The sequence below is a fragment of the Diadema antillarum genome, unplaced genomic scaffold (assembly GCF_040938485.1).
Source record: "Diadema antillarum isolate AM-2024a unplaced genomic scaffold, OU_Dant_1.0 seq00000731_RagTag, whole genome shotgun sequence".
NCBI lineage: Eukaryota > Metazoa > Echinodermata > Echinoidea > Diadematoida > Diadematidae > Diadema > Diadema antillarum.
The window spans coordinates 132,847-204,935 of NW_027271632.1; the positions used below are offsets into that span (position 1 = coordinate 132,847).

Genomic DNA, 72,089 nt, shown 5'->3' on the forward strand with positions numbered 1-72,089 from the left:
TTACACGATCTCTGAGCAAACATTGAATGTCTTTGTGAATGCTGAATTCAACAAAACAAACAATTTCGAAATGTACATTCAGTCTCCATTTTAGTTGTGCTTTCTGGAAGACTTCGCAGGCACTAACCACATCTGTAGTTGTTACAAAGCCTGATGAAAGCTCTCGTCGCTAATTTATTGTTGATGGTCTTCCCCCGAATTATTTTTTGCCCGCAAATTACGGTATTCTTATTATCATCTACAAGCGGGGTCAAGGCCGTAGATGATCTTATTTTTTTTTCAAATGTGAGAGTTGTAGGATGTGTGTCACGGTGAGGGATACTTTGAGAGTGACACTGTATCACATTACAAAGTCAAAGACAGCCTAATAGCCACCCGTGGAATGACGTTAGCCGTGGGGATATAACAATAGGTATCGAAAGTCCCCGTTCACTCGTCATAGAATGTTTTGTGTCCTATATCGTCTGTGTTAAAGAGTCCCCTCGTTTGCATGTTGCAATACACATCCAAACGAACGCTTTTCTGTCGATGTTTAGAACTTAAATATGAAAAAAAAAGTTAAATGAGGCAGAGGTAGGGGGTTATATATAGAAGGATGACGAAATAATTATGTGAATGGAGGGATGAATAGGGAGAGATATGGGTACCAAAAATAATCATCATATCAGGAGTACCAGCACTGTGGGTTATGATAGAATTACAATTTAGGAGCGACAAAGAGAGAGAGAGAGAGAGAGAGAGAGAGAGGGGGGGGGGGGGGGGGGGTCGGCCGGGACACCGCAGTTATGGCGCTGCCCATGCCGATAATACACAAAGCGCGTCACAGAATCGGTCAATACACAGTTCAGCGCCCTATTAAAGAGGAAATCCAGTCCAAATATAAGTTAGTCTGTTAAAAAAAGAGTCAAATTTTACGAGTTCAAGGGTAAAACTATGACTGAAATCGGATGAAAAACAAGGAAGTTATGAAATTTTGAAGTTTTGATAATTTCTCCAAAACAGTTCTTGTACAGTGGGTATGAATATGCAAATTAGTGAGCTAACCACATCATACCCTCACAATTTTCCATTGATCGTGTTAAAAATAATTGACAAAAATTCAATGTTTCTGTCACTGAAGTATGAAACATGACGTTATTCTGGGTTGAATAACTTCAGAATATTGATCATTTAGATATATGAGGATTTGAGCCATGGGCATAATTGCGTTTGAATGAAAAACTGAAAATTTCAAAATTTGATGCACACACTAGGCCTTTATGGTAAGTTGTGAACGAATGACATGCTCACTTTGCTATTTGCATATTCATATTGACTGTTCAAGAACTGTTTCCCCCCAATTTTTTTTTCTTTATCCTCCTTCGAGGGACTTTATTTCATTTCAAATATCTAAAAAAGTTCACAAAGACATATAGAGAGCAGGATGTACGAACATAGAAAATAGGGGTGCGAACAATTAATTGTCAAAATCATATCATCACATAAATTGATACTTCAAATAGATTTTATCCAAAATATTCTCTGAATGTAACATTACCTCAGCATATTAATTTGTGCATCCACAGGTAATCAAATATAATTCTTATGATCCAACTTTTGCTCTAATTCACAAAGTTGCCTTTCTGTGAAATTAAGTAGCTTTTTTTAAACTAAAAATTTCAAATTCATAATGAGCTCCGTTCTAAAATCTGTCAATAGTCAATAGCGAAACTTCAAAATGTCATAACTTCCCTATTTTTCATCCGATTTCGATCAAATTTATACTGTTGAACTTTTGATATTTTACTCTTTCATCTCAGACTAACTTATATTTGGATTCGATTTCCCCTTTAAAGCCAGAGATGTTGGCGTGGTCGCTAATGAATACGTAGAGGGCGCAATGAACATTGGCTGTTTAGATCCGTAAATAGAGCTCTGAGGCTGTTAATATGGCTAATGACATGTTTACCACGTGACTGTAGATCATGCTGCACAGAAACCAGGAAGTACTGTTCCTTTTTTCAAGATTTAATAGTTAGAGTCTGTACAGGGGGTAGTGTGGTGTGGCATTGACCACGGAAAATCATATGAATAAAACGAAGAAATAAAAAGGAAATGGGCAAAATGGAATGATATTGAGTGTTTGAGAAGAAGCTGCGACTGATGTGATATAGACACAAAGACACGAAAAATATATAATTATATAGATACGTACATTTATTTTTTAGTCATTTTCTATCATAATTAATGATAGCAGTAGATATTTCACGACAGGAATGCAGAAAATTGTTTTCTTTTTTAACATCATGAGAGAAATCCTCTTTCTCCCAGGCAATGTATTATTTTGTATCCCAGTATGACAACACTGTCTCTTTCTTCTCCAATGAATTGTCATGACGTATTTAATCGTCAGTTCCGATCACGAAAGTGACTATTTTAGCATGTTGTCCACTCTTCTTTTTCTACTTCCGTAATTCCAAGTTTAGACACGCAACAACTGCCGGTTTGCTTGACATATCGAAACTTTACGAAGCCTCTTGAGATAATTACATACAATGTTTGTGTATGCCATATACTTCTCACGATACAGACTCGTCACACCGCACGGTTCATGACGCTGTCAACAATCTCGTGCCTTGTCAAAGTTCATCTGAAGATGGCGCTCTGTTTATAAGACGTACATTGTCATTGACTGCATGTTTATCTGCTGAGGGGCTGTCGTTCTCGTTCGAAGCCAATCACTTGATTCTGTCGTGGTCGAGTGTGACGAGTCGAGTGAGTTTGGAGGTACCTCCCATTTTATGTGTGAATTCAAGAACAAATTATCTTGTCTTCAAGAGCCTGAAAACACTGACCTATCTCACGCGATGTGACAAAATTGCCAGTGCGGACACCACATGTTTTTAAAGGTGCACAGTCATGATTATTTCATTTTGTGATTCTGGTGTTCCTACAAAAAGGCTCACTCTTCCTGCTCAGAGGAATAGTGATATTGTTTGGTTAAGATGTTGTCAACGTTGCAAGTTATCTGAATTCATTCATGTTGACGTGACTCCTGTGTTTTACTCGCAATATTTAGTGTCAATTCTCTTTTCTTGGAAAGCTGAATTTCTCTTGATATTTCTTAATATTGATTGCTAAAAGATTTAGACGGTATATCCCATGAGGCTTATGCAGCGCTCGACACTAACGGTGACCCGGTGGCCCGGGACCACCAAAATTGAAAGTCGGGCCACCAAATTTCAAAAAAGGGCAAATTTGGTGGCCCGCCTCGGGCCACCAAAATTTTTTGAAAAGTACGTCAATTAATTCGTAACTTTTTGCGCCGGAAATTAGCAGTTATATTTGTTTAAAGGATGGATGAAAAGGACTGAATGAGTGCCTGAGAGTGAGTGTTGCGAGTTTGTTGAGGTTTATTTATGAGTAGGCCTAGATGTATGTCCAACTTCCAATTCTTACTATGACTGGATAAAACTTAGATATTTGCCTCATTAAAATACAGGACTTTTAATGTTTTTTTAGTGTTTTTTTTTCGGGGCCACCAAATTTTTCTTTCGGGCCACCGAAAATTTGAAATTGAGGATTTTGGTGGCCCCATCGGGCCACCAAACAAAAAAGTTAGTGTCGAGCCCTGGCTTATGTCATGAAAAAGTACTATAGTGGTCTCCTTCTCCCTCATAAATCTAAGCCTACTTAGAGGGGAAATCCGTCACAAGGAGAAAGCTGGTCTACAAAAAATAAACTATTACTAGCACGACAGTGGGAGTTTGATCAAAATCAGATGAAAATTAAAGAAGTTATTAAATTGTGAAGAAAGATATGACATTTCAGAGATTCGCTAATTTTTTTTTTATAACAGTTCTTTCACAGTCAATATTGCCATGCAAATAGAGAAAGAGAGAATTGATGTTGTTATCCCTCCACACTTTGACATAAGTATGTACGTAAAATCATGATTTTTTTTTCAGTTTTTTCAGAGTTTTTTGTCAGTTTTTTTTTCAGTTTTTTTTAATGCCCCAATCTGAAACCTTGATATACCTGACTGGTCATTATTTTGATATCATTCAATCTAGAATTAAGACCTGAGAAATTAAATTATTTTTTTTTTGTGTGTGTGTGTGGTTTTTGTTGTAAATGATCAAGGGGAAATTGTGAGGTGATGAGATTATCAGCTCACTCATACATATTCATATCAACTGCTCATGAACTATCGTAGAGAAAAATAGCAAATTTACGAAATTTCATAACTTTCTTGGTTTTGATCTTATTTTACCCAATTTTTTATTGTCATTCATTCTTGTCAAATTGTACTCTTTTTTTCCAAACTCATTTTATAACTGGTCTGAAATACCCTTCTGACATAATAGCTCATTTTGACATGAAGCAAATGCAGTTGATTATATGTTCCGCAAAACAATTTTTATAGGAGCATTTACAAGAATTGGCTTACATAAGCTGCTAATTGTTGGCGGCAGTGAAATTCAAATCGAGATTTAAAAATGAATACTTAAGAGCAACGAAAAACGGCTATGATTCAAGTATGTGGAGTGCCTTTACGGATGTATTGCTCCTGTACATATAGATTCACATCAAGATGAAGAAACCCTCAACATACATTCAATTCAATTCAATTCAATTCAATTCACTTTATTGATAATCATAAAAATGGAAATATATACAGAATAAAATGTGTCGGGAGTTCACAAAGAAAGCCAAAGGCTTGAGACAAGTGATCCCCTTTACGAGAGTTGGATACATAAGAATATACATGCAAATGCAGATTCAGAGTTACATTCAGATTACTTCATGACAGTTACAGATAACATAGACAAATAAGATGAAATAAAAGACATATACTACTACATTACACAAATAAAACAAACAGACAGAACAAGACTAACAAAGATGGACTGATACAATTCAATAGGCATTTAGAAGATATTGTTTATATCTAAACTTAAAAGCACTTTGAGTGGATACATTCTTAAAAATTGAATCCAAATCATTCCAAAACTTAGCACCTTTATATAAAATAGAATTTTTTTGCTTTATGCTCAAGCGACAAAATGGCAACACAATGTTATCCTTATTTCGAATTTCAATGTTATGTAATGCACAATTCAGTGTAAAAGAACTGTCAAAAATGTCAGGTAAAATTGCATTCGAGTATTTATACATAAAAAGACCAAGTTTGACTAAGACACTGTCAGACAGAGTGAGAGTATTCATTTTTTTGAAAAGTGGAGCGGTGTGGTCAAGAGAGTTGGCGTTTGAACAAATTCGAATTGCTTTTTTCTGTAAAACAAATACAATTGTAAACGACACAAATTGGTTAAGCTGGTTCCAGACCATACGAGACTACAATAATCAAAATGAGGCAAGATAAAGGCATTCCCTTTTGACACCACTCTTTCGTGCCACACTATTTTTGTCTTCCTCCTATTTATACTCTTACAGTACAATCATGTCATGCTAACAAAGTTTCCACACAAGGCAGTGATGGTTGTTTGGTATTTTTCTTTATTTGACAGATTAGACTTTTAAATTCTTCAAACCAGTTTATAATAATCGAAATTGGAAAACTGTCAAACATGATGTATTCTTTGGAGAATATTAACCTGAAATCAAACCAATCTGCCCCCAAAGGCCCAGAAATGTAATTATCGAAGAAAATGTGAGGTTGATATCTACGTCTTTCATATTACCCAGTGACATTATACAGATATAGTTTGGGACTTTAATAAAAATTAGCAAACAGATAGGATTAAAAAACGAATTATTTCGGAGATTAATTCATATTCATATGTATCACATCACAAAATGCATTACATTCTTAAGTGGGATACTATTGTTTTCCGACGTACCTGACATTTACTTCAATTAGTCTATAAAACTCTGAACAAATTTGGCACCATTTTATCGGACAAAATGTTTCACTCATAAAGAATATAAATATTCATTGCGATCTGAATACATTTGTATAATCTAAGCACCCCAAGACTAAGGAGTACTCATTGCAAGAGAATGGTGTCATAGGGACAATAGGGCTTTTACTTCACTTCCTCTGATCATCAAAAAAGGCATGCACTTTCAGTGCTTAAAGGGGACTCATAAAAGAGTTTATTTTTTTCCTATCCTAAAATTATAGAGTAGGAAATGTGACAGGTAGTCCTCCCACACCCCCCCCCCCCAAAAAAAGGGAAAATTGGGTGTATTATCATTTTTATGATATATGATGTATAGGAGTACGGTGTATGATTTGACGTGTGTGTGTGTGTGTGTGTGTGTGTGTGTGTCTGTGTCTTTCTGTCTGTGTGTTTGTCGGTCTGTGTGTCTGTGTGTGTTTGTGTGAATCTACTATCATTTCGTTTGTTTGCTTCCTGTTGTTCTTCCGTTCGTTTGCATATGTCACATGTATCAAATTAACATGTAAACTGGACCCTCCTGTAAAACAGCGGTGTCACGATGGCTATTCGCTGAATGAGGCTATCCAACCGTACTTATCATGTGTGAAAAGCATTATATTGTTGTATTTTCACGATTGTGTTTATTTTAACGGAAATGAATACCAGCCAGCCAACCCTCTCTCTGTCTATATCTGTCTCCCTCTATCTATCTCCCAATCCCTCTCTATCTCTTCTTCTCTCTTTATTTACTGTCTCTTTTTGGCGATCTCCTCCTCTCTCCCTCTCTCTCACTTTTATTTCTTACAGATGTATGCCCAAAGGCGAATTATTTATTCACTATGGTTTTATTTTGTTGCCCAGGTCCTCCACATCAGACGATTTCTTTACATGTAATTAGTAGGCGATCGTAAAAGCTTCACGCGCACACACAACACACACACACACACACACACACACACACACACACACACACACACACAACACAACACAACACAACACACGCACACACACACACATTCACACAAATATATACATGCGCAAACAGTCACTTTTTTTTCTCTCTCTCTCTTCTTAGTATATTTTCTGCAGTTCGACCGAGGCCACCAGTTTTCACGTAACAAAAGATTTTATTGAATAAAATACACTTAGTCACTTCATGTCACCAGTAGAGCATCAATGTTATTTCTGTTTCGAATGGATATAAAATATGATATATCAAAATATAAAGAGAGCTTAAAGATTTATCAAAATGTACATATAAAATCATACTTACAAGGAGAAATTCATGAGTTGAAAATTATTTGAATTATATGCTTCTTAAATTAAGTGCTCTAGGTTATATTACACTTGTTCATATAAAAAGCTACTTTCTGCAGTTGCACCTGGATTTACACGTCCAAAGACTGCCATAGCAATGGAGGCATTGAAGTCATTCACGTGATCACATCTGTGGTGCTATCTGTCGAGAGTTGTGTCGCAAGAAGAAGAAGATACTATAGTAATCCCTTTTTATGTACATGACGGCACCAATTTCAGATGATTGGGGCAAATATAAAACGTGCAGCGCGCTGCCGGGTATTGAAGAAGATGCAAGATAGTGATCACACAGCGCCACCTTTCGACGCATATATTGACAGTCGACCAACATATTACAATGTACTAGTACTTAGTACCATGGCATTGCATGACGAACACGCATAATCAGTAATAGAGATAATACTAAGCATGTCATAATACTCTGTCGTCAATGACTTGGCTAAAATGACGCCACAGGTAAAGCTCATGAAAATTTAAACTATCCAACTAACTAGCTATCCAACTAACTATACATGAGTTAACAAACCAGAAATAAAAGCAGGTCTGCCCTTTAATGTTCTAGATACTGTTGAGACTCGAATACTTCAGGGTGAATCGGGTGACATGAAATTCAAAATGTACTTTGGACTACCGGTAATACATATCTCTTAGACATCGCTGAGTAAATTTGCAATGATGATGAATAAACTCTACAGTCTTGATCCACTTTGGTAAATAAAGCTAAAAGATTGCTTAGACTTACATGTACCTCCTGACCAAAGTGTACCTCGTAAATTTGTAAATATTAAAAATATGGAGTCGTACGGAACTGATGATAATATACATTCTGTCATTTAAATGGCAAGGTACTCTGAGTACAAATGATGACTAAAATTCATTTGTTCATTCAGCCAAGTTAATACATTATTTACATCGTATTTAAATCAATGACAGACAACAATACCCTCAGGTATGCAGTCACAAGAGGAGACAGATCATCTTTACCCCCCCCCCCCCTAAAAAATAAGAGACTGACATTAAGTACAAAGAAGTTGGCAAGCAAAAAGTTGCGCCGGCGCAAAGAAAACAGAGTAACAAACAGAAATACGAGTGTCATCGTATTTACGAAGAATAAATTGAAATACCAATGTGGTTTACTTATGGTCTATGTCACCACATGCATCGCATACGCGATGCTGGTGACTGGTCCTTTTTTTTACGTTTCCTTAAAATGCTTATTGACTAACTCTAATGGTTTTGCATAAAAGGCAAAAACAAAATGAAACACAAAATACTGAGTTCACTGCAACTTAAGGAAGCGATAATCTATTTTTTCTATACTATTAACTGATTAAAAATGGCGGTATACTGCAGCTCTTTATGCTGGCACGGCTGTGTATGTTTGCATAGTAATATTATTATGATAAGATGTCGATAGATGTGCATAATTCCACATCAATTTAACATAGGGAGGATTTTGTTTTTAATACAGACATTGTGCCTGTAAGGTTAATAACAGTCGAGTAGTTCGTGCAACTAATATAGTTTCTTAATATAAATCCACCACTCTTACAAAAATTACCAATCCACCACCAAATCTGATTATTTTTGTTACTTAATCTTACATTTTTTCAATTATTTTGTTTCTGTTATTAATGTGGCTTTGCTCAACTTGGAGAGCTTCACTGCCTCATGGCCTCCTCCTTTTCAATACACACGCATTTCCAGTCCACTTGATGTGATACTAATAACAGAAAGAACTGTAGTATATATAGTATGACTACATGTTTTTTTTTAAATATGATGTTAAGTATATTACTTTAACGGTATCTAGTCGCATATTTGCCTAGATGATCCGAACTGGATGTTGATTTTAATCATGATACACTCTGACAGGTCAGCTTCCAATTACAAATGCTCTCCAAGCTGCCTCTGCAATCTCCTTCGAAGCGGCAAAATGACGTCATTCCTCATCAGCCGAAGCACGGACCCATCGAGACGAGAGGTGGCGTTCTCTAGGAAAATGACCACTTCCTGACCGCGCCTCAGCCGCCTTTCAAAACACCTGCTGTTTGCTGGAGCTGTCACGAGCACGGAGCGGACCTCTTCTCTCGCGTTGCCCGGCTTGGCTGGCAGGTTTCCCTTCAGTGCGTTCGTGAGATTAACTTGGTACGATGCCGTCGACACCTCCGCGTTCGCTATAGTGCCGACGAAAATTCGGGACTTGGCCAATAGGCCATCGATGCACGACCGCGAGAATGTCCGATCCCGTGACCTTGATGCGCACTGACACTGCAGAGCTAAGGGGAGAAAAGTGATTACGTGAACTATTTGCTCGTGTGTGTTGATTTCCTACTCGTTTTCCTTTTTTGGATTTTATCAGCTTTATTTTACGAGAGTGTATTATATACATACGGCCAAACTGTTTCAGCAAACATTAGACAGAAATTAAATCGCCCCCCCCAAAAAAAAAAAAAAAAATAACATAATTATGCCTACACAAAATAATGCGGCTTTACAGCTTGTACTTTTTATTCCCCTCCCCCTTAAAAAAAAGAAAAGGAGCAAAGAAAGAACACATTGTGATCATAATGCTTAGATTCTGTTTGAATTCACAAAAACATTAAGAAAACACACACTACACACAAACAAAATGTGTACACGTACCGTTGTCGGACATTTCAGAGGAAGTTCCAGGGCATGTTTGTCCTGTTAGTCGAGATACAATCAGATCCTGCTCGCAGCAATGTTCTTTGACAGGCTGGTAGTAGGACCTACCACAGCACTCGGCCCCGTCAACCTTGTCGTGGAGAACGCCTTGGCAACAGTCTGAGTTTCTTGGGTTGTAGGCGACATCCGCGCAGCACTCGGTTTTCCCGCTTGAAGCTTGTGCAGCGCGACCGTTACAGCAGATTACATTTTCCATCAACCCCACAACGAAGTTTCCACAACACATCTGAATGTTGGAGTCATAGAATTGATCACCGCAAATCGATAGTTCGCTCTCCTCCGTAGCATCCGCGGAATCCTGCAGCGGTGCCACCGAACCAGAATCGATTGTCTCGTAGCTGACGGCAAGAACCGTACCGGTGTCTTCGTCACATGTCTGTGACGCCATGGAATAGAGTTCCCCTTGGCAGCAGGCGACAGATTCGCTGTATATGTCGTAGCTCACTCCCCCGCAACAGCCCTGGAAGAAGACGTTGATGACGGTATTGCCGCAGCACTCTGTGTGGCTATCCGGAAAAAGAATTTGATCATTGCAGCAGGTCATCTGGCGATTGTCGATGAGCCGACCGCTGCAGCACTCCGTGTGATCTCCGTAAATCCTTGGTACCACCTTTCCATCGCAGCAAATTTCTTCCCCGGGATGTCGAATCACATCCAGACCACAACACTCGCCGCCGCTAGCGAACATGTGCACGACTCCTCCGCAACACAGATGCTGCGAGCTGTGATACGTCTCGACATCGCAGCATGACAAGGACAACGCCGCCGGAGACGATGCCGGCTCCACCGAAAAGATAAATGCAGCGTCGTCCGTCTGGCAACAACTCTGGCTCTGAGGATTTATGGTCACGTCTCCACAGCATTCAAGAGCAGCGTCCCCGTAGCTCACGTGACCATTACAACAATACTTTGTGGCGTCTCCAGGCTCATAGACGTTGGTGCCACAGCAGGTCAGTGTGTCACTGGTCCTAGCATGTCTGCATAAAAAAAAAGAAATAATAAAAGTGTTCATGTTGGATACAACTTGTATAGCATGCATGAAAAAAATACAACACACATAATTGAATATATTTTGTAATGAAAAGACGATAAACTGAAAATACATACTGTTCACTTTGGACAATTCTTTAGAGGAAACTATAACAGATATAAGGAACAAACTTCACTGTGGACAAGGTGTCTAACCAAAAACTTCATGCTGCTGAAAGATATAAGCTGCTGCCGAGGAAAACTTACAGAAAACCGTTGCAGCAAATTTGAGAATCCACGTTGTAAGCTCGAGCCTCGCAACAATCGGCGTTGGGAAAGGGGAAGACCAGCCCTTGACACACCGTCTCATTCAGCGGGTTGAAGGCGGTGTGACCGCTGCAAGCATCGCGACCACCCTGCTGTGAGTGAAGAGTCCCGTCGCAGCAGATCTCTCTGTCTCTCTCCCTCATGATATTGGTTCCACAACACGTCATATCTATATTACATAGAACCCAAACACGGATTTCAATTAGTCAATAAAGTCAATCCATTTCTTATAAACAGAAAGTACTATATGAAGGTATGTTCAACGCTCAATTTCTATATTACATCTTTCATCAGAAATTAGGTCTTATCGAATCTATTGAGAAATATATAGGGAAAATGGGAAACTTTTCATATTTTACCCCTCTAGAGAGAAATAGCTATAGTCGATAATCATTCATATTCGATATCCCGAGATGCTGAATTTTACCTAATGAATTTTATATTGTGTTGTTGTTGTTGTTGTTGTTGCACATTCTGGTGGCACGACCTCTGGAATTTCATCGGAAAAGCTGAAGTCTTCGACTTGGGGCAAATACACCGCGGACATCTATCTCTAGATTTTATTCATTATCAGCCATTTTTATCCTTGTTGTCATCTTCAAAAGTGCATGCTTGATCGTCGGGAGGGACTCACCTTCCCCTTCTCGTACGTGGACCTCTCCGTTGCAGCAGATCTGTGTATGCGGATCGTAGGCGTAAAAGCCGCAGCATTCGCCGAACTCGACGCCCTCGGGCAGGTGAGCAGGATAACCCATACAACATGGTTGCCCAAAGTCAGTCAGAATACCTCCACAGCAGCTGTCCTCGCTAGGATCGTACGGAGTGAGTCCACAGAGCTCTGGATACACAGCTACCTCCTCCAACGAGCGAACCAGTCCCGTCTCGTGACACATGTGAGTGTTGGGATCGTACGCTTTGGTCTGGCAACATCTGAAGTTCAGATGAAACAACAACAACAATCTGTCACATTGGTGCAGTGTAAATCTTGTCAAAACAATTAGTGTGCATATCGTATCCAATTTCTGTCATATTCATAGATATTGGTTTCACCGATATCTTTGGTGAACCTAATTGGTTTTAAGGTTTGTCTGTTGTCCGTACAGTGTTATTGCATTTGGTTATATATTCGGCGGTCCGTTAATCTGCTAGACTGCCATCAAAGAGTGAGATATTTTGATTAAGACCATTTACATCGAAATGAACGCACGAAGACGACGCACAAATCACACGACTAATATTTTCGTCACCACTTTGGCAAAGCATAGCAGCACACTGGGAGCTTTCACGTACCTCAAAATAATGGCACTGACTAATGTTAGATAGACTTCCTGAGGTTATGTAACAACACTGCTTTGTCTGCGAGTCGATGAAATAAATTTAACATTGTACACAATCTCTATTAGCAAGGCTGAATGTGACCAGCGACTAAAGAAAATGTTGAGTTTTTGTTTTTAATGTCATCAACTCACCGTGAGCTGTTGGTCGGGATGTCGTGGATGTTCCCCACACAGCACGTTTGCTGTGACGGTGCAAATGTGGTCAAAGACCCTTGGCAGCAGACTCGCTCGTTGCCGCTCTGGTCGAAGCGTCCTCTAATGAAGCCCTCACAACACAGCTCAGCTGTCGGATCGTAGAGGTAGGGACCACACACGTCTAGGTTGGCGGATAAAACTTCCACGCTGCCGTCATCCAGACACACCTGCAGATTTCATAGTTGTTTAAAAAAAGTTTTATGGGTGTGGCCTTTGGAGTGTGCATCATGTTACATCAACGTAAGCTAATTTATTAGATTGAATCATTACGTATCTTGACGTGTTAGGGTAAGTTCGTTGGTAATCATATTGTTAACTGCGTTCTCAAAAATAACGAAATTCTTTATTGAGTAACCGTCCTAACCGACATTTACGAATCAATGACGTAAGCAGGCGACCTACCTCTGTCGCCGAGTTGAAAGTGATGCTGTTGAATGGGTCGTTGGGGACGCGGCAGATCGTGTCGTCGTCGGGGGACGTCTTGCCGACGGCGGTTTCGTCGATGTCGTTGCACAATTCTTCATCGGAGAGCAAGAGAGAGCCGCAACACTGGGACTGATTGCTGGGGATTCCTCTATAAAGGACATCTGAAAGGGACAAAATAATGGTCTGTCTTTAGAGAGTTTCATTCACAGATATGAGGAGAGTACCATATGCAATATTCACGTACTTAAAAGACTGCACCTGTGATGAATGTGATGTAGCATAAGAAATTGTACAGATGAATAATGGTATAATACGCATATGAGAGTCTTGATCACCTGTTGCAGCGAGTTACCATTATTCTATTTTAGTAATGGTCTAAAACATCTCTTCAGCTCTCATACAAATATGGAATTCATTCCATTCATTCATTGAATCACCTACTTTTACAGCTACTTATCATTATTCAATGTCAAAATGTGTTCTTTTTTAAGCCTTCACTCAGCTGAAAGCCTTTTCTCCCTGCAAGTTCTGGATTATTCGTGTAAAGTACTTACTCTCATAGAGAATCAGCTATTCTGTTACGTTCACAAATGGTGATGTCTTTCTACTTAGCTCTACTTAGAAACTCACTTGAAAACACACATTCGTACCTCCAAGCATGCCAGTGCAGCAGGTGTCCTGGTCGGGACGGTAAGCTTGTACCTCATCGTTAAGACCATTCCCGCAACACTCCCCGCCTTGTACGTCGAAAGACCTGCTGACATGTTCGCAACAGGTCTGGATGGCTGGCTGGTAGGTTGATGTGCCGCAGCATTCCTCGCTCGGAGACGACTTGGTGTGAATCACGGTTTCGTCCCCGAAACTGCAGCATAGCTGCGATGATGTGTTGTAAATACCTGTAATCATCAACGTAACGTGATTTTGCAAAGTTTTCTTTATTTGAAACGCTATAATAGACATAAATCGTAATAATTGTAACAAATCGAAGGCATCTGATGCTCATATCATAACATTTTATAGCCATTTCGATTGGTTAAACAATTACAAACTGAAACGCACACGTCCTTTGAATATTCCGTGACTCAGATATAATTCCAATTGATATTGATCAACCGTTATAATACAGTACCCAGCATGCTTAGCAGACCATGATACACGATAGACAAGCTGCTATTCAAATGATGAATGCGCACAAAGTTACGCAATGCAATGTCAATTGAGATAACTTCTGAAGAAATTTCGACAATCGATCGGTGACTATAGATGGTCTCACCTGCACCACAGCATTTCATATGGTCATCAATCTTATGAAGTGTGTCCTGGCAACAGACTTGGTTGGTCTTGAAGTAGGACACGCCTCCACAACACGACTGCACGTTCGGCACCTCTGGCACTCCCTCGAATATGTTGTCATGACAACAGGATGCCTCCGACGGAAGATACGAATTTTGACCACAGCATGAAGCACCGTGACCTGTCATGAAGCAAAGCAATCAGCCGATTAGCGACAATGTTAATGTTTTAACATATTATTGACAGTGGTGGATATCAAGTACTGACTACGGTTTCGTAACATTTCATGTCTGTTGTTGACGTTCATCATTGAAGGCTGGAAAAGCCTAATGTAGCGAATACTAGGTAGTAGTTTGCATTGCGAGTAACTTTCTGCCTTGATGCACGTAATTACCTGAATCATGGACATTTCCCTTGCAACACATTTGCGATCTGGGATCAAATGGTGATGTGTTCTCGCAGCAAGCCTGCGTCCTGATGTCAAAGGTCGTGTTCCCGCAGCACTGAGTGTATCTTGTGGATTTAAGGTTGACGACCTGATGGATAGATCAGATCAAGAAAATGACGGTACATTATCATGACTATAATGACTGTGTGTGTAGGAGACCTGTAGGAATGTTCAAGCGATTCAGAGTTTTTTTGTTTGCTTCTTCATGTAGAATTTTGAGGATGCGCTGACTAGTATGATTAATGAAGACAGCACATCTTGGAAATGACACTAAACCGTTAGATTTTTCAGCAACTTGAAGCTTCATTATATTCAGTAATCCTAAAGTTCAAGTAGGCAGTATGTAAAATACAATTCTGCAGAGAATGATTTCTGATGAATTGAGATTAAGATTCCGGATGACGGATATGAAAAATGTTTATAAAGAATCAATTTTGACAGGCAATTCCTGATATCATTCAAAAAGTGGCGGCATGGAATGATTGGCTGAAACATTAATACTATATGCGCTTACATGTCATATTGACTTCTTTGACTCAATCCGAAATCTTACTCAGTTTTCGTATAGAAACCTCAATAAGAACTGCATCGTGATGTTTACTAAGGAAGAAATCTGTCATTTATACCTGAATTGTATTGCAGAATTTTAGCAGGGCAAAATAAATATGACCGTCCAGAAGGTCATGTATATCCTATCATGGTGTGAACAAACTTACCCCGCTACAACAGATATCTCGATCGGAGTCGATGACTTGTCCAGCGCAGCACTGACCAAGTCCACGAAGTGGCGCCATTTGCCCCCACTGGTATCCCGGTAGGTCTGATGCCACCGGGCAGCACGTCTCTTCTCTCGTGTTGTATGCGGTGCTGCCACAACATTTCATGAGACCTAGGTGTGTCATAAGCAAAAGTATACAGATAGGATGAGAGATATGCAAATGGAGGGTTATACATTCATTGACGAGTCGGATCGTTCGAAACATAATTATTGTTCTAAAGCCCCCACCCCCCCCCCCCCCTATTAAGTCAGTGTATCCTGTGGGAGGAAAACGTGTGTCAAGTAAAATTTTGAAGTTTACGCGTTACCTGATTTAATGTGCGGTGAATCGCCCAATCATACACGGAAATACAATTTCTCTTCTGCATTCTTTCAAGTAATGCAACTATACTTCCTTCTTCGATCCCCCGAAAAAAAAATCGATGAAATCAATATTATTTTGCGAATTTCAATGTTTGCGTCAGTATTTTCTTAGAAACGAATCAATGTGAACTGACCACTAAACTCTAAACAAACTTCCTTCTCCCTTTCAGCAGATGATCGAATCGACATCTCATCGATGCACGTACCTCCTTCTCTAGACAGCACGGCATCGCCGCAACACATATCGGTGACTGGGTTGTACCACTCCCTGAACTGGCAACACTGGAGGCGGGAAGATTTGGGCCTCACCTCACCTCCACAGCACACCTCATCCCCCGGGTTGTATACGTTACTTCCACCTGTGACAAAGGAAACGGAAAGTTTAGCATGGCAGGTAGGGATTTTCAGGCGGGTGTTAGAAATAATGATTGTCAAAATGATGCAGTGAAATAACGCGTTGAATGTATATCGACACAGTGACATTATTGAACACGGCTAGGGCTCCCTTTCTGGTTTCATGATGTCCTTTCTCGAAGTTATAAAATCAAGTGCGCACTAGTGAGTTCCAATACTAATAATTGCATAAAGTAAGTTGCGCCGTATACCTACATAACGTTAATCAATCGGTCAATTCTGTTTAGCGTGCTTCAGTTTCAGACCTGACTCTACTGTTAGTCTCATTATTTCGCCTTTCCGACAATCGCGTGGTGTATGTAACACTCATTTTATGTTGTTAATGATCTTATACAAGCGGAGTACGCTGTGGATTCCATACTCACAGCATATAAATCTCGTGTTTTCCTCCAGTGGGAATACCTTCCCTCCGCAACAGATGTGAGACGACAAGTCATAGCGCTCTTGCTGTCCTGTGGTAGGATTGGGGCAGATTCCATGCCGTGCTTCTACTATCTTTACGACTGCAAGGGACCAAAAGAAGAGAAAAAAAAAACCAACGTGACCGTCTTGTCACTGTTCATTCAACGGACAGGACACATAACAAAATTTAGACATTACATTGCACTATTAAGATTTTCGAGGTTCATATTTACTTCAGGTAGCCACAGTTGAAACATGCAAATGTTTTCTGATAAACAACCACGGGACTGTCTGCTATAACCCCCCCCCCCCCCTTACGTGTCTTATCTAATTTATCGACTTTTGCAGAAGTTATTCGCATGTGACTTTCCCCAAACCGACTTCCAGTTTCGAGATGACGACAGTCATGAGTGACTTGAAGAGGTCGATTAAAATGCAGATGAAAGTAGAACCAATGTCAGTTTCAAGAGAAAATGATTCTCAACTAAAGTGGTTTCATTTTGACGCGCCTCTTGCACCGTCAATGTCTTATAGCTAAATTTAGTGACGCAAATGCTCTGCAAACGTTTCTGGATTTGTTCGTTCATCGAGTGTTCTCCCAACACTTCACATAGGATGTGAAAGGACACGAACCTCTGTAACATTCCACATGGATCACACCTAGAACTCTCAAGATGAATGTAAGAGTTGAAATTCTAACGCCGTATACTGAAGATGAAGACCAGTTTTGCGTAGCATGTTCATCGCATATCAATCCTCTGTATCATATTGTTCAAAATTTTGTTAATCACTGTTATTCATTCAGTTATTCATAATTTTTTAATAAGCGGCTAACAAGAACCAGATGAGCGAGGTATTTCCGAATGAAACCCCTTCAAAACAAAAACACACTAAAAAACAAAACAAAGCCGGATTGTATAAGCAGAAAACAATAGATGTAATGCATCATGAGAGAAAATTACTATGATGGTGTGAAATTTTCATGTTGGTGTAATATATTCTTATTCATCAAACTCCTCAAATAAAATGAATAATCCTCATTCAAGTGGCTCTTCTGGTTTTGCTCCCACCCACAGTAAGCGGAAAGTGGGAATTTTCGACAAAATGTGCCAACGCAAGCCGAGATTATACTCTCGTTCACAAGCGAAGCGGGGTTTTCCCGAAAACATATATATATATATAGATAAGCGCACCCACTCACCCGACAGTACGCCACCCTCTTGATGACAATCAATTTAAGGTAACTTTTTATCCCACAGATTAGTGACACGAGGGTCATTTCGTTGTGGGCATTCGATCGCAATCTTATGGTGTATTAACGATACAGCACCTGATAACGGCAACGCTAACACCTTTTATAGTGATAATATCTGAGGATACTGGAAAACGTTGTTACAGTTATCTCTGATTTTTATTTAATGCCACTGGTAACACTGTTGTTTCAATAGTCAATTTAATGTTATTACATGTGTTATCATCATTTCCATCATAGGAACCGTTCTGCTTTATCATTCTGATTGTTTCCACTGTCACGGCAAAAGACTAATGTCACGTATGCTCCCACATTCCGTTATTCGGAACGCTCATTAATTGTATTCAAATAGACCCGCCCACCATGCACCGGCACCCCCCCCCCCCCCCCCCCCCCACACACACACACGAAACCTGTAGGACCACCCCTGTAATCTCTCGCGAGCGATTGCGAAGGGTGGTGGTAATAGCACCCTCTTCTACTCATCCTATAAGAGCAATGCATTACCCACGCTCATTACAGTCGGAACTTTATCGAATGACGTATTTTGCATAAATTGCCATTCAAACTGTAGTTTACGTAAAGGGCACTCATGACTTACTGCGTAGGAATGAATTGTGCACAGTCATTTTTCTCGCGTTCCGACACATAATTGCTTTTATGTGCACCTTAACTTCACACGGTAGGCAAACATACTCTAAGAATATTAGTTATTTTTTCTCCATGAGAGGAACAGAGCCCACACGGTGTTTGAAGAAAATGTTTGGGTTTTTTCAGCCACTTCTAACTTGCTCGTACATGTATAATGTTTGCGCAATCTACATGTATCTTACAAGGAACATCATTTAAACTTCAGAAATCTTACCCCTTACTCTTCCGAAAAGCTTTGATTTGGGAACTCTCCTGTCATTATCGCAGGTCTAAATATATGCACAGTGTAATTTGGCCCGGGGTGTAAAGTTCAGTTATGACGTAAAACGAAGTGAGAGAATGTGTGGAGCTGTATTGTATTTTATAGCGTCGAAGTGAGGAAGACTCATTATATTTGTGTACTCGGCTTGAGCGAGGTACAGCGTTCCACCCCTCCACCATTGATATCCAAATATAGGCAAATATTGGGTGTTCTTTGTCATTTCAGCAAAAGGGGATTTTCCGTAGGGAGAGGGAAAGTTTCCCCTGCCCAGTTGTCTTGTCTTGTTTTGTCTTGTTTTGATTTGTTTTGTTGATTTTATTTTGTTCCACTAATGAAACACGGTTTTTGGTTAGAACTTCATGCTACCCAGCTTTCCGTTTGTTAATTGCTTTTATATCAAGACATAATGTCAAAACGTACCGACGAAAAAAAAAAGATACCTTGTTGCATTTTCTGTCTATACAGCGTGTGTGACACTCCGGTGAGTAAAGTTTTCGCCATTGTCAACCATTATTCATGTAGAACAAAGCCATTGTCCAAGATGAATTTTACTTTTCATTTCACTTCTCACTATCAAATATTTCACTCCTGACTAACTAAAATTAAATAACTTACTTTTATATAGCAAAGCGAAAGCACGCCGAAGTTTTTGTTGGTATTCACCACTTCAAATTATTGTATTCGATAGGAAAATAAAGATTATTTTTATGGCGGATGCAATCACATGCCTTCTTGAGACCGGTAGCGTGAATTCGCTTTCAACTTTCATTAGCTTGCCGTTGATGCTTATCATCAGATTCTGTGCAACCCACATTGATTATCACCATTACGCCATACAGGGAGTCTACGTGCATGTTTATGATAATGCACCTATCACTGGAAGTTTGAAAATATCCATCGCAGTGAATTATCTTCAAAGTAAATAGCCTAAGCTTCATATCATAAGCGTGCAAATGACATGAGATGATTCTGCATAGGCAGGAGTAGATTGTTCGTATTTTAATTCGAATTAAATTGATCTCAGTTTAAAAAAAAATGATGGATAAATTTTCGTTCCATATTGTATGAAACGTGTCACAGAATTTTTGGAGATTAATATTTTCATTATGATTTTGTAGACATGATTTTTATGTTTTATTCAATTCAATGAGTTCAACAACATTTCTTTTCTGTCGTGTACAACATTTTACAACGAAAATACAAAACGATATAATGCAATAAGAAACAAAGACAAGTATGCATATTTAGTTTGCTATTTGCGATACAATCATGTCCACATAACTCAGAGAGAAAAACATTGGTTTAATGAATCACAAAGATTGGAATTATCTAAGGTTAATCCAGTACTTTTTAGCTGTGTTGATTCTGTGTAGGCGTTTAGGCAGAATAATGATTGTGTAGCTTGTGGCATTCCCGTGATTTAATGTACAATTTCTTTTACGTTTTTGTCGAATGAAGTTTAAGGAATGCTATCTGTATAACATGATCAGGTAATGTGTTCCCTGATGTAAGGTCCACCCGCGCATCTTAGATGAAGTTACTAGGTATTGTTAATCCTTATAATTGGGATATTGATTCATCGAGTGCTGAATACCCGTGCATTATTGTATGAAGTGAAACTATTTCCACTAGATTTGTTTAAAAAATAAGAAAGTTGATTTAGTTGGGATGTGAATGATTGCCTGAAGTAACCTATACGATACCGTGGCATCGTGAAAGAGACCTTTGCTATACCGTTTAACTCCCGAGATGTATAGTAAGGAAGAAACACAGGTCTAAGCTTTCATTCACCCAGTATCATGAGAAGAAAGACATACTCCCACGTTTGTGCTCTGTTCATAATGCAGGTTGCTCTGTTCGAAAATACATGCAGGTATAGCGTTGATTTACAACCAGAAGCCTATGTGTGGGAAACGCCGGACCTATGAAGAAACTGGACGAAGAAGAGGTTTTTTTTCTTAATTTCTCGTCAACACAGACTGTTCTTACTTACGGAAGAGAAGCCTATACAGAAGACCATCTACCATGCAGCCTACATTTCTTTCTGTCCATTAGCTTATTAAGAAACATTGTACTGCCAGTATGACGCACACCACTCCAGATAATTACATCACTGTTAATGAAGGATATTTCAATGAACCTGGCTATTGCCGCAGGAAATGACGTCAGAGTGATTATCATTAGTAGGCCTCTTCATAATGATTCACACTGGGTCATAGTCGTGATCATAGCTGTAAATTCTACATGAATCTCGTTGACGTCACCAACGAATACCTATTGCGACTTTGACAATGACTATTGTTCAACCAAAAGGCATGTCACTGGGCCAGCACGATCTTGCTCGAACTAGTTGCCACACAATGGCTGGTTTCACAACATCAGAGCAACTCCTGCACCGTTTATTTACCTGACATCGCATTCGTCAGCTGGCATGTATGCCATTATAAAAAGTTAATCAGTTACATAACAAGTATATCTTTATGTATGTTGACTTTGACGGCCCCTGCAACATGGAACATTTTACAGAAAAGTAAATGTAATGGTTTACTATATTTTGTATCTAAATGCTTATTGTATTTTTTGTAAGAATTGATTTTTATTTTAGAAAATCCAATCTGTATGTTATAGTTGCATTTTTGTTTGCACATTGTATTCTTGAAAATAAAAAGTTGCAGAAATAAATCAAAGTGAAAACAAATCACAAAGCCCAATCATTTCTTCTGTATTTAACTGCATCGCTATGATCAATGAGTATTTACGGCGTGTCGAGCAAAATGGGGGGAAAATAGAAAGGGAAGAATAATGCAGATGAGGAAACAAGAGACCACATTTCCTTTGGAGTATCGGAAGGTTAGATCTTTTTAGCACGCCCTCAGAATTCCACATGAAATTCGACTACACTTTGCTTGCTAATTGTGTTGAAGGAAAACTAGAAAGAGGTGAATGGAATGTGGCACCATGTTACCTCCTGTATCATCGTATCAAGCAGTCGGTTCATTATCATTTTTTTTTCAAACTTTACCTAAACATCTCGCAAAATATCGATGACTGTTACTGTACTAAACTTGAAAGTTTTGAACTCATTCGTCACGTCACAAAGAAATTAATATATAAAGAAATAAACAAACAAACAGAAAACAAAACGAGTATGCACTCGGATGATAACTCTAGATGAACAACATCTCAGCGTCATCACAGAACATGATGCATAAAGCTCTCAGGTACCACATACAAGTATCAAGAGAGAGATGCTAGAAAACAGACATTATCTTACCACAAAAGACACACGCGAACGCGATGAACGTTCTTGAGGAGTCCGATTTCGACATGACCCTTTTTTCCCGGTGTGCGAAAGACTGAGTTTTGCGATTGATTGCCTTGCTTGTCTGTGAGCTGGATGACAATCAGTGGCGTCCTTTATAGCGTTGTTACAGCTTTGCATGGGTGCGGTAACGTCATGCGCTAAAAATAGCTTACACAGGAAATCCCCGAATCGGCAAGGGGGTCGAATCGGGAAAATTATGCAAGACCCCCTCTCCGCACAGCGCCTTATTTATATCTTCTATAAATAATCGCAAAAATGGTTGAAAATAAAGGCATAGAAGTATTTATCTTGGTGTGAGGATATCCAACAATCTCCAAGAAAAAAAGTAGAACGTTAGACAGTGGGAACTCTCCAAAATGCTCTTGGTTCAGGAATAGGTTTTCATACAATGTATAGCACAAAGTTGTTATAATGTTTTGCTCTTCATATAGCGCGTTTATTCTCTGTTTTGTTACGTTATGTTTTGTTTCTTTGTTAATATTTATATCACCTCTATGTGATTGATTTTGTTTCTTTTCTGCATCTTTGATTTGTTCTTTTACTATCAACTGCCATGTTCTCACGGCCTCCCTGGAAAAGAGCCTCCCGGCTTATAGAGGGCTGTTTAACTCCGTGGCTAAATAGAATATAGAAACAAATTAACAAAATAGGAACGTGCTATATCCAAAACATTGGCTCCCAGAATCAGTCAGAGACAAGGTGTGTCATATGATAGATAATATAACATTGCCAATGATAGAATTGTGAAGACTTCAGGATGCTGTTCTTCTGCAGATTTCAAAAGCAGGGATCTACGGCTTAATTTCATTTTGATATGACAACCCGAACAAAATTGGCTACCCTGGATCTAAAATTAGGTAAAAACAACCTTTTGTGGAAATACAAACTACAGAAGAGTTCATGCGTATAATTGTTACGTGACAGAAATCATAACTTTTGTCTATAGTAAGTTGGAGTTTCCCCCAAAAAATCCCACCTTCCTCTACCACAATGTCACCAAATTTCCTCGCAAAGCTACTTTGACTGGCAGCGAAAATTCGAACTCATTTCTTTATCTCTAGAAGTCTCTGTGGTGGTGAGCGATTAAGTCTCGAACTTAATCTGACTTTGAACAATTTTGCTTGCTGAGACGTGTATGTTTACTTATACATAAATGGAAATGACGATAAAGTTCTAAAGGCATATACCTATAGTCAGTTGCATTCTCAATAGAAAGACATGACGTGAACAACAACAAAATACATTTATCACGTACTGTTTATTTAACTCCCACAAAAAGCATGTTAAAACGACATTTTGGTAAACGGGCATCTTAGAAGTAAAATAAACAAAGTTATGCCCCTCCCTGGTTACATGCGAAAGAACTCTCTCCTTGGAATCCGCAGGCTTTGATGACTTATAGGAGACCTCCGGATGATTTTTCAGACTGCTGTATTTGGACATCTATAAATTGGTCATATCGGGTACAGTGTTTCAGAATTCATAATAGTGATGGGATGGGGGATGAGAGTGTTTTCGAAATAAGCCAGTTCAGAGCTCATGAGCACATTGTACGATTTTTTTCCTCTGATTTGATTAGGCAATTCACTCGTTTGCAAAGCGGGAAAATGCATAAGCTTCCCTGAGATAGCACTTTATAAAATTCATGTTCAAACCGTAGACGTATATTTCTATCATGCCCTAGAGTTTAAACAAAGAACTTGCGTATAAGACCATGCAGGTAACCAACGTAAATACACTCTGACAGGCATCCATTTCAGTGTTTTGTATTGAGTACATTTATAACCCTTTCTATTGTATCGCCAAATAACAGGCGTGCTGTAATGTGACGTGCTAGCAAGCAACATTTACAAGGATTACATGACTAATCATTAATCGCGGATGCATATCTCAGTAAATTAAAAAAAAAATGAATGTCTCACTTTACAAAAGATTTTTTTCTGCTCATGAGCCAGGTCGAGATGTGGAACTGTCTTCAAAACATTCACAATGAAGGAGGATGATGACATAGCAACTTTACATTATACATTATGAGTGGTTGCTCAAGGAAGTAGAACAGAAGAATAAAGCATGCATAAATTCTGCAAAGATGAACTTTTGTTAAACAAGTGGTAATGTAATAGGCTTAATCTGTTTTTTTGTTTTGTTTTGTTTTGGTTTGGTTTGGTTTGGTTTGTGTGTGTGTGTTTGTTGTTTGTTTGTTTGTTGTTGTTGTTGTTGTTTTTGTTTGTTTGTTTTTTTTTTTGGGGGGGGGGCAATATCTCGACGGGGGCACATTGTATGTGACGGTGTGAGATCCTCGGCGAGGGAGCGACCGAGCGGGGGTAGTATGGTAGGGACTTTTTGTAAAAACAGAGTACAAAAGTCGCGTTTATAGAGCATTCAAAAGCAAATTGCTTCTATAGGGAATTTAACATGACAAGAAAATCGTTTGAAGGACTATACGATTATAAAATACGGGGTACATTATGTTACGGTGTGAGATCCTCGTCGAGGGAGCGAAGCGACCGAGCAAATGAGGATGTGGGAGGGGGTATCACGGTAGGTAATGTCGCGTTTATAGGACATTTTAATTCAAATTTCTAGGGAGTTAAACATATAGTAAAAAATCACTGCGATGGAATAATGATCATAACTTAAGAAAACTGTTCATTTAGTAAGTATGGGCAGAGCGAGCGAGCCACTATCACTTTGCCATTCGTATGAAATAATTATATTCATTAAAAGCTTAATCGTGATCGCATTGTTCGAGGAATAAAAATTATTCTTATATTGCTAAAAAGCATAGAAGAAAGGGAAAATGTAAGGTTTACCAAAGGTTTGTTTCAGGGGGCACACTCGAGGACGTGAGGCTACCATCTATACACTAAATTTACTCATAAGTAAACATTAGTTAATGGATAATGTATATCAATATATACTACTAGCGTATTATGATTTTCGGGGGCAAAACGAGTTTTTGCCCCCGAAAATCATAATACGCTTTTAATTTTATGAGAGAGAGGGGGGGGGGGACAAGTCCCCCCCCCCCCCCCCCTCCCCCACCCGCTTCCGGCGCCCTTGCTCCTGTATGCATTTTAATGTCATCATCCCTGTTCAGTTTACGTTTACTGTTAGTATCATGTTTTATGGTTTTTAGAGGAAAGGACCATGATAGATTCCACAAATCTTTGGATACCGTACTATCAATAATGTTCTGCATGATTTGAAATTGCATAAACTGTCTGGAATGACCGTTTAAAACTATATTGGAACAATTTGATTTTCATATATTGTTATAAGGTCTTCGAGAAGTATCATGATTGTATTGTCTTATGATGCTGTGATATTGTTTACACCCGACCCGCTCGGAGACTTTGCATGACAATATGTTTTCTGTAAACAAACAACCTCGGAGTATAATGTTGTCATATCATTGCTTTCATTATCATTATCATTGTTGATATTTGGTGGTCTAAAGCATAATGTTGTCATATTTATCATTGTAATTATTGATGTCGTAATTCTCTTTAACCCCGATTAAAAAACAAAAACAAAAACTCAAAGTGCATTAATATATGTATTAAACCACTTGGGGGAGTCACTGCTACAAGGAATTTACGTGTAATTCTGTGCACCGGTCTGTTGGTTTTGGTTAGTAAGCAAGAAAACGAACGGTTCCTATAAAGTCATATCCGTAGTTTCATGTAAAGCTAAACTTAGATGGGAGGTTCGTTCTAATCTGTGTTAAATTGATTCACTGTAAGATATCTGTCAACATCATGACTGTACTTTAAGTACCTTGGCTTATGCACAGTCATTTGATTGTGTGTTGACCATGATTATTTAGTATAACTCAACTGAACTGGACCATGAATATTATACCAGCTAGACTCTGACGTAAATTTACTACGAAAACGCATCCGTCCTTGCAGGTTGTACCTTTTCTCTCAAGAAAAAAAGGGGGAAGGCTTGAACGTTTCCGCATCCCATGACATGCAGCAAGCGGTGATGCCATGTCACTATTCTCGTGAGTACGTTGAAACAGCAAATAATGACGGAGCATTGTGTGTTCATGTTTTCTGTTACTTCTTCTTCTGGGTCCGCATTTGAGTAACCCCGGACTTGGAGACCTAATATGACACAAATAAACAAGTAAATAAAAAGATAGACAGGAAATGCCTGTTATCAATGAAAACTATATGTATCTACATTTGTTTGAAAGTTCCTCATGCACAGCTGATGCGATGAGAATTTTTTGCTCTTATATGAAATACGATCGATCTAGAACAATGTCCAGTATAAAGTATTTTCCTGTTCTGAATATTCAATGTTGACTCAATACACGTTTGGGCGATTCGCAACGAATATGATTAATCTGGTATCTGAGTTAACACTATACACTCTAAAGTGCTATACCTCCCAACAGATAATTAACACTCCGATCACGACCTTAAACACGAAGAAATCCCACCTGTATAGGAATAATGATGCCGTGATGATGACTGATAACACATCCCCGTACAAAACAATGAAGTCTCTCATTTCACGATGTTGCATCGGCTCCTCGAAGAACAATCATTCTGAGCAGCAAAAGCATCAGAACAGATATTGACGTTACGATCCCCCTGGCGCAGTGCCGCGGACGATGTCACCCTCTGAAAGTGGATCTTCCGATAATAAGGAAAAAGTGACATGTAGCATCACGTGCCAAGAGGACATTCTCAAGTGCAGATCCGGGTCCTCACATTTCATGACGTGTTCGAAATTCCATATGCATTATTGATAAACGCACTCTCATGCTCACAGAGCAGATTGTCGAGCTGTGCAATTATTTCTTCTAAATTTCTTTGTCAAGATATCCGTAGTGATACTCTTTGTGGCAGCTCCGTTGCATGTCTTTATTGGGGGGGGGGGCTATATTTTCAATATTATTGAGGATTTTTTGTTGTCGTTATTAGTATGGTGCATCACTTTCTTATTCAAGATTGGAAAACTCAAATTGCATACGAGTAAAACTATACTTTTATATTTTAATTTCGTGTTTAAAGATTACTTTGCCTACTCCCACCCCACATAAAAAAAAACCATGAAGATTCGTGACGTAAGTGTAAATGATAAATAAATGCTAATCAATTCAATTCAATTCAAAGGTTTTATTTTCACTTCTTTCAACAGAATGTACAAAAAACATAGATTCGACATGCGTTTGAAGGAATGATACATAGATAGCAAAGAATAACATTTGTCAATAATCATTACAAAATTAGGCATTTTTCATACAGACATATTTATACATTCTGCGAAAAAAGGTGGAGGTACCCACTCAAAAGACTATGCTTGTACAACGTGGGCACCTCACAGGAAGAAAAAAAAGGTGAAAACTTAACTACAAGTGTGCGGGATGAAAAAAGAAGTGGAAAAGGGGAAAGGGAAGAGGCAGAAATACAAGTAAAGAGACGAGACAACTAAGAACAAAAAGCCTAGATCAATCGGTACATTCAATATCAAACCAACAGAGACTATTAGCCATATTAGAAGTGTTCCTTCAGGATATTTGCATCCTTGGTATGAGTATAGATTATCGTAGTTTGTAATAAGACAGAAACTCTGTCAGTTGATAAGCATTTTAATTATTTTTTAAATTCAAGCCTTTGCTCGCTGGACGTTTTGCTGGAGTTTTTGTATAAGTAACGTCTGTAGTAGACAATATGTCACTTTAATGTGGACAAATTCAGAGATATTTCTTTGCCTAAGGATCAATATACATGTACTACCAAGATAATCCCTCCAACTATACCTACATACACAATGCATTTCTGTGCTGAATTTGCATGCATAATGTTTTTGCTATGTCGTACAAAACAGACAAGTCGGAGTTACTATGTCCTCTTTTTGTCAGGAATAACCTTTGCTTCAAAGATATGCTAAACATTTGAATATACTCTATAAACCGGTATACATATATCTAGTAGGTGCTGTATGCATTTGACTCATGTATAGCCAACAGCTAGAATGACTGATTCGCAAAAATGATCACCATACACATCACATTATCTAAAAAGTATTCCTCCCGAATCAACTCTCCCGAGCTTCAACTGGCGCTGTGGCTTAGTCGGTTAAAGCGCCTGTCTAGTAAACAGGAGATCCCCGGTTCGAATCCGGGCAGTGCCTTTTTGCTCTTTTGAGAAGTATGGAGTTTTTGTCATTTTTTTTAAGGGAATGAAACCAAATTGCAATGCATAAATGTGGATTGAGTATAGAAATACAGAAATATAAGCCAGTTCGGAGTTTGCTCATGAGCACGTTGGTACAAAATAATGACTTTTCTCTCCCTCTCCCTCCCTCTCTCTCTATTTCTCTCCCTCCCTCTCAATTGGTTACGCACTTCGCTTGTTTTCATTAACATTAGTCATAAGCATTGTATACCCGACGTACAAACTTCATGGATTTCATCAATTATGTTCAAAGTCTGTTTGTTTGTGTCCATGTTTGTTTGTTTGTTTGTTTGTTTGTAAACATTAAAAAATACGCAAAACAAAAGATAAATCATAGATGAATCATAGATGAATCAAAGAAAGATTACAAAATGGATGGATTACCCATTTCAAATTCATTATCATATAATGACCCCGTTCTTTAAGGGGTCCGGTACACATACTCAAGTACATGTAAATGCTGAAAAAATCATGTGAATAGTACATAAAGTCACACATATAATACAAATGATACATATTTCATTCCCCTTGCAACTAAAAACTGAAAACAATAGAAAATATAAAATGAATTGATCTATCTAAACATTACCCTAACCAACACAATTCTCACATTATTATCTGTAACAATTATCATATCATATCCACACAAGCCTATCAAACATGATATTTAAACATACACATTATACCATGCTTATACGTTAATACAAACCTTTACACACCTTTCACCGTGGTCAGTTCGGGTAGCGGTTTTTTTGCCCGATTCATAGTTTTACCAGACCACGCCATCCCTCGTCCAGATCACTCAGTGTATAGGTCGGAATTTATGTCAGACCACCTCTTGTTTTGGTCTTCCATGTTTCCTGCTTCCTTCATAGTATTACTTTCATCTCGAATACTCCTTCATGTCTTCATCACTCTCTCGGCAGCATACCATTCCAGCCTACTCTTTCCCGTGAGATCCCTGCAGGGTATTACCTTTGCTTCATTCACAATGTCCACATTTCTCCTCATTCCCTGCATAATTATACGCATTAAAATCGTATCAAAATTCACCGACGTCACTGTTTATAAAAGTAATCATGAAGATTAATAATCCTGAAAACGTCATACGGCACGCTGAAAAACGAATATCCAAATACTCCCCATTGCATGCACCCCATGTGCATGTATATAGCCCTCACATTATCCCTTCCCATATTACTTGAACCAAGGGGTGACATGCTTGGACACACCCACAGAAAGACCCCTAAACAAAAGACTCAGGTCGTGACCACATCTGCCAATCATCGCCAAAGCGCCAACATGACCACGAATGGACTTGCCTACACCAGATGATCAGAATGGTCCATCAATGTCAACACTTATAAGGTAGCATTAATTTCTTTTTCAGTAAATTCAACAAGGTTTCATTTTCATGGAAAGACTCCTTCCATCTGCTGTAGACATTATGCATCTCCCTGCTTTCTGAAAAAAAGCAAGCCAAGTGACTTTTATTTCATGCAAGAAAATAGTTGAACAGCATATATACAGCAGGCAAAAATAACGGTTATGATTGCACAAAAAACATACACAAACTTAACATATTATTATTCTCCTTAAAAAAAAAAAACCAAGCAAACAAACGCACACACCGAATGAATAAACATACAGCTAGGTCAGTGGATTTGAAATACATGATACCAGCTATATACTGTAGTCCTGGGTTATAAACATAACATATAAACACGCAATAATTTATTCAAAGTGTATACAAACTTCTTCACTTCATTTTACAATCGGGGAAAGACCCTCTCCCCAGATGAGGGGATTTCCGCAACTCACTTCGTCCCCCGACTAAGGAAGGGAAAACCCCTTTTCCTGCACCTGTTCCCCCCTCAACACTGTAAGTACCTAGCACAATGTATTATAATGTTTACCTTGTGACGAGTGCGACCTTTGGTATAAGAATATCATGGGGCGGCTTTATTTTGCACCCTGGATGCACCAGATCATTTTTTTCCAGGGTGGGAGCATGCAGAAAAAAAAGTATTACAAGTATTTTGTTCTTATCCCTCCCTCCCCGACTTCTCTCTCCCTCCCCGTCTATCTATCTATCTAGATATCTATTTGTCTGTCTTTCTATCTATCTATTTGTCTATCTATCTATCTATGTATCTATGTATCTATGTATCTATCTATCTATTTGTCTATCTATCTATCTATCTATCTATCTTTCTATCTATCTATCTACCTACCTATCTATATCTGTCTATATAGGAACTTTCCACGTGTTGGACTTCGAATGTTGTAATGATAAGAAGAACGAGTCTCAAATACGCCATAGATCCAACAAGAAGGTTGTAATAAAAAAAACCCTTCTTGTTGGATCCATGGCGTATTATATATATATATATATATATATATATATATATATATATATTATACAGATATTGACTGGTACGGGGTGGAATATAACATTCTTTGGACCGCCAGGGAGTTATATTTTCCCCAAGGGATTATATTTTCCCGAAGCGCGCAGCGCTGAGGGAAAATATGATCACGAGGGAAAATATAACTCCCTGGCGGTCCAAAGATTGTTACATTCCACCCCCTACCAGTCGATATCTGTTATATTAGATGGCCTTGCCCTCGATTGTGCTTTGCAGAAGAGCCTACACTAACGACGTATAGCCTAACCGTTAATACGCTCATGTCAGCCCGACCAGACGCTGTATGCGCGCAGACTGTCGCGATTTTGTAGTTGTAAAGCGGCGACTGGACTGTGTAGTTGCTAGGCTCATACAATGTCCTCTATAAACGACAGGAGGCCCTAGGGTCTACTAACGTTAACGTTAGGCTCAAAGTATCGACGCTTTAATTAGGGCCCTATAGTTAAATAAGGCTCAGGTCCAAAAGATGTTTGGTCTACTCACAAAACAAATCTAACTTTAGGCCTTAAACGTTATGGCCTACTGCACTGGTACTGGGCAATCTTTATCATTTGACTTTTTGTTTCTAAACTGGTTACAGGTAGGCCCTAACGTTATCTATGTCTAGATTCTAACGTTAATCAGCTCTGAGTCTTAAAACACATAAAACCTTCTAGACAACTAGGCTCTAACGTTACATGTTTGTTAAATGTTATAAGGCCCACAGACTCTATTATAACTGTAATAGACGTAGGCCTAACGTTACCTTCTGTCATCAGGAATCTGCAGCAATTTCAAAATCAGTCTTTTTTCCCCTCTGTTGCAGAGATGAACATTGTAGAACACAGTGATTTGCAAACCAGTCTGCTCGGTGTCGTACAGTTAGAACAACTAACTGCTAGTCCTCCACATGCACAACCGTGGTTTGTTCGATGTAACGTTAGGCCTGGATCTAACGTACAATGTAAGTCTAACTCGTCGTTAAGTTACGTCAATACAAAGATGCATGAATTGCCCTCGTTCTAAAAACTGAACTGAACAAAATGTCTCTAGACTATTTCTAACTCGTTTGGTTTAGGCCATGTTTTCCTTATCCTCCAAAATCCTCGTCGTCGTTTATTATAGACAAAACGGGGCTCCATTTTGAAGTGTGCATCCAAACTTCGCGGGCCGAATGATACGTGCATACGTAAACGGCACATTGGGTAGCCTACTATGTAGCATGTATTTATACACTGTACGTAACGTTTAGCTTCCCGAATTCCATCCACACGTACACACATACACACACACACACGATGCGTGAGAGAGTAGACTAGACGGCGCCGCGCCGTCAAGTCTACTCTCTCTCACGCATCGTGTGTTTGTGTGTGTGTGTGTGTGTGTGCGTGGTGGGGGGGGGGGGGTGGGGGTGAGTGGGAAAAGATTACTCATCGTTTGCTCCTCCCAGTTAGCCCGACGTGGTCCCACATCCTTATATTGGTGTAATTGTTTGTTTTTCAACCGTAAGAGGTCGACACACATGGAAAAAATATATTCAGTTGACCAGTTGGTCAATATAACGAGCTGGGAAAATATAACAGTTGCGATCCTCGCAAACAGCATCACGTGATGAGCTCTCGACCAATCACGTACCAGAAACTGTCTAAGCCATCTAATATATATATATATATATATATATATATATATATATATATATATCTCGATATATATATATATTGATATATTGATATATTGATATATTATCTCTATCCCCCTTACCTCTGGCGCAAAGACATCCCACACAGGGAAGATCTTTTTTTTTAAATAGCTATAGCAGCATAAATTATTGATCACCCAACCCTCTCTGACGTTCGCCCTTCCCTGTCAAGTCTCTTAAAGGATACACATAGCAAATCATAGTAATAGCATCCATCGTGGGGATATGTAATGCCATTAGCTACTATGTTAATGACAGGAATTTTCATTCTGTTTTATATTTTACCACAATCATCATCAAATGTGTCTGTATGTCGGCTTACTTCATTCCATCACCAAATGGAACGAAGTATACAGGCCATGTACGTCAGGTGGAGGTACATAGAATAGCCAAGATTATGCTCCGATTTGTGATTCAAAACGGAAATCAGATTTGATGTTGTGATATTAGTGCTGCAACTTATCATAATGATATAAGCTTTTTGCGGATCTTTGATCCAGTCATATTTTAGGAGTCACGCATGCATATCAGTCATAAGAAGGTATACATGCGTATATTTATTTTTATCTTTATTGTGGTATTTATAGTCTCATGCCTCACGTAGGGTAGAGGTTAAATTGGAATCGGGTCAAACCTTGAACAAACCGCATGACAAACCAATGCAACAGTTTAATATAGGATAACCTTTTTGATTATTACGTTTGATTTTAACCGAAATGATACCACCTTTATAACAATACGCGCCGATCACTGGACGCTATCTTTTGTTTTTATCGATCTGTAGACTTTCAGATATCGTGTAAAGGACTTCTTTTCCATATCTTATTCATTCATAATCATATTATGTTACATTGTTATGTTTTCTTTAGATCCATCTGCTTATTCATTCAATGTTACATTGTTATGTTTGCTTTAGATCCATCTGCTTGACTTACCGTTATCAATCATCATGCACGATTAAAAAAGAGGAAATAATCCAAAAGGATCAAAGAGGTATTTTTATGAATTGCTGTTCACGAGGTCATCACTGTGACAGCAAATATCCTGTCAATAATCATAATGAAATAAATCACAAAAGTGAGACAAGACTAAGATTTTTTTACCGTAAGCCGAACCGATGAGTAAAGTCTGCATTTCTGAAGCTTGGAAAAGACATCTGTTCATTTCACATGCCTCCCGAATATAGTGCCTGTAGGGTTTAGGATGGGCCGGATTACACTTAAATTATGTAATCAGTTTTTATAGACAATGGTTTCTGTCATTATCTAGTGACGAGTTATTAAGTTTAATATTCCTACTGAATACTGTAATTTCAAGTACATGGGACGCAATTTGTATGACTGTGATAAGACAGCTGCTGCGTTGGGCAGTATTTCTGAAGAAAGCAATTTATTACAAAGCCATTTACAAGATTTTATTCATTCGTCTCGTAGATAAATTTACTTAAATTTAATTGAATTCAGTGCACAGTATCATGTAACAAGAGTTGTCAGTACAGGCATATAAATACTGACCGGATCCAGGGGCGGATCCAGGAATTCTGTAAAGGTGGGGGGGGGGGGGGGAGCGCAGCTAATATTTCCGGTGCCACTTCCGGGTTTCATTTCATTTTTTGTCTTTTTATTTCTTTTGTTCTTAACGACGAATAAAGGGGACGTGCGCCCCTTGCGCCCCCTCTGGATCCGCCGCTGGGACCCTAGGTATTTAAATCTATATACTAATAAATTTAGGGGAAAGAGCAAATTACATAGTTGTTTGTTAGACCCTTAAAGGTAAACATCAACGAAATGGTCCATTGTCTCTTGACTATATAGAATACACACATGGACATCTTATATACGTTTGTCAAAGAGGGGGGGGGGGGATTTATCAACGAATCAACGATTTGCGCCGTATAGTTTTATGCAGGGGGATGAGACCGTCCTCACTGGTTTCATGCCAGTATGGTGAGCATGGTAACATTGAGAAGATCGTTTGTTTTATGCGGCCACTTCAAGTACTTTTTTTATACTCATGCAGCTCTTTATTATTTCTTTTTACGTTGCAAATAACAACTGAATTCTGTCAACTATTTCTGCAGTAATAGTACAGGTGACAATCAAACTGTAGCTGCAATCATTGCAACTTTACAGTAGGCCTACATGTCATACTTGCAAATCCCCATGTGTCATTCTTCTGACATCGTGAAATCCTTGCATACATATTTCCTGTATGCACCATCCCTTCCCCTCCACTGCCCCTTCCCATCTTGCTTAAAAAAAAAGAAGACAAACAAATACATTAAAGTCTATGGTGCAAAATTCGCTTATAACGAACACGGTCATAGCGAAATTTCCGTTATAACGAAGTCTTTTCCGAGCGCCACAGACAAAGAAAAACAAAAGAAATGTGCTCCGTTATAACGAAATGCAAATTGCTTTCGAAAATACGTAGCGGAACAAGCATTTATAGCGTCTCTGCATGGGTGAACGCTCCACACCACTGTTTATTCGCTCCTTGTGTCACACACAGTTTCTGAATGGAACATGCGTTTATTATTGTAATACAGTTGTCCCATCACATTTCACATAGCTTTCCAGTGTATGATGAGTATTCAGCAAACAGAATATGATATATGTACGTGGTTTCCTTGTTTCCGTTATATATTGTATTTGTTCGGTTATAACGAAATTTCGTTATAACGAAGGAAAACTGCCGGTCCCGAGCATTTCGTTGTAAAGGGAGTGCACTGTAGCAATGTCCATCTGGAACACAAAACTATACTCTTACTGAACACATAGCGTGCTTCCATGGATATGGCGACTCCAGCCACATCCATGACAGAGGGTCGAGAAAAGCATTGATCAAGAGTTAGAACCCCCCCCCCCCAAAAAAAAAAAAAAAAAGGGGGGGGGGGAGGAAAAAATGACATAAGAAAACTCTCGTGCCTCGCCAGAGGTCTAGGGCAAGCAGCTGGGTGGGGGACTAGCACAAAACTATGGGGACTGTCAACTGCATGCAGCGCACCGAACTAAAACATAGTTCGGTGATGCAGCGTTGGAAAACGCCCTCTATAATTGCATGTATCACAACCATCCGTAACATCGCGTAACAACATGTCTTCTGACGGTAAGAAATCAGAAATAATTATTGCTATTTAACACAGTTTCGTGGACGGTTGTTCACATATCATCGACATTTTGATACCCCAGAGTAATTCGAGGAAGAATCAAATGCAACTGCTCTCTTTTCAACCAACTCGGTCTCTCGATATCAGTGATATCGCGATATGATTTATCTGTCTGCTGATCTGTTGTGCTAGTCCCATTCGTTCGTATTGAATGTGGTGATGACAAAATAATGTCCCCCCCCCCCCCCCCCCCCTTTGCTGCGCCCTGTGTTTGGATTAATGACAAAGAGAGCATTCCAGTAATCCATAAATGACAAACCATAATTCATTTTTTCTCTGTAATTCCCCGCATTGCAACATCATGTTGTCGTTCAAAGCATGAAGGGATAGGCAATTGTTACTACTATTAACGGTACTAGAAATCCACTATGTGTTTTTGTCTCTCCTCGCAGACAACCCACTCCATATTTCCTGGCACGACTCTGCTTGGATCCCTCACTTGAATGAAGCCAATGTTTTGGAGTACTTCTCCAACCGGAGCAATCCCTTTTATGACCGAACCTGCAACAATGAGATCATTAAAATGCAGAGGGTCAACCCAGAGCAACTCAAGTTAGTTTGTGAATTTATTTTGCTGCAGATTTTTTTTTTAAAATTAACTGGATCCATACATAGATCGCTTGAGAACGTATTTAGTCACGTATACAGGAAACCCCATTGAAATACAGTCAACCTTGCTTTAAGTTAAGTGAAATAATCACCTAAGTCATCTTCTCTTTATATTCTATTGTCTCATAATTTTAATTTTCGCCAAGTTGAAGCTATTTCTTCAGTCCAAATAGATTGGACATAGTTGTATAGGCAAGGTTGACTGTATTATGAATTAAATGTTTCACTGGGGCTTGCTTCCATAACCAGTCAAGACCCAGAAACCAAACTTCTGTTGTTCAGTAAGGTAGCTTTAAATTCTAATTGTCACACCCGATACTTTCTGTTTTTGAGGGTAGATAAAACCTCTTCCATTTGAGTCCTTTGTCAAATATGAATTATGCTTATGAATGTTTTGGAGTTAGAATTTCCACTGCCGCAAAGTACCCCTTTCCTGTCTGACTTTGAAGTTAGTGTAGGTGGTGTTTAAAACAAAAAAATAGATTCAGTTTTGTGTCTTTCCCAAGTTGTTTTTCCTCCATTTCTGTTTAAAATCAGATCTATGACAGGTCTGGAGTATGAACTGCTCCATGTACAGAAGCCTATCTTATATGTTGTGAGGAAACAGCATCGACATTCCCCAGAGGAGACAACACCTCTTGCAGACTATTACATCATTGCTGGCAGGATCTACCAGGCCCCTGACCTGTGCTCTGTAATCAATGCCAGAATGGTAGGCTGCTGTGTAGGCAATAAGATTTTTCCTATCGGAGCCTTGTACTGTTGCCTTCCCTAGTTTATGAGAAATGACTACATGTGCAATATTGAAAGTCTTCTTATCTTTTAGTGCTTCTTGCATGTTTCAAGAAACACAGTCACAAGGCATACATTCTAATGTTAGTGTTTTATTTTGAGCATTTTTTAAAAGTTGTTTGCTGTGTACAAGATACAATGTAAGTCATCATTTTGAGCAGCTTATACTGTTGTTATGTAGTAAGCTTTTTCCTTTTCCTGCTTTCTGAGCTTTCCAAATGGGAATTTCCACACCATAGCTCTGCTTTACAGCCATACTTTAGGATATGAAAATACTCTTTTATAGGAAAAGTGGCCGCATTTATAGCTGAACTGAATACTGAATAAAGTCTAGAACCTAACTTACTCGTGAAAACTCCGTGGAGATCACAATAATAAGCCCTTAAAGAATAATGATAAAGCATCATGCCGCATTCAGGTGTGTGGGACAATTCTAATTACATTTTGAAAGTGATAATGGTACACTGTACTAGAAATTAATGAATAGACATTTTGTCAATATGTGATTCTTTTCAAATGCATTAGTATTGATGGATAGCATTCTTTTTCTGGATTTGGGAAAGTAAAACCAAAGGTGTTTTTTTTTTCCCTCTATGTACTCTCTTTCAGGTTGTTAAAACTGTAAGTAAATGTTAACATGAACCAAACAATTCTAGATGTTAGAAGGTCATGATAATGACATAAAAATGTGATATAATATAAATTTTGCTGTGGTGCCAGTTTGTATTTCATCTTTGTTATTCTAAAGAAATTTTCTATGTCAATGAGAATATTTTCTTTAGTTACCAATGATGACATGATTACTTTAATACAGACCACAGCAGTCCACAACATTCAGACAGCTTTTGAGGAATGTATATCTTACTCAAGATATCACCCAAGTAAAGGATATTGGTGGGAATTCAAGGAAAAGGACAACGAAACAGGTGAGTTTGTACATTCATAGAAAATTGTGGAAGCTTCCCATTGTTGATAAATTGTCGTATAGGTTTATATAGCAAGGAAAGACATTGATTTGTAATTTCCATACATTTCATAGTTTTGGGCATAATTTCCACATCAGAAGTACACTGTATGTCTTGGAATGATCTACTCTGAGACAAGATTGATATTTTAAGGAAGGTAAAATAACCTGACATTACTGTAAAACACAATATTTTCGCGGCATGAAATTTTCACATATTGGAGCCGACGGGCTTTCTCCAGGCATGAAATTTTCGCGAGTTGCCTCTAACATTCACTGCATATAGTGTAGACAAGAGCTTTCACATGCATTTTAACTTCGCAAATCTTGGCTCTCACGAAATTCGCGAAATTAAAAAGCACACGAACTTTCCTCTTTTTACAGTATACTGCTCTTCCATGTTTTATGCTCAAGTGGATTTTTTTTTGGATGCTGTTTAATCTTTTAGAGACAAAGAAGCGGAAGAAACCCAAAGAAGAGCTGAGCTCGGTGTTTCAGCGAAAGAGAGTGGATGTGCTGCTTGGAGACCTCTCCCGCAAGTTTCCTTTCAAAGTCATTCAGGTAACTTTGTTTTCTCCTCTTCCTCCTCCTCTTCCTTCACATCATCTCCCTCCCTTCTATTCCTCCTCCTTTTCATCTTGTTCTTCCTCTTCCCTCTTTTCTTCTTTCTCCTCTTCTGATACTTAAAGATATACTACTTTATCATATTTATCTCGTCAGTTAATCAGCATAGGTATTAGGACAAATTCTTGTCCCCTCAGTTCGTGTATGAGACTGCAATTGTGTGATTGCGATCTAACACTGAATTCCTTTGTTGAAGGTAATGCCTTTAACAAAGAAAAGGAATTCTTGTATTTAAGAAGCAAAAAGAAACACTTCACACATGTTCAGTATTGCAATGCAATTGTTTTGTTTGTTTGTTTTTTTTTGGCAGTGTGGTATTTGTGGTATGTTACATTTGTGTCTGTATGTATTGTTGCGCAGATTTTCGTTTTATTTGAAGTGAAACTGGATACTTGTGTTATAACTAGGCCTACAAAGTACACTAGTAGATGAGACAAGAATTTTGGCTAAAGGCAGGAGGCCAGAGCATGCTGCAAGTAATCAAAACAATGAGGCGCACCGAATGCTCTGTCTTCTATGTAATTAACTTTATTGGCCATCTGTCATTGCACATTTTCTCATTGCTAAGCCTGTGTTCTGGGAACTTCGCAATCTGTGTTTTTCCGCTTCTGCTGACAAGTGCCATTACTGCTTGCTCTTTACAGAGGGAAGATGATGTGACCAAAAATGGTATGAGGAAATGATGTTGGGGAAATATTTTTGTGAAGTCACACCCTAAAGAGATGGAGAACTGTCGCATCATGTTTAGTGGTTTGTAAATATTGTTTTGAAAGCTTTGGAATGCAGAGATTGTTTTCCAAGTGTTTGGAATGGGGATTCCCCGGGGTCTGTGGCTGTGATGCAAAACTTTCTTTTATCTTCTTGAAGTGATGGAATTCCCATGCATCAACTTGTGGGGAAAACCAGGCATAATTTTTTGGCACTTACTGGAGTTATCTGGCAACTCTAAAACAGATGATTTGAATTAAAAGTATTTGTATGAATCACTTGGGAATGCGAATGATATGATTCATTTAGTGAAGTTTTTTGTACATAGTAGCCAATGGGAGCATAAGAGGTTTATTTCCAGAAATATTTTGCTTGTTTGGATTAATAAGGGCTAGGAGTAAGTGCTGGTTTTATGCTTAGCACCTAAAAATAATGGAGCAAAATCAAATGAAAGAACACTGGCATGTCAAGTATCATGGCAAAACCAACTTTTTCAGATTCTAATGTGTAAACCAATTTGTGTAAATTATGCATTACAATATTTTCTATTCGCTTCTTCTTTTTGTCCAGCTGCAACTGACAACAATGCTCTTGGATCAACAACAAAAAAAGATATTTCTATGCAAAACGTTTTCGTTCATGAATAATTATATGATCGTCATCTGGGGAATATGAACGATAACATGAATCTATTGTTTGGAGTGTCAATATTTCGGAAGCACTGTGGGGAAATGTCAACTATTAACTGTGGTAGCTGAGTCATAGGCTTTCATTTGTTTATTTGTGGTGGTGGTTATTATTGGTCACTATATCAACATAGTTGTCATGCATATTTGCTCTGATATTTTAGTGCAACAGATAGATGAGTGCTGGCCAATTTGTGTTTGTTTGTCTTTTTCTGCTGTGCACATGAGTGATGATTGTATTTAGTTTTGATTCATTGAAATTAAACAAGACAAACATGCAACTAAAAATTCCTTCTTCCATTCTCTCCCAACACCACAGCCCAAACCTGGGGACAGGCCGGTGCCCATCGATGGCTCAGCCATGGAAGCCCCCTCCTCTAGAGTGATCCCAAAAGAGGAAGTGAAGGAGGAGAACAATCAATCTCAGAACAATGCAAACAGTGCCGCAGTGGGTGCCAACATGCCAGGACCAACCGGTGGGATGAGTGGAGCAGCGGGGGCAAGCGTTAGCAGTGTTGGTGGGGGAATTCCAGGGGCTGGTGGCGGTGGTGGAGGTGGGGGCAGTAGTAGTGGACTGGGAGGAGCAGGGAGCATTGGCGGAGGAGCAGGCAGCTTCTTCACCAGTGGAGGACCCTCAGGCATGAAACCATCCATGGCTAAGAAGAGGAAGCTCATGAGCAAATGAGGAGAGCTGGAAATACAAGAGACTGCTGGCCAGAGAGTATCCAAGCTTTCCAATCAGTGACACTTTTGAAGAGTGTGAGGCAAAACAAAAAACAATATTTCAGCCAGATTACCCCATGCCGATGCCACCTGTTCATAAAGTTTCTTGAGGTTGGGCCAATGGCATTTAACCTCTGTCATATCCAAGTGCCACTGAACTGTATGTGATATTTATGGTATTCTGAAATGTTGGTCCTGAAAGGGTAAACTGATTGGTCATTGGTGCTGTGTTGATATCTCTTTCATAGACTCCACTGTGTAATGGTTGGTACCAAGAGGATGAGTGGCAGGTAGTCAGGTAGAATAAATTTGATTCACTTAGGTAGAATATGATAGGAAATAAACAGTCATAGGTGGGTTCATCTAAAAAGTTAATTTAGGGATGTATGATCACTTTGAGGTTACATTGACATAACAATTGTGGTTTTACCTATGCACTCAAGGTTATAGACAGTAGTCCATAAAAGGTGATCCACAAATTGTTTCTTTCTCCAGATGGCTTGTTTGCCATTCTGGTATGTGGTTTCTGTGTCTTTTTTTCATTCTTTCTTGGAAGGGGTAGTGCACATGGTCAATATATGCATGACTCTAAAGTGCAAATTTTGTATTTGGACTTCTGGTTTGCAGAAATCCCCAGCTCAGTCTAGACAACCCAGGCCAATTTCCTGCATGCACACTCTTCAAAATTTTCTGTGTCATGACCTATTAAGCACTGAATGTAAACTGCCCAACTCCATAAAAGTACATAACCAGTGTTAAAGAATTTACTATTGAATGAACCTCACTGAGCCATAAAGTCAATGTTGACCATTAAAGACATGTCATTAATTTTACATAAACTTGTTTGTATACTTGATGCAAAGAAAAAAATTATGAAGAGTGATAAAGTCCAAGCCAGGCATTCCATGGCTGCTTTATGGTTGAAATTAAAATGGCAGAAATATTCAAGGGCGGTTATTTTATTTGCCTCACAAGTTATTATTTGTTTATTCCTAATGTGTACAATTCCCGTCCCATATGCTTGCTTAGCAATAATCAAAACGGGTTGTTCAAGGATTTTCAATAGACTTGACCACAGACAGACTATGGGCATATACACCCGTTGAGTTCACAGTGCTGTAACAATTCCAGAAATGTATCATCAGTCAGATTCTAAAATAAGAGTCTTTACAGTCTTGTTTTTTAATGCACAATTCTGCATTAGAGCAGGTGAATTTATGTAATGGGTCTTTGCAGACACACTGCCTGACAGTAATCAGGTTAAGAGGGATGGGATTACAGTAAACTCTGATTAAATCAATATTCATGGACTGGAAAAATCTGTCGACAAGAATGTTGACTTATGCGGATGTCAACAAATAGCAAATATAGAGCAAAGAAATAGCAAAAATTTTTACATAGCGTCGATTAACTTGATTTATCGACTTCTGCGATGTCAACTCATGCAAGTTTCACGGTATGCAAAATATGGAAGAGCTACTTGTGACCCTCTTAAAGTAGATGTCATTCAAGAAACATGGATAATGTGTTTTTTAGGGAATGCCACTCACAGAACGTAGTGTGTGTGTATTGCAGAATGGTTGGGGAATTCCAACTATGCAATGCAAAATAAGAGCCACATAGCCTTCTAGAAATATCCACAGCATTTCAGAACATACCTGGCTGAAATAGATTGTCATTTCATACGCACAACATGTCTATGCATGAAAGAAGTGTTGTGTGTTTATTTGATGTGTTTGTCTTTGCTGATGGGAGTGGACAATCTCATCTTCATAGTTTGTGTTGTAGAGGTTGAATGCAATTTACCACTTGAATAAGGAAATACATGTACATTGTACAATGTAGTTATGATCATTATCCATTTGATTTCAATAAAGTGATTGGTTTATTCTCCAACCATTTTAATATACAAGAGAGTTTGATGTAGCAGAGGGATTGAATAGCAAGCGAGAAAAGGTGTTGCAAGTTTTCTTTTACATAACCTAACCTAAACGTTGAAACTACACACGTAAGTACAAGCAATTATTGTAATCTCTGAAGTTACCATTACTCTTTAGTAATTTACATTAGTGAAACAAAACAAAATAAAACTGAAAAACACAAGCAAACAATGTAAAGTCATACATGTACAATGGGGTCATTATACTAGTTATGTACAGACCTCAACATTAGTGGTAAAATGAATGTCTGGCCACCAAACTGTCAAAAAGGTTATCTTTGGTGGCCTGATTAGGCAGCTAATATTTAATTGTGTCATACAAGGTATTTCCTTTGATGTCAGGCCACCACATTTTTGTTCTTTTTTTTTTCACTTTATATATATGTGTGTGTGTGTGTGTGTGTGTACCTGTGTATGTCTGTGTGTATGTAGGCCTATACATATTACATGTTTATTGTTATTTTTGTCCTCTGTGATTTCATGACATATCTTCAACATATCGCAAAGATAAAGAGACAGCCAAGGAATAAAATGAAAAGATTTAAGAGTTTTCTTTGATCCCCATTCAAAAAAAAAAAAAAAAAAAAAAGATTCACCATAACTAGGTGAAGATATAGCAGGGATTTTCACTATTTCCAGATAAGCACACAAACATTACTGAAGTGTCTCATCAAGACACTCTTGTTCACACAATAAATGAAAATTTTTCATATGTACCCATGAGTAATGATTTAGGAAGAATGACAATTAATATTTTGACAACAAGCAATGTAGGGTTATAGGTTAAAGGTTATAAGGTTTGAATATTTTGTACAAGATAATCTATACAGGTATCACATTTCAGTCGTTTTTATGTGATACTTGATATCTTTTGTTCATTATTTCCTAATCTACGATTCCTCACGATCCATGCATGTCATAATTATAAAGAAGATCACAAGAAAGGGTTTTTCACTGCAGCATGTGAAACCATTTAGAAAGTTATTCCTATTCATTTTGATTTGTTTTTACTACAAACGAACTAGCACCTTTCTCCTAATCAGGATGGCAACCCTTTGGTGCTTCCACGTAACAATACAATTGTGCACAAATTGATTGAAACACATTTTTGAACATGATCTTGTTTTGTACTTTTCATGTGAAAAGTCCTAGATCTATATCGTCTGGCTGGTCGATTTCTGCAATGTCCCATTGATTTCCTCTATCAGAATAACGTTTGTTGATGCACGCTCAAAATCATATTTACAAAGCATTTTTGTTTTCTTGACCTAAAGTATATCAATCAACTTAACTTAAGCTGACTGATTAAAATAGCTAGTGCATTAAAATCGTTTCAGTTTGTTTGATTTTATGTTTGTTTGTTTGTTTGTTTTGTGTTTTTCAGTTGTTTGGCAAGAACTGTGATAAGAGAAATGTATCGTATGTCTACATCGAGTCAAAGATATCGGTCATGTTCCACAAAGGACTAAAATAATGTCGATGGTTAGGTACGTGGGCCAGGGAGTGGAAAGAGGATCTTTCTTTCATCTTCCTGGATGAACTTATAGATGAAGTATAGGCTGTTGTCCCCTCCCCCTCCCCGATAATGTTCTCGAGTAAAAGAGAAACCATTTCTCATTACACGTACATAATGTTCTTGGAATATATGTTGCATGCACGATTTACGTATATGTATTTTCCTCCTTTTTTTTTCAGTAATCCCCTTTATCCCATGTTCAGTTGAAATGCTTTGTTTCGTGAGTCGCAAGCCTATGATTTTAGTGTGTAATAAATGGAAAGAGAACATGGAAAGAAGATTACCGCCTACTTATGGCAGATAACTTTTTCAAACCTTCTTTTCATTTGAGCTTCACTGAACTGTGAGGCCACGAATGTCCTGGATTACATTTCGTATTCTGAGTAAGCCTACCTCTCTTGATTTGACGTTTTCCTCCTGTCTGTTTTTTTTTTTTCAACATGATTTAATTTCAAAGCATCGACAAAGAAGCGTTTTCTTGGATGTGTATTGCGACATGCACACGAGGGGACTCTTTATCACAGACAATATACAAATTGAACGTTCTATCGTATGACGCGTGAACGCGGACTTCCGACACTCATCGTAACGTCATTTCACGGGTGGGTGTAAGGCTATCTTTGACTTTGTAATGTGATTGTGTCATTGTCATCCTACCATCCGTCACCATGACACACATCTGGTAACTAATAAGATGTTGGGGGGGGGGGGTGGTAGCAGTTTGGTGAGTGAGAATGCCTCGGTATTTCGTTATAATCAATTTACTTTTTGACAGATTATGATTACTTTTTCTATCTTGTTGGTTTTATAGACAGTTCGAAAAGCATATACACTGTATTAAACAAGATTATTAATTCGAATGCAAGAATGATTTTTATTATCCTTTGAATATTGTTTCTTATCTCACAGTGAGGGAATAAGGCAATCTTTCTTGGTTAGCAATAATAGAGTCAATTATATTACAGGTGTATGAACAAGATTGTTAAGAATGATTTTCACTTTCTGTAAGACAATTTCCATTGCATTTAAATGAAATTGCAATTTTGGCTAAAAGAAATCAATATATGCTGCTAATGTATCGTCTTTCTTTACTTTTATCCTATTTCTGTTCTTTTAATCCACAGAGGTTCTATATGGTCTGTGGTCTATACGCTGTATCCTATTTTTGGTGTCTTTAAACTACATCGGATTTTGATCTTTCATGTAAACAAATTACTTGTATTTTTGTTCATCAAATACCCCATACGTGGAAGTCAAAGTGTTCATTGAGCCACGTAAAAGCGTGGTCTGAGTTTACGGTGTAGAGCATGCCACTGATGAATATAACGCATGATACTTCCAGCAAAATATTAACATATAGGCCTAGCATAAGCCACTGGGGAAAATTCAATTTGATGTTTTCTTCCACAGAAAAACAAAAATGTTGTCAGCTTTTATTCATATTTTGTGTTGAAAAGGAGAAGACGCAGACTGGCCAGACCAATGTTTAAGAAAAACAAGCAAACAAACAAACAAAGCAAGCAAAACGACAAGAAAAAAAAACATCAAAACAACAACGACCTTTTTGTTTCATGCTTATTGTGCCCAATCCTTGTTTGCTTTGAACATTTCTGAACATTTACTATTTTGTACTTCCCGTGAATATCCGGGTGAATATGGGGCCCAACAGAGATCAAGGAAAGTGTATTCAATGTTTTGGAATTCTTTCAGCGTATTAAGGCATCAACTTCCTTACGCCTTATTCTTGCGAGTGACTACATGGCAAACTTGGTTGATATTTTAATGTTTGTAATGTGTGCAGATTTAGTCTTACTAGTAACGGAGACCGAGATAAAAAAGTATAATCATTTCTACTGTAATCCTTGTTGTTCAGGACAATTGGCAAAAAAAAAAAAAAAAAAAAAAAAACATTTTCCTGGCAAAGCAAAACTGATGTGAAAACACACTTCGAGGTTTGGTGAGGTCATGCATTAGTGTGAATAATATACAGTGAGGGTGATATTTCAGTGTCAAGCTTACAACTCCATCATGTGGGGATGAAAACCAAAAAGAGAGAAGACGTTATCAACGGGTTGTTTAGCCTTAATCTTGCTGTGCTCCATAATGCCTGCTGACAACTGAAGCAATCAAAGTGGACACAGACGTTCTTCATTCACTATGTTAACTTCTTTTAAAGTCTCTATCAAGATTAGTAACACTGAAACATATCAAGCTTAATTGATTGAAGCAAGTAATGTAAGCATCTCATCTCTCTACCACAATTAAGCATGCACACTGACACACATACACACACACACACAAAAAAAAAAACAAACATACACACATGTATCATCTACACGAACATACAAAATATCAGGTGAAATTTGTATACTGGCATGCACATAAGCATCACGCTCAAGTATTGCACTGGAGTGAATTTTAATTCATTGTTCACAACCTTTATTTCATCCTCTGCCTTCCTCAGGATGCACATACACTGCATGATGCACTGTGAAATGCTGGATAAATTTCAGAAATTTGTGTACCCTGTAATGACTGAAGAAACAACATTTTCACATAAAAATGGAGAAAAAATTGAGCTTAACTCAAATACAAAGTACATTTGGTATACTAGTAATCTCCCAAATTCCCGTGACAGAAATATTTGAGCACGAGTACGAAAAACATAATACCTTCATTGAGATTTTAAATACTGTACTCATACGAAAAGTAGCACCATGCATACATGTAACATGAGATGGTGAGGGGTCTCCCAGAGACATGGTCTCACAATAGATAAATTGACGTTTGGTGGGTATACAACCCATCATGCAGTTCATAGCAATGCCATGGTATCACGCTTGATAAAGCGACCCTCAAGAATGGGAATCCCCTTAAGCCTTGCTGTGCCCTACTGTGCCCTAACTAAGCTCCTTAAACATGTCAAAGAGGATCAATTGAGACTGTAATTTAATTTCCAGCTAATGAAATCATGGGGAATTTGAAGGGAATTTTGGCACACAATCTCTGCAGATATCCAAGCATATCTGTAGACACAATTTTGTAGAAGTGCACAAGGTAGGACACTGCCCTTGAAGGAAGCCAATGTATATATATATATATATATATATATATATATATATATATATATATATATATACAACGTATATATACAGCTAAGTGTGAGAAGAAGAGCATTTGTGGACGTAGCTAGTGATCAACGTGCGTGTTTATTGCCGAGCTTTCGGTCTCATTCTTCTCGCACTGAATATAAATAATGAAGGAGCTACACTGGTGCTGTAAATGGTCGGGACCCTTTCTCGCACTCTACATATATACATATATATATATATATATATATATATATATATATATATATATATATATATATATATATATATATATTGTGACGAACTCGCCTTCTCGTCGTGAATTAAGAGAGTGTATTTGACTGTCTATACAAATGCCTCCGCGAGCCGTGTCAGGATGGCCGAGTAGGCGGGGTTCGTTTTGTTGCAGTTTACAACGATCCCTTTAAATTACTAAAACTACTAATCTGTATGCTACCATGTATTATGTTGTGTCAGAAGCAGCTCACCAACACAAGCGGCACACATACCAAGTTCAGCATCACTTAAAGTATATGTCACTCCCAAGCGTCACTTGTAGAGGATTTAAATTGGTACACTTATTTTGTTACCAACTTTTACTACCAACTCTTGCTACTAAGTTCTGCTACCAAGTTTTGTTACCAACTCTGCTACCAACTTTTGCTACCAACTCAGTCACGCTAACGTGGAACACCTTTCACAACCATATGGTGGCACAGGTATCGTTGATGGCACGGGGTAAAAGTGCTGTATCGCACCGTTGCCAACTTCCTCAGGCGATGACTGGAACTTGGATTGGGGCACGGACTATGCGACAAGTCACATTACCACTATACCCGAAATCCAACGGCGACGTATTGGACGACTGGAACTTGAATTGGGCACGGACTATGCGACAAGTCACATTACCATTATACCCGAATCCAATGACTTGCTAGTTGGTCTTCTCAGGAACGGCACTCCAACTCAGGAACATTTACCACCACTCTGCACATCGCTGCTTGGTGATAGAATTCTCAAGAAGACACAGAGCGGTCAAGAATTAAGGAACACATGGTACAGTTTATTACACATAGAAGTAAACACTAACAGATTAGAAATATATCATACACGGGCTACTTGTTGCGGACTATGTCACACAACAGCCAATTTATATGCCTCTCCTCCTATCGCGGAATGAGGAGGCAATCCCGCACAGCCGTAAACGAGGTGAAAAATACCCGAAGTAGTCGTTCAAGTTATTTACAATGTTGGCGTGGTTACAAAATTCGTACAATGATTATACATTTTAGCAGTATCTCTTGTACATGGTTACTATAATTCGGCATGTATCATCGGTCTAACCGGCATTGGTATTAAATAACCCAAACTTGTCCATGACAAACAAGTAACCATATATTTAATAACAAATGTTAAAACTCATAATAATGCACTACCACATTAAAATGTTTGTCCAACATTCCGATAATCGCCCATTTTCTATGCTATAGGCACAATCGATCATAACAAATCATAATCGAAACGGTTAAATTGAATCGGTTCCACCGAATTTCGTTACAATATATATATATATATATATATATTTCTTTTTTTTTTCACAAATGCAATAACATCAATCATGGCACTTTGTGGGGCACCACCAAACACTTTAAACAGTAAGTATTGAATTATGCATTTTAGGGGACATTTAAATTAGGCAAACATAAGACAAAAGTCTGATATCAGTTCAAATCCACTGAAAATTTAACTAGCATTATTTTTCTGTTTGTTTTGATGCAATACGTATAATAGATGCATGCTTTTAAAAATCAGATAACAACAAAGTAGAAAGTGCATTTGGTACACAACCAGAGTTGATAATCTCTGCAGATCAACAGAAATATGATCTTGCAGGGTAAAATGAAACATATATATCTATATACATGTTATTTTCTTTTGAAGAAATATATATATTATTTCCTTTTGAAGAAATGTATATATTATTTTCTTTGAAGAAATATATATATTATCTTCTTTTGAAGACAATATCACACTTCGGTCAACAAAAAATGGAAAATTGCACATATCAATCATGCACAATGAAATCTCAGAAAAAAAAATATTCAAAAAAGTGTATCTTCATATACTTTCTTGAGAGAATAAAACTGAATATTGCAAAAAAACAAACAAACCCAACAACAACAACCAATATGGTAGTCAGCATTTGGGTTTAAAGATGGGAAAATTGCACGTAATGCACACAATACTTAACCATACTAAAGACAGCTTAAAACATGATTTGCATATAAATTCAATTCAATTTTCATTTTCCACTCAAGGGGTGGGACAGACAAAGGCTTGTTTTCAGAGGGGTCCACACATACTTTCTTATTTTTGATGACAAAATCATATAAAAAATGGTGACTGCCATATGAAGCTGACAGCTCTGGATAGATCATCACAATTATGGTATGAGATCTTGCACAGTAAAAACATCCTGTGAAATACACTTGTACATCACAAGTGTTATATTGCAAACGACTTTCTGTTGAGTTCAGATATCACATGACTTTTCAACATTCACTAGATTCCACTCTGAACATACTGAAGGTAAATGAATTTTATTGCACTTTCATCCATGCAGATTTCAGTCACAAAAATGCCATGCCCTAAACATTGCCTCCCTTCTTCAACAAATGGGAGAAAATGTTGCAATTCACGCAAATGTGACCATCAAGCACACATCATTCTCTCCTTCTGCCTGGATTTGTTTGCAGAGGCCAACGATTCTCCCTGGGATGATGGCTGCTGCTTCCTCTTTACTCCTTTGTGACCTTCACCCTTTGCCCTCTGCCCTCCAGCCTTTTGTGCACCAGGGGCATGGCTCTGGCAATGTCCTTCACACAGGACAAACCATTCCTGACCAGCAGGCCGAGTCTCCTCCAGATCTGCCCTGGTGGTAGGTGGAGATCTTGCTGTCCATCAAGTAGCTGCAATATGGGTAAAGATGGGTTAAGTGAGAGGGTAAGATCTTCCATGCCATGGATGAATTTGGATGATACGTTATAATTCTGCGATATAAATTGTTATATCAAACCACACACATATACTTGACAACTTCCTTAACCCGAGAGGAATACAAATGTTATGTAGCCCATCCTTAACAATTTCTCCCGATACACTGTGCATCCTGAGCACAAACACACCTCACAGTCTAAGACATGATGAGTATGAAAATAACTGGCTCAAAACCAACGATCATCATAAAATGTCAAACATACTATCTGGCTATACTTTGAAATGAACGTGATGATCCTACCTTCATGAGCATTGATAGTATCTTTTCAACACCACCAAATGACCTTTTGAAATGCAAGTTTTGGTTCAAAGGTCAATCAAATCCATGAATGGAAAATTATCATGTCATATTAAATCCAATGGCAGCTATTGCTGGATGGTTGTGACACCTGACAATAGTCATGGGGTTCATGTAAAGTACACCAGGGTTTAGAGGTCACTGCACTCACCTCCTCAATCTGGGCTACGATGAACATCAGTCTCTTCACCATTTGTCTCCACCCACTCTGACCCAATCTTAGCTTCATCGGACCTTTCCACAGCAAGACACACAGGTACTCCAACAGTCCTCGGATCTGCGTTTGAAATTAGATAGCACCGTTGGAACTCAAAATTTGCAACCTGAACGTAACAATCATGACAACATAACAATTATGACTGCATAAAAGAGTGTTCTTACTTTTGCATTTCAAATTGCTTTTCTTTTTAATATTCCACACATAGTGGAGTATGAATACCAACAGCTATATAAGAAAGACCTTTCAAAATACAGCTCAGTTCAGTGTATTCACAAAAAGTTGACACACTTCTACTAACGCATGCTCCACATATTAAAGATAATATAAAGTTTTGGTACCTCAAAAGTTTCCCTGACTTTCCTTGTCCTCTAGTTTGTGTTTCAGGTTAAAGTACCTTTCATATACTGTAAAACATGATATATTCGCGGCATGAAATTTTCGCGAATTGGAGCCGACAGCCCTTTTTGTGGCATGAAATTTTCGCGAATTGCCACTGGTGTTCAATGCATGTAGTGTAGGCAAAAACTTTCGCGTGCATTTTAATTTTGCGAATTTTGGCGCTCGCGAAATTCGCGAAATTAAAATGCACGCGAAAATTTCTCGTTTTACAGTAACTAACTCTATGAGACTTACTCGCCCCAAAGTGCTCTCATGTCTTAGTAATCATGCAATAATGGTTTCATACCAGAGCCGCCACCGTATGGCGGCGAGGTAGTACACGTATTGTACGAAACCATTATTGCATGATAACTGCGACCAGCAGCGTGCTGCCCCATATGCATAGCTAACTGCGACCAGCAGCCCCATAAGCATAGCTAAATGGGGCTTCGCATTGTAGCATACAGGATCATGACAGATTTAGTATCGCGGGTAAATATCAACTTAAAATCCAAAAATTTCTTCAATTTGAAGACTTACCAGTTAAGTTGAAGTATTGAAAACAGGCTTCCGGCAACGTTTGGTTTTGCCAATAGTCCCTTTCTGTTGGAATTGATGACTGAATGTGACTTGGTCGAGAGGACCTTGGGAGAGCTACACTGAATTGATGGCCAGCGCATGCACACACAAACATCTTATCCGTTCATGGATTTGAAATATGTTCGCATGTGATGTGTGCGCATGCGCTGGCCGTAGTAATCAGTGTATGTAGCTCTCCCAAGGTCCTCTCGACCGAGTCACATTCAGTCATCAATTCGAACAGAAAGGGATTATTGGCAGAACCAAACGTTGCCCGAAGCCTGTTTTCAATACTTCAACTTAATTGGTAAGTCTTCAAATTGAAGAATTTTTTTGATTTTAAGTAAATATTTACCCGCGATACTAAATCTGTCATGATCCTGAATGCTACAATGCGAAGCCCCATTACGCTATGCGTATGTGGCTGCTGGTCGCAGTTAATTGCATGATTACTAAGAAATGAGAGCACTTTGGGGTGAGTAAGTCTCACAGTGTTAGTTATATGAAAGGTACTTTAACCTGAAACACGGAAATTCAGGGAAACTTTTGAGGTACCAAAACTTTTTATTGTCTTTAAACAAGAATGGAAGCAAGCACAAATAATGGCTCTTACCTCCACTGAGAAGATGACAATATTATATGCCTCGCCGAGGAGCTCCTTCAATCTCTGCTGCTCCTCTTCACTGTTGCACCATGTCATCAGACTTTCTTGTCCATCGCCTCTGAAGTGACCACTTGTGATGACCCTGAGGTCATCCTGAAGTCCGGGAGATGGCTTGCAGTCTGAGTTCAAAAACTGGGGAAGACAACACAGAGTAAGAGATGAGTATAAGTGGTATGAAGGGTAAAATTTTAACCGGATCATCAAATTCTTTGAGACAAAAACTTAAAAAAAAAAAGATGTGTCAAATTTCAACTTTTAGATGAAATTCTTTGAGGCTAGACGGCCGACTGCTTTTCAAAGCTCACACCCACCAAGTCCTGGAAACATGAACACATTCCTCAAGAATACTATGAGCACTTTCCTACAATCTCTATCAGCCACCTGCTTACGAAGTTACAGCTCATAACTACACCAACCAGGCTTACCATTCTCGCAGCAAGAGCCCGGGCTACTCTGTGCTTCTGAACGATGACCTCGCGCTTCACTTTTAATCGGTTCTCAATGGCATATTCACTGAAGATGGCTGCAGATCGCCGCCGATGGAAGAGCCATATCGTCTGAAAGGGTAAATAGACATACACACACACACAAAGAAAAAAAACGAAGAATAGGTGAAGTGTTCATTGAGACTGGTAAACAATTATACGATTCATGCATACGATTATTCTACACTCACTCACTATGATACCCATTCTGAAAAAGGCCTCTTTTACAGAAAAAAAGACTTCCCGAAACAAGTTGAAAGTGAACAATTTCATGTTTATCCACTCCTGATCAAATACAAAATTTGTTGTTGTGTTATCATTTTGCAATTAACTATTATGTCCAGCACTGAAAATGTGGAATATTTCAATGCATGAACTTGAAAAATTGATATAATATAATATGATAATATATATATATATTTTTTTTTCATGGGGGGGGGGGGGTATGCACAGGTAGAGCGTCACTGCCAAATCATAAACAAATGACATTCAATGAAACTGGCCCACCCCAACATGAGCAAAAAGTGCCAGGACATTTAAACATCTCATGCAACAACTGCTGTAAGATACCTGAATTTACAGCAGCAAGAAAAAAGGGACTCACCTCCAAATTTTCGGGATTCTTGGGACACGGACTGTCAGCTCTATCCCATTTGTGTTCTTCCCACGCACAAAGACATTCCCAGCAGAAGCTAAAGCCACACCTGCACATCATGTGAGAACAGCCATGGAACTTCTCTATGGGATACTGGCATTTGGCACACCTCTTCACATCCACACTCCTGACCCGCTCACTGTCTTCTTCAGCTGTAAAGGGATGTACAACCAACGGTGACCAACAACTTAGTGTCTCAGGCAAAGAATTCATCTAAAGGGTGTTTTCAACCATGTCTCCAAGGGTTAAATTAGCTGTAAAATCAAAGAAGCCCACTGCTCTCTTGCAACCATATTTGGTTACTTCATTTTCTAATTCTTTCAAAACATGGAACAAGTCAAGTGATATTTCTTTCGGGTCTAATTTCCTCAAAGGTTTGGGTTTATGAGTGTTTACACTCTAAGGTGGTACAAAAATACAATTGATAAATGTCATCTACTAAACAATAATTTCACAAAGCCAGCTGCTTTCCAAATATGAGGGAAAATCACATTTCCAGTTTCAATGCTACATATCTCTTGCATGTATGGTTTTCATAACTTATTCATGGTGACACATTTGTTTTTCGTTAATGTAACAGTCCCTCTTTTTTCATAAGGTAAATATGCAAAAAGTGGCAAGTGGTAAGTTGAGAACAATTTCATAAATGAACACATTTAGATATTCCACATACGATATTGAGCAAATGTATTCTGATCAAACTTTTGACATTGTACAATGTACCACAGTTATATTACAAGAGGACAAGTCTGACCAGATGAGTCCAAACCTTAAGATATAATTTTCTGCATTTGTCTCTCAGTCTGTCACCACTAAGAGAGAGCTGGAGCAGTTCTTACCTTTTACATCCAGGGCTTCCCAGTGTTTGGAAGCTTGCCTGCAGCTAGCCGGCCAGTGTGCCTCCTTCTGACACAGGGAGCACCACCTCAATCCACACTCACAGAGGACTGGCAGCCCTACACCACTGGCTGAACCCAACTCTGGGACTCCAACCTTGACGAGGCGACCACAGCGGGAGTTTGGACACCACTTCCACTGCTTGTGGAGGCTGATGCGGTTGTCCTGGAGACGAGCAAGGTGGAGGCTGACCAGACTGTCCGGCAGCATGGAGAGCAACGTGGTCCTGTCCATCACTGTCTGGCACTTGTACGCCTATAACCAAAGGAAAAGCCATCATGAGGGTCAGGAAAAAAGAGTTATCTCATCTGTCATAGACATTAAAAAACAAGACAAAACAAAACCAAAGAAGAAATAATAGCCTCCAATGTGATCTTCTCAGCTGCCACAGACTCTGAAGAATGGGCTCATGTTTATGGTCCATACAGCACCAAAAACTTACACAAAGATCTGAGAGGTGATATATAAAAATGAAAAAATTATCAAATACAAGTGTACTTAAGGGCAGAAACATACAATCCCAATACATCATAATGGATGCTTACATACAAATGTCTTGGCTGATGAGGGTACACATGATGATGATGAAGAATAACTCACAAAACCCACACAATATAGCATACAAAATACATAGAACACTAATGCCAAGGATATATGCATGTAAGGAACAAAATATTAAGAACTGCATTTCGAAAACAAAGGTAATGGGACTTGATGTTCATCCCAGCTTTATTAATTTTGATTTCAGTGAAACCTCTCTGTTGTGACTTCAATGATATGTCCTTATCTAAATCTTAATTTCTCAGGTAATTTTATCCAAAACTTATAGCACACACATATTGCATGTCTCATTAACACATGAACTACAGCAGATATAATTTTTTTTTTCTTTAGTGGGTTGTCAATACTAATGTTCTTGTTTAGATCACCACTATTAAATTTTAGTTTCCTCTGCAGAAAAGCATAAATGATTCAGACGTGACCAAAATATGTCCATTCCGTGCAAGCTACTGTTGGATGGTTAGATAAACAGAGACAAATAAATGATATTGCATATTAGTGAACTTCTATCACAATTTTTGTATATGACACTTGAATTGGCATATCCAAAAAAAAAGGGGGGGGTCTAATCCAAGTGTATCATATAAAAAAAAAAAATAAGAAAAATCAACTCTGAAACTCACTGGACAGTGAATGACCGTCTCAGTCATCTGGACCCTGCTCACGATATGCTGCACCCAGCATTCTTCACAGAACCAGTGTTGGCATGGCAACAGGGCCAATCCCCCATCACCACCAAGGCAAGATGGAGCTGATCGACTCTCATAGCAGATTCCACAGAAGTCCTCTCTCGAACCCTCAGAGGTGCAGTGGTCTTCCAACACTGTGGCGTCCTATATGAATGTAAAGATGACAACATATCAGTTCCTGCCTCAACGCTGAATGCCCCTACAAGTCAACTAAAATATGACAGGAAATTCCATGTTGCAATTATTTTGGCTACATAAATTGGAGATGTCATAGTATTACATGAACACAAATTCTTGTCAAAGCAATTACACAGCATTATTTCTTCTCTGCACATGTGAGCATTGATTAGTATGCATACTCAGTCAGTGTTTTAGTATTTTGCACGATAGCTATTACCCATGTGTATTAGCTACCGGAAATTCTGCACTTTGTGAACACTTGATATCCAGATAAGAGTGTGCTCAAACATGGAAAGGGACCACACGTCCAAATTATGATGGTAACGTGTTTCTTACTGTTATTTACAGGGTACACGGTGCATTTCAAAATGTTCCTTTACCCCGTACTTATTTGTTCTGCAGTTGGTCAATTAGCATAAAACTCTGGCATGATTATTGATTGTTTTCAAATAGCAACTAATCCTCTCCTCCTTTGGCCATAGTGTATCCTATTGTTGCTATCATTCTTGTTTACTTTCACAGAGTTATGACATCAGACTTATGGGCTAGAAAGGAACAGTGTATGAAGTGTTTCTATGAAAATCATCACAGTATGTGAAATTCAATGTACTTGCATTTTTATTCTTTTGTTTTTGTTTTTAGTATACCCTTAGGTGATTGATTGCTGCTGATAGAAGAAGTATCTGATAAGCCCCTGCCATTACATGGTTTCTATTTCGTCCTTACCGATTCTTGTGAGACAGCTTCGGCCTCAAGTTGTAAATGGACATCCTCAGTTGTGCCAAAGTCTGTAGTCCATCCCATAAGAGACTGTGATATGTTCCATGTCATGCCTGGCTTCACTATTGCTGGATAGACACAGTTCTCTTTTCCTTTCCTGTTGTGCAATATAAATGATGAGTAATACAAGTTACATCACGCTCCACACTGAGTAACTCTAAATAAAAACTTATGAATCTTGCACAAGTCTAATTATTTTGTCATCTGTTCTGTCAGAGTTCATGCCAAAATAGATAAATCCTTTATTCATTCATTCATTTAAATGATAGTACCAAGTATCATTAGAAAACTAGAAATGTCGCTATGGCGACTGATGCCTCCGCCATAATGCATGATTCTCCCAATAGATGTATAGTACAATGTCTTCACAATGTGTGATGACAGTTTCACATAACTGGCAAAATATCGAATTAACAGGTTTGTCAGAAATATCTTGAATGATCACTTTCCATGAACTGGGTTTGCTATAATTGTCTATTAAAGAGTGCAGGTACACATATTTGGGGAATTGAAAATTTTTACTGGACTTCTGACCGACCTTATTATAAGTTTATGCATTGAGTATAATCTTCAAGGTATGAAGAAAGAGTGTAATTACAGTACAAAATATATATTTTTTTTTCATTTAAAACTGACCTTTGACCCTTAACCTTTGACCTTTGACCTTCTGGCTGGAAATTTCCAAGAGAATCTCCATTAAGTAATACATGTACATATATTAAATCTTAAAACTAATGATGCAATCATTGCATATACTAGTATATGAGGGAAATAGTAACATTTTGAGGAGTTGACCTTGACCTTTGACCCCCTGACTATTGACCCATGACCCCTAAATTCCCTAGATAATCCCTGCCAGTCAGTACATGCATAGGTACCAAGTTCCATGAAGATACATTGAACCATTTGCGAGAAAAGTGATATTGCAATATTTTCACCTACCCTTTGACCTTTTGACCTTTGACCTTATGACATGAAACTCTCTCTGGAGAATCTTTATGCAGTAGTACATGTCAACACTAAGTTTCAAGAAAATAACTGCAGGCATTGCATAGATATGGGGGAAATAGCAACATTTTTAGCATTTGACCTTGACCTTTTGACCTTTGACCTCTTGTCAATGTCACTAAAATCTACTCAACTTGAGGGCTTTTTACACTTGTAAATTTTTGCTTAGCCCCGGACTAACGGTGGGGCTAAGGGGGGGGGGGGGCCTTAGCCCCACCGTTGGTACGGGACTATCCTTAGCCCACTTTCTGTTTACACTCGTTTTTGCCAAAGTGGGCTAGCCCCACCGATAGTACGGTACTATCTGGCCCTGCAAAATAGCAGGGGTTAGCACCGCAATTGCGGTGCTAGCACCGCAATTGCGGTGCCAAGCAAGTGAGTGTAAACAGAACGAAAAAATAATCCTGGGCTAAGCGACGGAGACGAAGTCCGACCCTCACTGACCAATCAGAAACGAGGTAATCAAGTGCTGCCGGTGCATGCGTGTAAGTGTACAGTACACAGCGTATTTATGAATATTCATGTGGTTTGGAAAGTCCGGGGCTAAGAAATACGAGTGTAAAAAGGTCAGTTTTCTCCTTAGCCCCGGACAAGAGATAGTACGGGACTAATTGGCGAGTGTAAAAAGCTGAAAAAATTGGTACGGGACTAACGATAGTCCTGGGTCAGAGAAAGTCCGGGGTTAGGAAACACAAGTGTAAAAAGCCCTTAATTGTCCAATCATACATCATCCTTGGACCAAGTTTGGTGAAAGCTGCTTCATCCAGTTTTGAGTTATCACGTAAACAGATAAATTTTAGGATTTGACCTTAATCTTTGACCTTTGACCTCTGTCCGATTTCACTGAAAAACTAATTAAGTAATTGTCCCATCATACATCATCCTCCAACAAAGTTTGGTGAAATTTGCTCCATCCAGTCTTGAGTTATCGCGTAAACGAATACAATTTCATGATTTGACCTTGACCTTTGACCTTTGACCTTTGGCCGATTGCACCCAAAATCTAATCAAATCATTGCCCCATCATACTTCATACTTGGACCAAGTTTGGTAAAATTCCAGTAAATATTACTCAAGTTATCACGTAAACGAAAGCGGACGGACGTACATACGGACGTACGTACGGACGTACGGACGGACGGACGGACAACCCGAAAACATAATGCCTCCGGCACCACTTCGTGGTGGAGGCATAAAAAAAATAAATAGATAATGCCTCTGACACTATTACACTGAGGAAGCTCAAAATATGACAGCATACCGCTCAAGAGAGGACACAGCTTTTTGCACCTCCTGCAATAAGGGCACAAGAGACGGAGGGTCAGTTTCTGGACATGACAGACCCTGTCCTGCAGAGTGTAGCTCATCCAGTGGAATGTTTGCATTGCAAAGTCGCATCCTGGAAAAAGGGATGGGGGAGGGAGAGATTATAAGTTGTGAGGATTATTTCTCATACCAGTACCAGTCATATTCACTGTATTCTATCAAGTCGACTATCTCACACGCAGTCAAATCAACAGAGTCATCATATAGTATTGCAGGAGTTATTTTTCATAAGTGCATACATAGTAATGATATCATTTATCATGTAATGATAACTATAACATTAGTGATACACAAACATGCATGAGAAAAGAAGAAGAAATAACAGTGAGATGACATAAAGTACATAACAGATGAAAAAAAAGCTCCTCATACTCTTAAACCTGTGTAAAAATAACATTCCTGTTATAGCAAACATAGTTCTAAGAAATTTCATTGCAAAGAAGTAAAAATTAAGGTCCAAAACGATTATCTACATATCTTTGTACACTTTATTTGGTAATAATGAAATCTGACATATATAACAAAAGAAAATTGCTGGCCTCAAGAAATTGGTTTAAATGGGAGTCACCCGTATAGGACTGCTTACTTAAAGATTATATCTTATATCATACAAAACAAAGTATCACAAATTGTCTGCAGCTACCTCAGATTAACAGCATCAGAAGGCTTTTCGGAGAGGTCTTCCTGAACGGTAAACACAGCTGTGATGTACCCGATGCTGCTTCCTTTGACAGCCACAGAAAACCTCCTTGGATCGGCCATTCCTTCCACGTAGCCATTCGCAAAGTCCCTTTTCAGCGAGTCAGGAAGCACAGCGTCTGACGGAATCCTGCCGAGGTCTATCCAGGAGACGACAGGATCCTCCACCAGGTTTGTGGGCAGGGAACCATCAGAGTCGAAGCCACTGTCAGACGCATCTGAGGTGCTATGCTTCGCCTCGTCCTCAGAGTCAACAGTCTCCACAGCGAACATTTCCTTGGGCTCATAGATTGCACTGCCCTTGCCATACTGCATTGTTGGATGCGATGTGGCAGTGTTCGAACAGTCTACAAACTCAGCCTCTCCATTTCTTTTTGGCAGTCTCGATTTCCTCCTACCTGCACCATTCTTGGATTTGTTACGACGTCCTTGCGTGATGAATGAACCGAGAAATGTCTTTACGTCTTCTCCACGTTTGATGTACTCGTTGCACTCATCTGTATCGTTGGCTGAAAACAGTACTTCGCCTTCCTCATTAACATAGCCATTGTTAGAGACTTTTCCATCCCATTTTGGGTCATCCCACAGATCTGCTTTTTTCCTTTTGACAGGCGGATGTCCTACTAGCTCTGCTTCACGTCTTCTGTACCACCCTGGAAGAAACACCAAACCACAAAAATATAAACCTCGTACAAATCAGCTGAAGTCATATATATGCATGTTTCAATGATAGAATGCATCAAGCAAACAGTAATTCCTCAGAACTTGTGGTATAACTGTGATAAGAACTATATACAGTACTTATCTTTTGATGACATTTTCATATTTGTAAATATACTGTATATCCACTTTGAGGTATGGCTATGTTTGGTTGAAATGCCTAGATATGGTTCATTTTCAATCTGACTTTGTCATCTCATTTCTTTTCTGTGCATAAGAATCACTTGCTTACTAGACATGTGAATAAAAAAAAAAAGATAAGGACAAATTTTACTTTACCAACAATGGCTGCCACATACAACTTTTGTGTAGGATGTATGAATGCAAACTGCATGCAATAACAACCCATTTATATTCTGCTGTGTATGCACTACAGTTTTAACCTCTGTTTTGAAATTTGTGTGTGTTTGTGCATGTTTTTTGCCCTTTTCCCTTGAAACCCCCCAAAAAACAACAACAAACAAACCTAAACTTGAGGTCTGGAAATTATTTTGTTGATCACTTGATGCTATCTTTAGATGATTCTATAGACCTAACAGGTATGTATGCTCTATGTTTATTCACTACATACATTTAAGTAGAATAATGAGTGATGTCTCTTTTATGATTGCATATTTGATTTCATTTTTGTGTGCATTACCATCACAAGTATTATATTACTCACATTTACTTCACATGGAAACATTAAATTTCTTGATAAATGAAAGAAAGATATTATTCAGAGGGGTGAAGGTTCAGGCGTGAGTTTCTTCAGTTTGTCTCCCTCTACAAATTAGATTTGTTAAGATCACAACTTTTTTCCGACATGTTTGTTAATTTACAGATCAGGGGGGTGTTTCATCAACGAGTTCGTCGGAGGTTTTCACCGACAAATTTGAAAAGCTACTGAAATCCTTGCGTCTGATTGGCTGATTGCAAATTTGTCGGTAAAAACCTCAGACGAACTTGTTGATGAAACGCCCCCTGCAGTTGCGATCTTAACAAATCTAATTTGTAGAGGGAGACAAACTGAAGAAACTCACACCTGATTAAATTTCTTTGCTAAGCCTGGCAAAGGAAAAATGCAATGCAGCACTACTTACGAAACCATCCAGGACTTGTTAAATCTTCCAGGTTCTGTTCCTTCTCAGTGTTCCAAGGGAACTGATATTTGCGCCTTGGTGTAATAACTTCATATCGTATCTCTGCTTCTCCTGGCGCCACCATCCCTTGGTGGTGGGGCCTGTCCCATCGTGGGTACCTGCCCTCAACCTCAATCCTCCTTCCTGTGCGCGCCCGCTCCAGACGCCGCTCTCTTAGTTCTGCTCTTCTATTACGTACTGTTGCCTGGCTAATCCTAAGGTCGTTTTCATAAGAGAACCTGTTTCCTCTCGCCTTCCTGCACTTCTGTGAGGCACGCGAGTTGTGGACAGCTTTGCAATCTGCCACTGTGCTGCTGCTGAAGCGGGAGTAGAGGTGCCGTTCAACCAAGGCAACTCTGTAATCGCGTTCCTCGTGAAATGCCTCATCTGCAATATTCTCTGCAATGATGTCGGGCAGGAGCCATCTCTTGCGCTTATTCAAAGAGTACAAGACTAATTCCTGTCTGATCCAGACATCTGGCATGGAAATCAATAAAAGAACTCACATCAATCAAAAGTCACATTAGATATGTAATATCTTTGTTCATGTGTGACTAAAATGAAGGCCTGATTATTTCACTTCATGACAATATTAGACAATATCAATATAATATGTTTACATTCATAATCATGCACATGAAGAAGAGTACTTTTCAGTGAATTCAGAATTTCAGTGACTCATTTCAAAAGATATCCCGTGAAATGCACAAAAGAGCTAGGATATTCAATTCCCCCCCCCCCAACAAAAAACAGTCATACCTTGTTACTTTTTCTTAAATATAACTCCATTCATTACCAAGTTTTTGCTGCATTGTTGCTCATTTAGGTGATTTTGGGCATTTACAATGTAGTCAAAGGGGGGAAAATACTCACCTTCCCTGGTTGTCTCCAAACCCCCATCATCAACTGCTGTGGCATAATCCTTCAACACACTATCAGACCCAAAATTGAGGGACTTCAAGATGACATTCTGGTCTTTAAGGTTGAGGCGAGGGCAACACTTCCGGCGGACACACAACCAGTTCCGCATTGTTTGCCCTGTTGCAACACCTAATTTTTTTCCCCGACGCTGCACCATTTTGGCCAAAAGATGTCACAGTCTCGTTACCTAAATTGAAAGAAAATGAGTTGTTGGGAGTTGTAAACAGTATCTATAACATTTTGAATGACAGGTAGAGGGTGTAGCCTGTAGAGGTGGGGGATTGGGATAATCGAACAATTGGAAATTGGATTCTCATCCCAGTGTCCATGTCTGAAAGTTTCAATGTGCATCTTCTTCTTCTTCATCTCCAAACTGCAAATATACAATTCACCATTGGGTGTATGGTCACATTATCTGGCAGGTCAGTAATTTTTTAGAGTCTATTGTATTGTGTACGTACAATGCCCATTAAGCATTTTTACAAAGTCTGGTCAAAGTAGTCATACACATTAACTTTCAGTGAAATATCCCCCAGGGGTCCAGGAAGCAGACTGAAGCTTCTGGACCAATGATGAAGGATGCATTCTCTCCTAGTCCTATTGTCAAGTCCAAACATTTCAGCCTGCGGGCAGGCTGTGCTTTGAGGGATATGTAGCAGTAGGGCCTACATGTTCCCCAAACAAGCAAGCATACTCATGAACCCCCTCATGCAGACTTGTCAACAGAAAATGTATCCGTAGCGGTACTATAATGTTAACTACACCATGCTGTAAGCCTGTAATTGGATTCTACCATGGTCAGTACCAGTCTCTAGCTACTCCTCCTGTACGATCGTGGCGTGGAGCAGTCTTTTTCTCAATTATGTCATCGACTCCTGTTTATTTAGCTATGAACTAGACTAGTCTAGACAGAAAGATCCGTCTGTCCGGAGGAGTCTTTTATTTTTTTGCCATTAACGCTGTCCTCCAGCACGGGATCCGTGAAGCCAGACGCAGTCTCCGCGGATACATTCCCCGACGGACAGATAAAATTTACAGACCGATCTTTCGGTCAAGCTATGAACATGACACCTGCCTAGTATACTTTGTAATGTTTGGTTACGGTTTAATACGCCTTTAAACTCCTATTACCGGTAAATTTTACCGGTGCAATAAATTCATTTTATATTATTAGGCTATCTTATTTATTACGAAGAACTTACTTGTAATATTTCTCGGTCTGGTGCCACACAAACGAGCTTTAATAGCAATCCAATCACTTCTTCGGGCATTCGCGTGTTCCACAGCCAGGGGCTGGGTAAAAAGTGGTTGAAAATGCATGGTATCATCAGTGTTTATACTTTTCAGTACGTGCAACGGTGCTCCCTCGAAATTGGACTACACTTTCTTGCTGTGGCGCAATGCCGCTTACCTCGTTTGTGAATGTACGCGACTGATCAATACGTACGTTTCTATTTGTGTCCAAAACAAGAACTTCATATGGAACGCCAAGAAAGTCACTATAAAAAAAATCCACATTTTAGCTACAGCAGAGACAAAGCAAGTGTGATTTTATAGGTAAAAAAAGGAAAGAAAAGAAAAAAAAAACTTTATAATTTGACAGACACTACAAACTTATCTTTAACTTCGTATGTAAAATTACGGCCAAATAAGGAAAAATAACTAAAAAGATAAGGAAAAGAACAAGGGACTTAATCATTGACCACTACGGGGTATCTGAATAAAATGCCAACAAAAGGGTCTATATCGCTCATGCATATACCGGTAATCATTTTACTTTCTGTTATGCTTCATGACTTCGACAATCTTATTTTGGCAGAGGTTTTCACTGTGGTATCGTTAAAAAAAGATAAATATATATATATATATATATATATACACACACTTACCGGTACATGATTTTTGCCGCACTTGCCGAATTTCATGTTGATATCCGACTTGATGATTTCTTTTTTATATGCATACATTTGAATAATTTGTTTCAAAGTTTTCAATGAAATCAGTGCTTTGTCAAAACTCTGACTTCATATCTTGGTGCTATCCCAATCCTCCCCCCCCCCCCCCCTGCGGCACACACACACACACACACACACTCTCTCTCTCCCTCTCTCTCTCTCTCTCTCTCTTATTCACTTGAAGATTGCTGGGCCTATCGGGGTCTTTGTTAAACTGGCCAGATGACCGGTGTTGTTTCTTTTTATCATGGCTTCGTATTTGAATTGCGAGTGGTGTTTAATGAATTATTGCTGGTAGAGTGAAAAAAAAAAACCAACCAAAACAAATGTCTTAATTGGCAACGTTATGATGAAGAGAAATAAAGTTGTTGACGTTTCTCTTCTATACTCAAAGTTGGCATTTTTCTGTTTTTCCTGTTTTTGTGTGCTTGTTTTTTTGTTTGTTTGCTTGTTTTGTTTTGTTTTGTATTGTTTTGTGTTTTGTGGTTTGTGTTTGTTTTTTTTCTCTCTCTGACTTCGTGAAGATTTCATTTTAGCCGGTTGTGCCGGGGGCGATCCATCCTTCTTTCATGGATGCTGTGTTAGTGTGAAAATCAGATGAGTGCGATCAGTAAACAACACTAAAACTTTAATATTCGATTTAGAATCCTTTCGCGATCCATAGATAGATGCCATGTTGCGCAATGTTTTGACCTATTGATAAACCATAAACACGGAAGTACACGTTGCCACCGCACAAACCATGTACAGACATGCATGAGGTGCTGCTGTTGCTGTTTTTGAGTTGTTCGCGAATTAGGTGATCCGAGTATCCTCTCGGATCACCTTCTGTATCTGTACTGATTCTTTGTTAGGTGATCCGAGTATCCTCTCGGATCACCTATTGTATCTGTACGGATTCTTTCTTCTTCTTCTTCTTCTTCTTTCTTTATTTCTCCCCAAAAGTTGTGCAGAGGTTAGCTCAGAAAGTGCTATGTCTATCAAGTTCAAACTTATACCATGTATGTATCGTGTCCCAAAGACGGCAATCGAACTAAAATCAAAGTGATCAGTCGACCGTGACGTCACTATGACGTCATTATATGAAAACACATTCTCAATCATATCTCATTAATGGAATGAAGTTTTTCAATGAAATTTACGTCACATATATTTCAAGTTATGCGCATTTTACTCATATTCTCAAAATTTACATTTTCTCTTGATACGTGCGCGTACGCGCGCGTTGAAATATTTGTATGCTCAAATCGAGCTCAAATTTTTTTTGCACACGTTTCAGACCATTTGGAGCATTTTTTGAAAAATTGAAAAAATCGGACGGACGCGTACGCGCGCGCGCATATACGCACGCACAGCTCATATGCAATAGAAATTTTCAGTTTTTTCACACGGATCGCATGTCCAAAATGTCAAGGAATATTTCTATCAAGTTTCAAGTCGATCCGACTCAATATGACGTCATACGGACCCGTCAAATTCAAAATTCCGCGCGTGCGTCAATGGGGATACACAGTGCAACTATGCCAAAAAACCGCCAATTTTAAATCGGATTTTACTCGTCAGGATGGACGGTGATCCCCCATTTTCTTGTAATATTCTAAAAGCTGATGAGTTGTACATGTCATTTCATGGGTTGGCGATACTGAAAAAATGATTAAAAGATATCACATTTCTTAATAAAGTAAACAAAGTAAATTTTCAAAATGACGTCATCAAATTTCAAATTCACTCGAGCGTATCTCACTTAAATTTCGCCAATTTTCACCCAGATTTCAGTATGTTGTAGCTTATGAAATGTTCTTTCATTAATGTCAAAACAACATTTTGATTGGATAACGTCATCACCTCGTAAAAATGGATTGAAAGTATCCTTGTAAAATTTGACCAGTTTACGTGTTATCTCTATGGGAGAGCAGTTTTTCTGGCAGTGAAAATTGACATGACTATCTTTTTCGAGCACTAGCTCACTTATGCTTCGGTGAATTTTTGCCAGATTTTAGTATGTTGTAGCTGAGACTTTGAGCTATCGTAAGTGTGCCCTCCATTTTTTCATACGACGTCGGCATCACGTCGAAAAACTTGGTTGAAAAATTGCATGTGGCTTCGATGCAGCGTCATTTTGCTTAATACACAGGGCCTATGGAGCATGAAATAGGTCATTGCATAGCGCATCCGACTCGTAATCCTAAGGTCCCTGGTTCGATGCTCACCCCTGCCAGTTTTTTTTTTAATTTTTTTAAACACTTTTTTTCTTCTTTTTCTTTAGTTAGTCTGAATCTCCTTTCCTAACTTTATCTTTTTCTGATTTTTTCATGCTTCTCCTTCAAATTTCTATAAAAATAACATAATTTTTTCTTTATTTTTCTTTCTTTCTACTACTTTCTGTGCAATAGATGAACAATAACAATGGCTATTAATCCCATATTTTGCACATGTTTTGTTCATGTCACGTATATTATTTCATAAAATAAAAATTACTTGATCGGACACCATCTTGGGTATGTAAATTAGGGTCAAAGGTCATAAATGTTCCATCCTGTATCTTGGTGAATACATGTCCTATCTCTCCCATATTTTGCACACGCAAAGACCATGTTACAAGAATCATTTCACAAAATAACGACTTTTTGCTCAGATGCCATCATGTCTGTGCAAAGTGGGGTCAAAGGTCATATATTCTTCTTTCTGTATCTTCATTATGACGTGTTATCTCTATGGGAGTGCAGTTTTTCTGCAAATGAAATTTGACATGACTATCTTTTTCGAGCACTAGCTCACTTATGCTTCGGTGAATTGCTCCCAGATCTTAATATGTTGTAGCTGAGACTTTGGGCTATCGTATTTTACCCTTCGTTTTTTCATACGATGTCGGGATCACGTTAAAAAACTTGGTTGAAATTAAAGCTTATCTTCAATGTATTGAGATATGTCTTTCTTTCTGTAACTTTCTTTGCAATAACTCAAGAAAAACAGCGTCTATCACCCTCAAAGTTTGCACATGTTTAGTTCATGTCACGTACATTATTTCATAAAATAACAACTTCTTAGTCAGACACCATCTTGGGTATGTAAATTAGGGTCAAAGGTCATAAATGTTTCATTCTGTATCTTAGTGAATACATGTCCTATCTCTTCCATATTTTGCACACGCAAAGACCATGTTACAAGAATCATTTTACGAAATAACCACTTTTTGCTTAGATGCCATCCTGGCTGTGCAAAGTGGGGTCCATGGTCAAATATACTTCATTCTGTATCTTCGTTACAGTGTATACGGAATTTGGTACCAAAGATGGCAGGTCTGACTCGCTTTTGTAAATGAGATTCCAAATATCACACGGCGAATGTCCCTAAACACACATGAAACCTGTATGGTCATGCCTAAATTATGTATTTGTTGCTGAATCTTCGTTATCTAGTGTATACAGAATTTGGTACCAAAGATGACAGATATGACTCCTTTTTTAAATGAGAATCCAAACATCACACGGCCAATGTCTCTAAACACAGATGAAACCTGTATGGTCATGCCTATTGCGATCAGACCTCGAATCATTGATTAAAAAAAAAATCGGATCACCTTAATTTGTCAGTAATGACAAATTACAATCTCTAGTTAGGTGATCCGAGTATCCTTCGGATCACCTTCTGTATCTGTACGGATTCTTTCTTCTTCTTTCTTTCTTTATTTCTCCGCAAAAGTTGTGCAGAGGTTAGCTCAGAAAGTCCGCTGCCTATCAATTTCAAAATCATACCATGTATGCATCATGTCCCAAAGACGGCAAATCTAATGTATCATTGTGATCAGTCGACCGTGACGTCACTATGACGTCATTATATGAAAACACATTCTCAATCATATCTCATTAATGAAATGGAATTTTTCAATGAAATTTACGTCACATATATTTAAAGTTATGCGCATTCTACTCATGTTCTCAAAATTCATACTTTCTCTTAAAACGTGCGCGTACGCGCGCGTTGAAATATTTGTATGCTCCAATCGAGCTCAAAATTTTTTTACACACGTTTCAGACCATTTGGAGCATTTTTTGAAAAATTGAAAAAATCGGACGGACGCGTACGCGCGCGCGCATATACGCACGCACAGCTCATATGCAATTGAAATTTCCAGTTTTTTCACTTTGATCGCATGTCTGAAATGTCAAGGAATATTTATACCACGTTTCAAGTCAATCCAACTCAATATGACGTCATACGGGCCCGTCAAAGTTGAAATTCCGCGCGCGCGTCAATGGCGATATACAGTGCAACTATGCCAAAAAACTGCCAATTTTAAATCCGATTTAACTCGTCAGGATGGACGGTGACCCCCCATTTTCTTTACATATATTGAAAGCTGATGAGTTGTACATGTCATTTCATGGGTAGGCAATGCTGACAAAATGATTAAAAGATATCAAATTTCTTAATAAAGTAAAAAAAGTAAATTTTCAAAATGACGTCATCAAATTACAAGTTTACTCGAGCGTATCTCACTTATCCTCTGCCAATTTTCTCCCATATTTCAGTATGTTGTAGCTTATGAAATGTTCTTTCATTAATGTAAAAACAACATTTTGATTGGATGACGTCATCGCCTCGTAAAAATGGATTGAATGTATCCTTGTAGAATTTGACCAGTTTACGTGTTATCTCTATGGGAGAGCAGTTTTTCTGGCAGTGAAAATTGACATGACTCTCTTTTTCGAGCACTAGCTCACTTTTGCTTCGGTGAATTTTTCCCAGATTTTAGTATGTTGTAGCTGAGACTTTGGGCTATCGTAAGTGTGCCCTTCATTTTTTCATACGATGTCGGCATTACGTCGAAAAACTTGGTTGAAAATGGCACGTGGCTTCGATGCAGCGTCATTTTGCTTAATACACAGGGCCTATGGAGCATGAAATAGGTCATTGCATAGCGCATCCGACTCGTAATCCTAAGGTCCCTGGTTCGAGGCTCACCCCTGCCAATATTTTTTTTCATTTTTTTAAGCACTTTTTTTCTTCTTTTTCTTTAGTTAGTCTTAATCTCCCTTCCTAACTTTATCTTTTTCTGATTTTTTTATGCTTCTCCTTCAAATTTCTATAAAATAACATATTTTTTTCTTTATTTTTCTTTCTTTCTACTACTTTCTGTGCAATAGATGAACAACAACAATGGCTATCAATCCCATATTTTGCACATGTTTAGTTCATGTCACGTACATTATTTCATAAAATAACAACTACTTGATCAGACACCATCTTGGGTATGTAAATTAGGGTCAAAGGTCATAAATGTTTCATCCTGTATCTTGGTGAATACATGTCCTATCTTTCCCATATTTTGCATACACAAAGACCATGTAACAAGGATCATTTCACAAAATAACCACTTTTTGCTCAGACGCCATCTTGGGTGTGCAAAGTGAGGTCAAAGGTCATATGTACTTCTTTCTGTATTTTCGTTATGACGTGTTATCTCTATGGGAGGGATTTTTTTTTTATGTGAAAATCGACATGCTTTTCTTTATCGAGCACTAGCTCTCACTTACCCTTCGGTGAATTTCTCCCAGATTTTATGTTGTACCTAAGACTTTGCATTTTGCATCTTGGTGAATACCTGTCCTATCTTTGCCATATTTTGCACACGAATATAGACGATGTCGCAAGAATCATTTCACAAAATAACCACTTTTTCCTCAGATGCCATCTTGGGAGTGTAAAGGTGGGTCAAAGGTCATATGTATTCGTTGCTGTATCTTCGTTATTCAGTGTATACAGAATTGGTACCAAAGATGGCAGATATGACTCCCTTTTCTAAATGAGAATCCAAACCTCACACGGCCAATGTCTCTAAACACAGATGAAACTTGTATTGTCATGCCTATTACGATCAGGACTCGAATCATTGATTAAAAAAAAATCGGATCACCTTAATTTGTCAGTGATGACAAATTACAATCTCTAGTGTTAAACTTCCCGTTGTCACAAAAAAGTTCTTTCTCCTCAAATGTTGTGTAGAGGTTAGCTCAGAAAGTCCTCATCCTATCAATGTCAAAATTATACCATATATGTATCATGTCCCAAAGACGACAGATCTAATAAAATCATAGTGATCAGTCGAAAGTGACGTCACTATGACGTCATTATATGAAAACACATTCTCATTCATATCTCATTAATGGAATGGAATTTTTCTATGAAATTTACCTCACATATAGTTCGAATCAAGTTAATTCTACTCATGTTCTCAAAATTCATCTGTACCCTTCAAACGTGCGCGTACGCGCGCGTTCAAATATTTGTATGCTCCAATCGAGCTCAAAATTTTTTTGGACACGTTTCAGACCATTTGGAGCATTTTTTGAAAAATTGAAAAAATCGGACGGACGCGTACGCGTGCGCGCATATACGCACGCACAGCTAATATGCAATAGAAATTTCCCGTTTTTTCACTCAGATCGGATATCTGAAATGTCAAGGAATATTTCTACCAAGTTTCAAATCAATCCAACTCAATATGACGTCATGCGGGCCCGTCAAAGTTGAAATTCCGCGCGCGCGTCAATGGCGATATACAGTGCAACTATGCCAAAAAACCGCCAATTTTAAATCGGATTTTACTCGTCAGGATGGACGGTGATCCCCCATTTTCTTTACATATTCTGAAAGCTGATTAGTTGTACATGTCATTTCATGGGCTGGCAAAGCTAACAAAATGATTAAAAGATATCAAATTTCTTAATAAAGTAAAAAAAGTAGATTTTCAAAATGACGTCATCAAATTTCAAGTTTACTCGAGCGTATCTCACTTATCCTTTCCCAATTTTCACCCAAATTTCAATATGTTGTAGGTTATGGAATGCTCTTTCATTTATGTGATTACACAATTTTGATTCGATGACGACATTACCTCGAAAAAATGGATTGAAGGTAACCTTGTCAAATTTGACCAGTTTACGTGTAATCTCTATGGGAGTGCAATTTTTATGCAAATGAAAATTGACATGACTATCTTTATCGAGCACTAGCTCACTTATGCTTCGGTGAATTTCTCTAAGATTTTAATATGTTGTACCTGAGACGTAGGGCTATCGTAAGTGTGCCCTCTGTTTTTTCATACATTGTCGGGATCACGTGAAAAAACTTGGTTGAAATTAAAGTTTATCTTCGATGTATTGAAATATTTCTTTCTTTTTGCAACTTTATGTGCAATAAATCAAGAAAAACATACCCTATCACCACCATATTTTGAATATGTTTAGTTCATGTCACGAACATTATTTCATAAAATAACAAGTACTTGATCAGTCGCCATCTTGGGTATGTAAATTAGGGTCAAAGGTCATAGATGTTTCATCCTGTATCTTGGTGAATACAGGTCCTATCTTTCCCATATTTTGCACACGTAAAGACCATGTTACAGGAATTATTT

The 72,089-nt window shown here is 38.6% G+C and overlaps 3 protein-coding genes and 1 non-coding gene across 4 annotated transcripts; 2 read left to right on the top strand and 2 right to left on the bottom strand.

The window, feature by feature from the left end:
* Positions 1-8,205: 8,205 nt before the first annotated feature.
* On the bottom strand, positions 8,206-18,744 carry LOC139738214 (uncharacterized). The gene is made up of 13 exons (XM_071648870.1): positions 18,717-18,744; positions 16,827-16,964; positions 16,254-16,406; positions 15,623-15,795; positions 14,853-14,994; positions 14,439-14,639; positions 13,816-14,061; positions 13,142-13,326; positions 12,677-12,906; positions 11,842-12,137; positions 11,148-11,376; positions 9,849-10,888; positions 8,206-9,481 (listed from the first exon to the last, which is right to left on the bottom strand). The coding sequence occupies exons 1-13, from the start codon at positions 18,742-18,744 to the stop codon at positions 9,090-9,092; spliced, it is 3,453 nt and encodes a 1,150-aa protein (XP_071504971.1). The 3' UTR covers positions 8,206-9,089.
* A 9,688-nt stretch (positions 18,745-28,432) lies between these two features.
* Trnat-agu (transfer RNA threonine (anticodon AGU)) lies at positions 28,433-28,506 on the top strand. Its single transcript has one exon. It is a non-coding gene; the product is annotated as a tRNA-Thr (tRNA).
* Positions 28,507-35,740: 7,234 nt separating this feature from the next.
* On the top strand, positions 35,741-42,557 carry LOC139738236 (mediator of RNA polymerase II transcription subunit 6-like). The gene is made up of 6 exons (XM_071648892.1): positions 35,741-35,765; positions 36,219-36,378; positions 36,973-37,147; positions 38,042-38,153; positions 38,640-38,752; positions 40,529-42,557. Exons 1-6 carry the CDS (start codon positions 35,753-35,755, stop codon positions 40,892-40,894), a joined length of 939 nt encoding a protein of 312 aa, XP_071504993.1. The 5' UTR covers positions 35,741-35,752; the 3' UTR covers positions 40,895-42,557.
* Positions 42,558-50,101: 7,544 nt separating this feature from the next.
* On the bottom strand, positions 50,102-64,122 carry LOC139738216 (uncharacterized). Its single transcript, XM_071648871.1, has 13 exons — positions 63,917-64,122; positions 62,667-62,901; positions 61,755-62,270; positions 59,897-60,605; positions 59,189-59,326; positions 56,866-57,016; positions 55,894-56,103; positions 54,652-54,964; positions 53,762-53,964; positions 53,098-53,229; positions 52,622-52,804; positions 50,983-51,108; positions 50,102-50,445 (listed from the first exon to the last, which is right to left on the bottom strand). The coding sequence occupies exons 2-13, from the start codon at positions 62,869-62,871 to the stop codon at positions 50,275-50,277; spliced, it is 3,057 nt and encodes a 1,018-aa protein (XP_071504972.1). The 5' UTR covers positions 62,872-62,901; positions 63,917-64,122; the 3' UTR covers positions 50,102-50,274.
* Between the last annotated feature and the right edge of the window lie 7,967 nt (positions 64,123-72,089).

Bases quoted from the DNA above. Each gene is read 5' to 3' on its own strand.
- LOC139738236 (XM_071648892.1), top strand. The intron at 36,379-36,972 runs GTTAGTTTGTGA...GTTTAAAATCAG, and splicing joins GTCAACCCAGAGCAACTCAA to ATCTATGACAGGTCTGGAGT. The intron at 38,154-38,639 runs GTGAGTTTGTAC...TTAATCTTTTAG, and splicing joins GGAAAAGGACAACGAAACAG to AGACAAAGAAGCGGAAGAAA.
- LOC139738216 (XM_071648871.1), bottom strand. From the start codon at position 62,871: ATGGTGCAGCGTCGGGGAAAAAAATTAGGTGTTGCAACAGGGCAAACA. The intron at 53,965-54,651 runs GTAAGAACTGCT...ATCCCTTTACAG, and splicing joins GGAAGCCCTGGATGTAAAAG to CTGAAGAAGACAGTGAGCGG. The intron at 51,109-52,621 runs GTAAGAGCCATT...TTTCAAACGCAG, and splicing joins TTGTCATCTTCTCAGTGGAG to ATCCGAGGACTGTTGGAGTA.
- LOC139738214 (XM_071648870.1), bottom strand. From the start codon at position 18,744: ATGACTGTGCACAATTCATTCCTACGCA. The intron at 13,327-13,815 runs GTACGAATGTGT...TGTCCCTTTCAG, and splicing joins CTGCACTGGCATGCTTGGAG to ATGTCCTTTATAGAGGAATC. The intron at 10,889-11,147 runs GTAAGTTTTCCT...TTTTTTATGCAG, and splicing joins ATTTGCTGCAACGGTTTTCT to ACATGCTAGGACCAGTGACA.